Raw genomic sequence first — 60948 nt, forward strand, 5'->3', positions numbered from 1 at the left:
GGGGCCGGGCCGGGGGGACGGGGCCTGGCCGGGGGGAGGGGGCCGGGCCGGGAGGGGCCCCGCCCCCTCGCTCTCCTCGCCGCGTCCCTGCCCGCCCGTCACGTGCGTTAGCGACAGTCGGCGGCGCCGCCTATTGGCTGAGGGGAGAGGAGGGGCGGGGCCGGGGCGGCCGGGCCGTCAGCTGCGCGCCGCGGGTATAACAACAAAGGGCTCCGCGGGGCGCGGAGGCGGTGCGGCTGCGGGGCTGGGAGCGCTGCGGTTCGGTTCGGGTGAGTGTGTGTGGCCGGGATGGGGCTGGGCGCGCTGCCGGCGTCCTCGTCCGCGCACAGCGGGCTGTAAGGGCGTCCTGTGATCCGGGCGAGGCGGTGAAAAGCAGCGGCGGAGCTCCCGTCTCCCCGTGAATCCGCACCGGCGCGTCTCTCCCCGGAAAACGCCGGGGTCGGGAGGGTTTCGCCGCTTTCCCGACGGTCGAGCAGCCGGTAGTCGTGTCCCTTTCCCCCTTCCCCTCGCCCAGCGGCGGGGCTGGGCTCCGGAGCGCGGCCGGGAAGGTGCGCAGCTGCTGCGGGCTCGGCCGGGTGACCCGCGGGCTCCGCGGAGAGCGGCTGTTTGGAGCCTCCTGGTGGTAGCGAAGCGGCTGCCAGGTGCGGGACGGGAAGGGCAGCGGCCGGGCTCCGGCAGCCGGTGGGGCGGCTTGGGAGGGGTGTCTCTGTTCTGGGGGTTTCTCGCTTGGCGTGTGCCTTGTCTCTCCTGCTAGGGTAGGAAAGGGGGGAGCAGAAGAATCATTGGGGGTTTCGTGCGGCAGTACGGTGTTGTTGGCTGCGTTGGGTGTGTTATCTGTGCCAGCCTTTTATCGCGGCCGCAGCTGAGTCAGTTGTTCCTCGTCTTGTGTCTTCTCGCAGCCGGTGGCTCCCGCCGGAGGACGGGCGCACCTCTCGCGGCCCCCGTCCCGCCTGCCTCCCCGAGCGATGCCCCTCGGCAGCCCTGTCACTTCTGGGTCCGGCTCGCCCAGCAGTGTGCGAGCGTGGCATTGCGAAAGGCACCATCCAAGCGGGTATCGAAACACACCCCCCCCCCCCCGCTTTTGGGGTGATTAGGATCGTTGTTATTTTTTGGGTTCCCCTTGGGGAAGGGGAAAATGGGACGGTCTGCTTCTGGGTCAAAAGCTGCAGCTTGTGTTCCCAGGAGCAGGGATCTCCCTTTTCCTCATTAGAGGGTAATTATTTGACGTGGCTGCGATGGCTGCGGAGGCTCGCTGCGGGAGTGGGAGCTCTCCTCTTGCTCCTCTCCACACGAGGAACAAAAAGCCAGCCCTTGCCTGAAGGAACTTCCAGTCTGGATCTGGGGAAGAGGCAAGATGTGTGTGGGAGTACGGAGAGAGCTGGTGCTGGTCGGTAATTGCTATGGCTTGCTAGTTAACCTAGAGAAAAAACAAGCTCTTTTCTTCCTAGGCCTTGTGCCAAAAGAGGGCTAGGGGTGGATAGGGAAGATAACTAGATAGCTGCAGATTTTAAGCTTTCACTTAGAGCCCACTTCCTTACCTGTGGCGAGCTCTGTCCATAATTGAAGCACTCAAACCTTTTCAAGAAGATGCTTAGAAACACGCTGGGCACTTGGCACTTCCTTAGGTAACCCATCCATGGCTTAGCAACCTTAATGGTTAAAAGCATTTCCTGCTGGTAACCACTGAAAACTGAAGTTTACTGCAGTTAACAGCCACTTCTGCTTGCTGTGAATGTTGGAGAAGGGAATAAATGTTTTCCTCCTTCACTACTTGACTACTATTGTCATTTTTTCCTTCCCTCTATTAAGCCTTTCCATTTTTTAATTTTTAGTATTTTTCTCTAGTCTTTTGGTCCTTCTTTTAGCTGTCTTAGAGAGCCCGGATGTTTCATTTTCTAGTGTGGTCCTAAAAAGCATGGCCTCTTATTCCTGCTGTGGCTTAGCCAGTTGTTCCTAGTCTTGTGTTTTCTTGCAGCTGATGGTTCCTGTCAGAGGACAAGAATGCATAACTTCTGGAGTTATGCTGTACCTTTCCATATGCTTCAGAAGCCTACTCTTAAATTCTAATCCTATCTTTTTCTGTTGCTTGAATAAGGAGGGAAATGCATATAGGAGCAGTGCTGTTTGGAGCAGGTGCTTGTCCTTGCATTGAACAAGTAGGTGGTGGGGTCTGGTGTGTTGGAGTAGGATGATGTAGGAGACCAAAATGTCCCTCTACTGTGGCCTGAGAGTCATAGGGTATACTGGCCTTAAATAATAATCTTTATGGGTTGTGTCTTCTCTCAACGTCCTGATTTGACTAGTATGGTGTGTCTTCTTGTCTTTCTGAATGCAGACATACATATGTTCTTATATGCATATCTTCTTATTTAACTAACAGAGAGGTATTTAATCTGTAATAATGCTGTTAGGCTGTGATAATTCAGACATTACTATGGTGAAATTAATGGTGAAATTGGTGACTTTTTCACATATAGTCTGTTTATTCAGCTACTTTAATGGCTGCTATTTATTGGCTCGTGCATAAGCATTCAAAGGTTGTGAGCACACAGATCCGAGGGGGTTGAACATTCAGCTCCTTGATGGTAATGGGATTTTTGAAGCTTAACTGCCGAACAGAGTTCAGGTTTATGGTGACTAATTGCATTTAGATTTAAGGAAATGTGTTGAGAAATAAACATTGGTTTTAATTAAATACATGAGTGACTTTGCCTGGTTAGTTAGGCTTACCGTGCACTGCCTGTTCGGCACTTGCTGGGAAAATTATTCCCACTGGTAACTCCCTGGTGCACTTTGAACTTGAGTGGGGGGATGTACCTTCCTACCCACTTAACATGTAGGTGGTGGCCCTGAGCTCTGTGTGATGGGAGGGAGAAGAAATGCCACTTTGGGCAGCCCTGGGAGTGCTGGCAGGAGCCTCTGGGAGAGGTGTGAGGCTGTCTACCACATCTGGAGCGGAAAACTTGTGTTTTCCCTTCATGTCTCTGAGCAGGAAGAAGCTGGATAGGGAGCTGAGGGAGCACCTCGGTGGGTGTAAGCACAAGATTTCTATGCAAAAGTCCTCTCCTCCTATAGGAGAAGGTGGGGACCGACAGCTGAACAGACCTTTGCACAGGGAGGAGGATCTAGGAGGAAGGTGCTGAGCTTTGAGGAGAAACTGAAGCTTTTTCCATGTGTATCTAGCTGGGGGGTAGGGGAGGGGGGGTGTGGAATGGTGAATGCTGGCAAAGCTGCCTATCATGTTAGGGGAAAAATGTTTACTGGTACCTCAGACTGCACGGATGAGGGATTTTATTTGCTTTCTGGGGTTATTATCTGTTGCTCTGTCATTAAGACCCCTGTTGTCATTTTTTGCAGGTTTCACATAATCTGTTTACCAGTCATGCCTCCTCATGTCCTGTACCTAAGCTGATAAAGCATCTATGCACTTTAATCTCAAGTCTGTGCCACTCTGCTAGTACGGTGTGAGCTGTGCCTTGAACCTTGGATATAAAGACCTACCAGCCAAAGTCTTGTTCCTGCCTTAGTAATGTTCCAGAGGTTAAATAACATGCTCATGGGAGAGATTGACAGTTTATCCAGCCAAGAACCAGAGTTCAGTGAGAAAGAAGATGATGAGTGGATTCTGGTTGACTTTATAGGTAAGATCTCTGTCAAATGTAATCTCTGCCTAGAAACCAGTAGCTTGGGAGAAAGTAAGCAAAGCCAGCCTGGATTAGAGCAGAGGGTGTCTTCCAAACAAATGTACTGAAAGATGTTATGCAAACTGATGAGAAAAATGATGTCAGGTTTATAAGCCTAACACAGACTTCAGCAGAACCACTTGTACAGATAAAATAGTTTGACTTTACGCAATTGTATTGCTTTACTGATAAGAGTTGTTTTACGTGTCTAGCACGGCTGGTCAGGGAACTCCCTTTTCCCCTCCTCTTGCTTTTAACAAAGAAAATTACAAATCTCTGTATGTTCTGATATGGGTTTATTTGTCTTTGTTTTTTTTATATCCTGTTTCTGGCTGTGTGCAACCTTGTTGCTTTCGACCTGCTGCAATCACTGACACCTGTGGGTTCCTCTCAACTGACTGGTGGCCACCTACAGCGGAGGCTTGCACGAACTGCTCTGCAGAGGAGGCAGACATCACCGAAGCATCGGTTGTGGACGGCTCACCCGTCTTCTCTTGTTTACCCTCTCCCTTGGAACACTTGCCTGAGGCCAGCGAGTCTTGCTTCATCCAGTTCGAGTCCTGTCCCATGGAGGAGAGCTGGTTTATCACCCCGCCCCCATGTTTTACTGCAGGTGGATTAACCACTATCAAAGTGGAAACCAGTCCGATGGAGAACCTCCTGATAGAGCATCCCAGCATGTCTGTGTATGCTGTCCACAATACCTGTCACAGCCTTAATGAGACTGGATGTGGAGATGAGGAGTTTCACAGCCCAGGTAGTCCTAGGTATGTCTGGCTGCTCTTGTCAAGGAGCTCTGTTGCTGAAAATATCTGGTTTCTGCTTGATTAGATTAGACACTTAATACTGAATTTTCCAGCTTATTTCAGAGCAAGTGAATAAAGCATGATACTGCCTGGGGTGGGTAGGGTGCTCAGGGCTGCCTCCCTGCTTAGAAAAATGTTATATAGGATGACCGTGTGGGGAGACAGTTGGGTATACTGTTTTGACACTGTAGTGAATATTTATGGAGCCTAACAGCCCCCTCACAGAATGCCCTCCAGTTCTGTTGAAACTGGTGGCAGTTGATAGTGTGGATTTGAAAGTGCTTTGCCCCCTTCATAGCTATGTATATATATTTTTTTCTATAACTGTTACTCAGTACCTTTTCAGTCACTTTGTTAGATGAGAAAATAAATACTTCAACTATCTTGACAGGGAAGTCCATTTCACTTTTTTTCCCTCAACCTAGTGATAGATTAGGAAAAGATTAACCTTTTCCCCAGGTGGCTTGTGGAACAAAAGCAATCTGAAATATTCCACAAAACTTATTCCCCCTCAAGGTAAAAACTGTGCTCCAAACATCTACTTGTAGCAAGGTGAGAAGTGATGCTGGTTTGGTTTTTTTGTCCTAAATATCCACTTGGGTAGAATTACTCACATGCAAGTTCACTGTGCAGAGCTGCCTTGGTGACTGCCCAGTATATGCAGCTACAGGACTATAGTGATATATTATAGAAGAAACTATTTCATTTGGAAGTGACCTACAGTGATCATCTAGTCCAACTGCCTGACCACTTCAGGGCTGACCAAAAGTTAAAGCATGTGTTATGGACGGTGTCCAAATGGCTTTTAAACAGTGACAGGCTTGGGGCATGAACCACCTCTCTAGGAAGCCTGTTCCAGGGTTTGACCACTCGGTCAGTAAAGAAATGATGCTTTGTATCCCATCTGGACCTCCCCTGGGGTAGCTCTGAACCATTCCCACGTGTCCTGTCACTGGATACCCAGGAGAAGAGATATGATCTCTGTGTCTCCTTCTCAGAAAGCTGTAGAGATCAATGAGGTCACCCCTTAGTATCCTCTTCTCCAAACTAGCCAAGCTCAAAGTCCTTAGCCATTCCTTAGAGGACACACCTTCCAGCCCTTCCATCAGCTTTGTTGTCCTCCTCTGGATGCATTCAAGGACCACAGTTGTAATCAAATATACATAATATATACAATACGGGGTATAACATAGTAAGCTTTGTTACACAGGGGAAGAAATTAGCCTAGCAGTAGAGTTGCTGTAGGTAAATGCCCACTGCATTGTCTGATCACCTCCTTGCCAAACAGAGTACTTGGTTTAAAGAAGTGCATGTCTGGGAGAGCACACTGCTGTATAATACTGGACTGATACCATTAATCTTAGAGACTGAGGAATTTGTATAAGTGCTTGGGGAGGGCAGTTTGTGATGCTAAGCATTGAGGGTCTAACTTAAGGGGGGGGGGAAGCTGTGAGCACACAGCACCTTTAAAATGAGGGCCTGCAGGAATAATGTGCAAGAGAACTGTAGGCAGCGAGACCTATGCTGGTGAAAGGCAGTAGATCAGTTCATCTAAAATACTAATTACAGTGGGTTGTAACATGCAAAATGAGATTCTGACCTTTCCTAGTGACTTGTGAGCTAGACATACTGACATAAAGTTTTCTAGAGAATCCTGTGTTACGTTATGCTGTACCTTGAAGCTGCTTTACCATGTTGGGAAGTTAAAGGTGTCTTGATCATCAGCCAGTGTCATAAGTTTCTGCACATTTAATTCTGTGCTGTCGCTTTGTCAAAGGATCTAGACATTTGTACAGGAGCTATTTTGGGTGGCAGAGGTGGGAGCAGACTAAGCCTGAAGCTGAGGTAAATTACAGAACTGGGGAAAATGAAGTAGGCTGATAACACAGTAAGTCTCAGAAGCTGTTTTGAAGTCTCTCTAGTGGTTTAATGGTTGGCCATTTAATATTGTAGGGCCAAGAAAAGCTGCTTAAGGCACACTGGCACAGTAAGTACTCCTGTTTTGGGACAGTGCTTTTTGTTTGATCAGGCTGCTAGCAACACTGCTTCCTCTAGAGCCTTGTCTGCCAAAACAATACTGGTTTTAGGACTAACCTTTGTGCCAAATGATGTTACTTGATCAAGCCTAACTACTTCTGCTTTAACAAGCTAAAATGCTAAGTGAAGAAAAATTACTTCTGTGTTAATTGGGATGGGGTCTGAAGCCTTTAATGCTTCTTGTGAGGTCTGACTCTCTAGCATAACTAGTAGGACACTTATGCTTTCCAGCAAAGTAGATGCTAGGGGCATAGCAGTGAGCATATGTGGTGGTGGTCTGGCTTTAGGCACAGCCCCTCTAAAATGACACTTTGACAATGCTGATGGAGGTTCATCAGCCCTGTTCTCTCAGTGTACAGGGATCCCTAGTGCCAGGCTACCAAAGACAGCTACTAAGATGCCAAAATACTACGCTTTGGAAGAGCACTTGGCCACCTACCTAATTCACGCTATCTCTGCTATCCCAGTTTCACTTCAGGGTGGCTAGTGAAACTGGTGTAGTCTGTAGAGAAAAGCTGTTTACAGGGCACTGTGAATTGCTTTGTGCTCTCTTGATTTGTATTAAGTGCTGGGGTTGGGATAATATCCAGTGAAAGAATGGGGAAAACCCACAAAGTCACTTACGACTGTTCTGCAGTCTTAGGCTCTCAAGCTAGCCAAGGAACCAAAAGCAAGTGGATTTGGATATTTAAAAGGAAAGGTAGAGGGGACAGAATAGTCTCTTGCTGTCAGGGAGTATGTCACTCTGGTTTCCAGATGCAGAAGCTCTCAATTTGGTGCCAGGCATCTTCAGGACTCCCAAGAGCAAGGCTGCAGGGCTGTTCTGTAGGCATAGCAGACCAGGTTGATATCTACAGAGACATCATGCAATAAATGCAAGTTAAGCTCTTCCAGAAGGTAGTTTAATTGCAAAGGCATGCTAGTGCTGAAAAGCAGACTTCACAGAAGAGTTCTTGCTCAAGCTGAGCAAGCTCCTAGTTTTGCAGGCATCTTTCCTGGGCACGGCTGAGTTGACAGGTGGTAGTTGTGTCCTGGGTGAGGAGGAAGGAGGCAAGAAATTCCAAATGCTGACGGTCTCACACCAGCTGTGGCAGTCAGAGTTACTTTGCTTTTAAAACTGTCAGGCTATTTTTAGCATTACTTTGGGAGTTTCAGGAAACACCAGTGATTGTTCTGTCAAGTAGGGAAGTCCTATTTCAATATGTCAGTCCCTGCTTGCATAGGCTGCTAGTTTGGTTTTTTTCCTCTAGTGCATGATGGAGTAAGGGTTTGCCAAAACTGCTGACTCTTTGCTCATGAAATCTAGAGAGCTGGTTGAGGAACAAATCCTGAATTATTTCCTGTGTCTGTGTCACAAGTGGTCTATCTTTCCCATTCCTCTGCATGAACATTGTTTGGATGTACCTGTGTGGCTGGCAATCCAAACACTTTTAATTAGTGTGCTTCTGTTTCCAGGCTGAACCACTTACATTCAAGATGATTTTTTTTTAATCCAAATTTGGCTTAGTGGGTAACTCTCAATTCTTCTGAAGCTGGAGGGGTGTGCCATGTTGCCTTTTATTTCTGATCTCTGTTGTGTCTTGGGCTGAAGGAGTTGGGGTGGAGAAGGAAGGGCACAACAGCATAATACACTGCAAGTCCAAAGGTTATTGTGGTGCCTTCGTGCTAAGAGTGAGTTAGCAGCACTGCACACTACTCACCAGTGTGGCTTTCCTAAACTGGTTGGACCTTGCCTCAGCCCAAATCCTTCTCTAGTGTTATATGGGTGCCCTTTCAGATGTTGGTGTCCATGTCCCCCTACCCTCTGTAGCTAGCATGTCTTTCCAGTGCCACTCAGTAATGCCTGGTACCTGTTTGTTACATTTCTAGACCGGAGGCCCGAAATGAAACGGGACAGCGGGTTCACTGCTACGTCACAGCTCTTGCTACTCATTCAACTTTTCTGGAAAAAAACAAGGGCTTTCGTCCTACCCACTGGATAAAAGAACACAACGAAAGACACTATCTCAACAGAAACAGTCTCCGTCGCCAAAACCTTACCAGGGATTGCCACTCGCGGCAAATCAAGCACAACGGACTGTTCGTTCACCAGCCTTGCCAGCGTCAGTTCAATTACTGATGCTCTCGTGGTTTTAATCTAATTGTCCTTTAGGTTGCTCTTGTTTTTCATGCGTAGGTAAGTGTGGTCAATCTGAAGCTGATTGCCTGTCCCTCGGATGCAGCTGGAGCTAGTGTCACATCAAATGGACGCAACACAAATCTCCAGATGTCTTGCAGCAAGTCCTGAACATTGATGTTAAATGTCAATGTCTTGGAAGCCTATCAATATAATAGTTTGTGTGCTGTTTTCTAAACTAGGACGTATAGCTGGGTTCTTAGTTGGTATTTTAAAGAAATTTAACTGAAATGGAAATCAGTTACATTTTGTATTAATCAAAGTGGAGTTAGAAAATTTGAGGTTAGCTGTATGCTTTAATGACCAGTACTTGACAGCTTGTGTATCTGTCCATATTCAGCATATTTGATTACTTTCTAACAGGGAAATACTATAGCAGCCAGTGGATATTATATAGCTATGCTGAACTCTTACAAGGAGGACAACTAATCAAAGTTGCCTAGTACCTACTTGTGTTCGTAGAGTCTGTGTAGGTGTGTTGGGTACTTAATATGGGTATCAGAAAAGGGTTAAATGTTCCCCCCAGTATTTTTGTAGTATGATACGGCGCTGGTGTTACTGTTACGTCTCAGTGGCATGGAAGGAAAAGTGGACCTGTGGGTTAAGTGCAGATGCACAACCCAAAGAGCTGAACTGGGTTTTACTTGGTACAGTTTGAGTTCTTACTTTGTCAAACTCTTTCTTTCTTTGAAAGGTGTATTTCTCCTACCTTATTTCTCTTAATCTCTAGTGTAGTTTAAAGAAAAAGATGGAGGATCAACCATTCTTTTAATCTTGTCAGTAGCTGACTGCTCTGTAAAGCAGTCAGGCTGATGGGTGGCTATTTTTGAGCTGCTAATTGCTTGTTAAATTGTATCATATTTACAGCTTGAGTAGCTCAGAAGGAAGGAAGATTTTTATTAGAAGTTCTCCTGATGTTCTGTCTTTCTCTCTCATGAAAAATGAAGTCCGAGTTAATTGTGACTGGAAATGAAGGGCAGCGTGTGGCAGGAAGAACATGCTGAGAAACAGTCTTACAGAACTAAACACAGTGATATAGATATATAAAAACTGAGAAAGATGCCCTAGCCCATTAAGGGCAGGAGGACTGAATAACAACTCTGTGGGCCAACAGGAAAGAAAAGCCATTCAAAACAAGTAGTTTTTTAAGACTGTGCAAGGTGTTCTGGAAGTTGGCAGGCACTTAAAATAAAAATTTGAGTTTACCGGTTAATAGAGAATGTGTATTACACAGCAGCCTCATGGCTTGCCAGCCACTGATAGGTCAGTCTGGGAAGTGGATTAAATGGCTATGGAGGTCAGGCAGCAGAAGTCTGCAGTGGAAGAAAGGGGGAAATATAAATAAGCTTATTCCCCTTTCTATTAGTGCTTAATGTGACCTACTGATTTGTTTTTTGTCTCATGTTTAGTGCCTAGGGCATTAAAGTGTTAACTTTACATTCAACCATGTCTTCCAGTAGTCCTTGTACAGAAGCTGGTATAAGGAGTCATGTGAGGAGTCTTTGAAATTAGGCAAGGTCAATAATGTGAATTATTCCAGACTATGATGAAGTATTTTTAAACTTGGCAAAATGCTTCCGTTTCACTGAAGCAAAACCCCAACAATTTGGATTAACCTTGCTGTAGTGGTACTGCTGTACGTTCTACAGCTGGAATTGCTGTGTAACTTTAGTGCACGGGAAACAGCATTTATAATCCCTCTTACTGCAGAGGGTTTGTGCTGCTTCACTGGGATTAATTTGGATTGTTGAAAAGGCAAGTGGTGCTTTCCTGGATACACTAGTTAGTTGGTTTTGGGTTGGTTTGGGGTAGGGTTTTTTTGAAGAAACATTGAATTCACACGGACAGTAAAAGAGAATAAATTGGTCACATCCTAAGTTTCCAAAACTGAGATTTTGTTACTACTCTTCTAAACAGTATGGGCCTGTGCCCATACAAGAATTCTTTTGTGGTCCAAATGCCCTGGTTTATCTGCAGATAGCTGTAGTTTCACCAGTCTCTTGTCTGTTCACGTATACTCATGCTCACCTCAGATTATCTACCTTTATCACTCCAACTTTTTGCCTGACTTAAACTTCTCTCTCCTCACTGCCAACTTTCTAGCTCAGGAAAATTCTCTGCTTTCCTGTATTTTTCTTTATATAAAGTAACTTCTTTCCTTCAGCTTTAATTTTCTTAAAGTGAAATGAAGGAAGATGGAGTCTCCACCTCCCCATGTTGGAAGGACTAAATAATCCTTTAACTCTTAACGGGGAGGTGGAGTGGAGAGTATAGGGCTCTTGGGCATTACGATGAGAGCCTTGGTCCGTTCTTCTCAGTAGGCAAGTAAATGCAACTTTAGACTGCTCCTAGAATTGGGAGATACTGATCTTTTTATACTACATTACTAGATGACTTTCTGGTGATGAAAACCTATATCTTTCAGGATATAATCTGTTTTGTTGCACAAAGCTGTGCTTCTCAATTTGTAATATTTGAAACCATATTATTGTGTGAGATAGTACTGCATCAATGGCTTTTTGATAATTTGTTTTACGTATTTATGTTGGTCAAGCCCTGGTTTGTGCCTGGAGCAATTGGGCGATTAGATTTGTTTTGGTTTTCTGTTTTAATAGCGAGCTGTGTGGCTTTTTATATGGTTTTTTGAGTTGTATTAAAGTGTGTGTTGTTTTTTCTCGTAAAAGTGGAGGCCTTGCACTGTCTCATACTGATTGATAATAATGAATCTTGCTGAAACTGTATTTTCATATGTATTGGTCAATAGACAGATTTGCATTTTTAAACTGTGCCTTCTACACAGCAGACTTGAAGATTCAAAAGGGACATTTCAGTTAGGGTTAATACTGTAAATCAGTCTATGCATATATGGCAGCTTCTCTCCAGAGCCACTCTATTTGTAGCAGTCCTTTTGATACAGAAGAATGTCTGGCTCTTATTTTTAATAGTCTAACACGAGCTGAAAACCGACAAAATACAGCACTTTGCCAAAAAAGAAAAGAAAAGTAGCATTGCTTAACCAGTGTGTATTGACTGAAGCGATCTCCTGTATTTTGTGTCCATAGTGTGCTCTGCGCACCGTGGGGAGACATGATCTTAACCCTCAATAAAAGATGGCCTATTAAAAAGTGTCAGTCTCTTATGTTACAGGTTGGTCAAGATCCAATTCAGGTGTGGTAGATAGGAGCACTGGGTGCCTCGGAATGCTTGACCTAGTGGCGAGGTTCCTCTGGGAATCAGTTAGCATTGCTGATCAGGTGACGATGACGTGTGGTGTGAGTAGCGTTACGCATCTCTGCCAACTGCTGCGTTTCTTATCAAGGTGTAGAAGTGCTGCAGGTGAACAGGACAGCGACTAAAAAAACATGTTACCACTTAAAGTGGGGGAGGGGGTGGGGGGGAGCAGTTTTCTCATTTTCTAGGCTGAACCTCTCGTTTCAACATGTTCCTACTGCTTTTCATCTACTGTGCATCACCATGAAGAATCTGTGTGGAAGGCTAATTTTTCATTCAAGAGGTAGAAGCAGAGCCAGGTAACCTCTGAGGGACATAGAGTTCCCATGCAAAACTACAGGGGTGGGGTTAGAAAGGACAAAGCCAAGCCATCTGCAGTTACACCTGGCAAGGCATCTAGAGAACAATGGGCCTTCCGGAGGTATATCAACTGCAAAAGAAGAGACCTGCTGCTGAAAAACAAAGCAATGGTCCCCATGACAAAGGACATGGAGAAGGCTGAGGTATTCCATGTGTTCTTTGCTTTGATCACTATGGGTAAGACCAGCCTTTGGGAATTGCAGGCCCCTGAGGCCACTGAGAAAGTCTAGAGATGGGACATAGAAATTGATGGGACACATCCATGACTGGCAAAGGAGCTGGCTGACTGTTGTGAAGCTGCTGTCAATTACCTTAAAGATCATAGCAGTGGAAAGGATTCTTGAGGGCTGGAAGAAAGCAAGTGTCCTTTCTATCTTCAAGAAGAAGAATAGGGGGAACTCTTGAGAAATTTTCCAGAATTAACAACTCCATCACCCTCCCAGGTGATAGAGTCTCCAAGGTGAGACTATTTCCAAACATAAGCAAGAAGGTAATTAGGAGTAGCCAGAATGAATTTATGCAGGGGAAAGAAAGCCTGACGACCTGATGGCCTTCAGTGATTTCAGTGGATGAGGGGAGAGCAGTAGATGTTGCTTACCTTTACTTTAGCAAGGCTTTTAATATGCCTGCCCCTAACATCCTCCCAAACTGATGAATTATGGACCACACTTGGTGGATGGTGAGTAGATGTGTCAAGAACTGGCTGAACTGCTGTGCTCAGTGTTGTGATCAGTGGCACAAAGCCTACCTGGAGGCCAGTTGCTAGGGGTGTACCCTAGCAGTAATGGATCTTACACTGTTATAAGCGTCACTAATGACCTGGGTCATGGGACAAAGTGCACAATGAGCAAGCTTGCAGAAAACAGGATGAGTTCTGGGCAACTGCTGTGCTGCCAGTCAGAAGGACCTCTACAGACTGGAGAAATGGACTGATGGGCACTTCATGCAGTTTGATAATGGGAAATGTGGAGTCTTGTACCTGGGGTGGGGAAAGGAATAACCCCAGGCACCAGGGTAGGCTGAAGGCCAACTGGCTGGAAGGCAGAAAAGGTCCTGAGGGACACTAAGTTGACTCTGAGCCAGCAGTGCACCCTTGTGGCCTCAAAAACTGAAAGCTTTCTGCACTGCATCAGGCAGAGTGTGGCCAGCAAGTGGAGGGATGTGATCCTTCCCTTCCACTCAGTACTGGTGAGATACATCCTAGTGCTGTGTCTAGTGGTGAGCTTCCTGGCATGAGGCATGGACATACTGGAGTGTAACCAGTGAGAGGCCAGGGAGATGGTAATGAGATTGAAGACAGATTATGGGGAGAGGCAAAGAGTCGAGATTGTTCAGGCTGGAAAAGAAAAGGTTTTGGGGATAGGATCTTGTACGTACACTTTGACACCTGATGAGAACAGTAAAAAAGACAGATGGACTCTTCTCTAGTGGTGCCCTGTGGAAGGACAAAATACAATGTGTGCAAGCTGAAGGATGGGGAATTAAATTTAATGTAAGAAAAAGGCTCACTGGTCTTCTCGAGGTTGTTTTGGCTTTTTCTGAAAATGTGTGTGACTCTCTCTCTTCCCCAGTCATTGTGGTTCCTTATTCTCTGTGGCTTTCTCAAAGATGATGGAGAGTGGTCTTGCCAGCTCTCTCAACACGTTGGATGCAGTCTGCTGGGCTCCAGGGACTTGCATGTGTTAAGTTGTTGTGAGTAGTCCCTGACTTGATTCTTACCTACTGAACAAATGGTGACAAAATGATCTCTTTGACAACAGTGAAACAGAACTTGTGCAGCAAAGCATCCACCTTCCCAGAGGAAGCACTTCCTTTTCAAATGCTGATCTTGTGACATGTACATTTATCAGAACAGTCTGTGCTGGGAGCTGTACAGTATTCTACAGGTGACAGTTTGACCAATTACACTTGCATGATGGTATCCATACCAATAACCTAAGGTGCCTATACTGACAGAGTTCCTCTTGGGGGTGTTTATTTCATGGGTAATGCAGGGTTGGGTTTTTTTTAATTTATTGGGACTCTTGTTTTTTAAAACTTTGCCAAAACAAAAATGATCATGTAAAGGACTATTTCAGTACAGCCATAGTGACTTAAGTTCTCACATTACAGCCTAGTTTTCATGTTTATAAAAATTCTCATACTTCTCTGAAGCTACCATGGTCGTTGCTGTTCACTCACACTTCAGGTTAATAGAAGCACTCCATTTCCTCAACGAGTCATTTGGTATCTGCTTGCTTCCTCATTGAATTATTTTGCTGCATGTCTATAACCACAAAATGTTACCTCTGTTACTCACTGATACGTGCAAGTAGTGTTTGAGCTTTTTTACACTTGTAGAAATGACTAATCAAAAAGAACAGACTGATGTTGCTGCACCAGCACTGCTGCTCCCATGATGTGGCCATGGTAGATCAGCCCTAGAATAAATGGACTGAACTGAGCCTGAACAGGATGTGCATGAAGTCTTGTTTCTCAGCCAGCCTTTTTCATCATTAAAATCCTGTTCTGGAGCTGATGCTGTATAACTGATCCTTTAGAAGTTAAAGTTGCTTGACTTGTTCCAAAGTTTTCTAAGCAGGTTGGTAGTCAAACATTCAAATACCTTAATGAAGCAGATAACTATATTGTAATTTAATGGGCAAGCTAAGGATGAAAAAAAGATTAATAGCCCAAGGAAAGAAAAAACCCCAAACAAACAAACAAGACCAAAAAAACTAGGTCAAGTGGGTAGGAGCAGACTCCTTATCCCAACTTGCAGATGTGGACTGTGCTGTAACTCCAGGTCATCTTGCTTGGATGCAACAATGTGAAGGCTGCATTTCAGGAGAAAGTCCTACTCTCCATCCTATGAGGTCATAGTGAGGATAAATTAATCTGCTTTGTTTTTAAAAAATGCTGTATTATTGCTCTATTGATGTTCTATGTGGCTCTTTTGTGTGACCTGACATCCTTTCTTTCTCCCTACCTACGCTTATTTCCTGGTCCAGAAGGTGTCACCTTTACAGCCCAATGATGAAGTGATGCTGCAATACATGAGAAAGGTGCATCTTATTATTTCTTTCAGCTGCAGGTAGGAGATCCAACACAGGGGTAGGTGAAGATAGACTCTATGCTTAGCTATTAGTTACAGGTTTTGCTTTTTACTGCAGAGATGTTCTTACTGTGGGCTTTGTTCAGGATTGTACTTTAAAGGTGTTCCACCCTTGGTGTGTCAGAAGTGGGGAATTTAAATGTTCAAGAAAGGATGAGGGTCTCTGACAGGGCATGGATAAAGTGTCTGCTGCACTAAAGGGCTTTCAGTGCAAGATAACATTCATTTTTAGCTTCATACTGCTGAGAAAGGTACATCATCTCAAGAAGAAAGAGGCTGCTAACAACAGCAGGGAGGATGCAGTCTGTTGCCTTGCTTTATGACTGCTGGGAAGCGACAGCATCTACTTCTGAAAGCGGGTTTAAAAAGTTGGTAAGTCTGTCTCCCTTTAAAAGTGGGCCTTGAAAAAAATGAAGTCACAGAGACTATCCTTGTATCATGCTGTATTGTTGTAGATTTGACCCTGAAAATTATAAGGGAGCTGTTAACTTGTTATCTACTTAAGTTTTTTTCCTCTACTATAAAAAATAACTCTTAGTAGTCTTGTCTTAAGCTGACCTGCTTGTCACACAGGATGATTATCAATAGCTGTTCTATGTTGCTGGTATTGAATTTAGAAAGACATGTTCAAGTGCTTATGACTAAAAGTTTACTCTTATATTTTAGCTAACAGGCTCTTAATATCTGTAATATGGGCTCTTCTACTCCAAATCAGGGGGAAAAAAAAAAACCCAACCAAAGCCTGAAATAAGGAAATCTAGTAAGATTTTAAAATGTTCCTTAATGAATGTTTAACTGGACTGTGCCTTGTCTGAGAGAGTGTCTGAAATGAGACAAGCAGGAAAGTAGTAGAATACTACAGGTTCTGACAGAAAAGAAGGGTTTTGAAGCCTCAGAGTTTCAAGTTATTCCATGCTGGTTGACGGGGGAAAAATAAAAAGTTACAGTTTCAGAAGGGTGCAACTTCGTACTAAAGGATACTTCTTTACAAGCCCTGTTCCCCAGAGCTCAGTCCTGGGTCCAGTCTGGTTCAGTATCTTTATCAACGACCTGGGTGAAAGGATTGAATGTTCCCTCAGTATGTTTGCAGATGACACTAAGCTGTGAGGAAGCATCAATCTGCCTGAGGGTAGGGAGGCTCTTCAGAGGGATCTGGACAGGCTGGATCCATGGGCTGAGACCAGCTGAATGAAGTTCAACAAGGCCAAGTGCGGAGTCCTGCACTTGGGACATCATAACCCTGTGCAGAGCAACAGGCCTGGGGAAGAGTGGCTAGAAAGCTGCCTGGTGGAGAATGACCTGGGGGGGTTGGTTGAGTGCAGACTGAACATGAGCCAGCAGTGTGCCCAGGTGGCCAAGAAGGCCAATGGCATCCTGGCTTGTATCAGAAACAGCGTGATCAGCAGGACCAGGGAGGTGATTGTGCCACTGTACTCGGCATTGGTGAGGCTGCACCTCAAGTGCTGAATTCAGTTTTGGGCCCCTCACTGCAAGGAAGACATTGAGGTCCTGGACTGTGTCCGGAGAAGGGCAACCAGGTTGGTGAAGGGACTGGAGAGCAAACCTTCTGAGGAGTGGCTGAGGGAACTGGGGTTGTTTAGCCTGGAGGAGGCTGAGGGGAGACCTTATTGACACCTACAACTACCTGAAAGGAGGTTGTAGAGAGATGTGTGTTGGTCTCTTCACCCAAGTGACAGGTGATAGGATGAGGGGGAATGGCCTCAAGCTGTGCCAGAGCAGGTTCAGGTTGGACATTAGGAAGAAGCTCTTCACTGAGAGGGTTATTGGGTATTAGAACAGGCTTCCAAGGGAGGTGTTTTAGTCACCATCTCTGGATGTATTTAAAAGATGGGTAGACAAGGTGCTTAGGGATATGGTTTAGTAGTGGACAGGTACTGTTGGACTTGATGGTCTCAAAAATCTTTTCCAACCTAGTGATTCTGTGATTTTTTTCAGGAAGCTTTCATGGTCCTCTGCTTAGACTATGTAGCTGGAGCTATTCTGCAATAAAGAACATTAAAATTCCTCTTAAAACAGTGAAGCCAACCCACTCAAGAGTCCTGGAACAGACCTTTGCCTTACCTAAGTTATAGAATGGCTTTGTGACTCAAAAGGACAAAGCCTAGCAGCATAAGTGAATGACCACAGCTAAACATTTACATCAACATGGTGGGAATACAGGAAGTGAAGATCTGTGTTGTTTTGTGCCTGGATCACAGTAGAATTGTGTGCAAATGTTTATAATGAAATGCTGCTCCCTGCCTTGGGAATAATCAGGTGGATTCAGAAGCTCTGGGAGAAGAGCAATATTAAGGACACTAAGTAAATGGACTGATCTTCATGGCTTTTGATTATTGCTTTGGAGATCCCTAGAAGAGACTGGGGTCCTTCAAAGAGATCCATAAAAGGATAAACAAGAAAAGCAATCTCAGCTGTATAAACTTGTAAGGAAGGCCCTGTAATTCTTAGCTTTCTGATGGGATTCACACCTTCTCTAGAACATATTATAAGTACTAACTGACCAAAAAAAAAAAAAAACCCCAAACAAAAAACCAACCCCAAAACTATACTACCAGACTAATCTAAAAGGGCTTACCAGATCCTAACAAACACATTGATTAGATGGTGAAGTGCATTTCCAGAACCCTAAAAAATATTCTTTTACACCCTAAGGAGGCATCCACATAATGAAAGGTGATGGATATGTGTTAACTCACTTGGAAGTGTCCCAGTGTCACCTAAGCCACTTTAGTTTTATTGTCACATCAAAAGATCAGCACATGAGCTCTCATTAAAATCATAATTTCATTGTCTGTGGTGGGATTTTATTACACTCTAGTTTTCTAGTGAGGCCCCATCTGGAGTACTGTGTCCAGATCTGGGGCCCCCAGTACAAGAAGGGTGTGGAACTGTTGGAGAGGGTTCAGAGGAGGGCCACAAGGATGATTAGAGAGCTGGAGCACCTGCCCTACAAAGAGAGGCTGAGGGAGCTGGGCTTGTTCAGCCTGGAGAAGAGAAGGCTGCGGGGGGACCTCATTGCAGCCTTCCAGTACCTGAAGGGAGCTTATAGGCAGGAGGGGATTCAAATATTTAGAAGAGCAGATAATGGCAGAACAAGGGGGAATGGACTAAAGCTAAAGGAGGGAAGGTTTAGATTAGATATTAGGGGGAAGTTTTTTACAGAAAGAGTGGTGAGGTGCTGGAACAGGCTGCCCAGAGAGGTAGTGGATTCCCCGTCCCTGGAGGTGTTCAAGGCCAGGTTGGACGGGGCCCTGGGCAGCCTTGTGTAGATCCAGGCCTGGAGGTTGGTGTCCCTGCCTGTGGCAGGGGGGTTGGAGCTCTATGATCCTTGGGGTCCTTTCCAACCCAGACCATCCTATGATGATTCTGGGGTTTTATGGGACAAGATGCTGACAGGGTAGAGCATACTATAGGACCTGATGAATTTTCCACTTCTGAGGCAAAGCCATAAACATAGTGGCACATGACCTGCAGCACCATACATCAGAAGGCGTGGGGAAAGTGAGCAGCATAGTCATTACAGTCTTTGTGCTGAGATCGGTTCATGGCAGACCTTGATCCATTTGATACTTTGCAGTATTCTTCACAATGTGCCATGGAATTTATTCCTGATGTACCAGCTCTGCTGCTTGGAGGCTTGCTGCCACCAAGCCCTAACTTGGTATCTGTGAGGGGCTGAGGCTTTTTAAGGGGGGGGAAAGGTACGTTGTCTCTCCTCTCTTGCTAGTCCCCTCATGAAGTTTCATTTCTTTTAAACAAGTTGGCTATGGTAGGGTTTCAGTGTCATCAAGTCAGTTAAAGGCCCAAGGTTAGAGTAAACTCAAATTTGCCCAAATTCAGGAGACTCCCATATCTCTGTAGTCAGTGGAGCAGGAGATAAATCATGCTGTCTGGAACACGATCTTGCTGGTGGGCTTCAGTAGAGATCAACTAACAGAGCTACCTGCTGAAAGTTTTGTCTACTTTAGGCATCCCTAACTATGACATGATTTGGTTTTCTTGAAATGAGCTGGTGTGGTATAGACAGATTGTTTCTAAGTGTCAATAGGCTTGAACAGATGACAGTGGCATGTGGGGTTGTTTTACATCCCTTTTGAGCCACAGTTGGTAGATTTCTTTGTGATAAGGACTGGAAGGGGCATTTTTCAGAGCTGAGGAGGCTGGGTGGCTGCAGTGTCTGTTTGGCCTGCCTGTCATGCACACTGCTTTACCTGAAGCTTTCAGCTTTTTAGAGATATGGTTTAGCATAGGACAGGATAGGTTGGAGTCTATGATCTTAAAGGTCTTTTCCAACCTAGTAATTCTGTGATCCTTGTCCCTGCTGTAAACACCCCCAGTTGAGAGATGTTGGCCCTTGCTGCCCAAAACTTGTGGCTTGTTAAAGTGCTGTTAGTGACCCTACTGTAACATCTCAGCCTTTGCTGTGCTCTGCTGCCTTTTCTCTGGGCCTTTAAAATGCCAATGCTTTGAGAAGGTGAGCACCAAAACCTAGTTATCCTGTTCAATTACTGTGATACATATTTGGAGGTGAAAACTATGTTTACTTTTTAATAGCATTACACTTGGGAAAAGAAAAAGCAGAAGTGAAACCAAAACAAAACAAAAAGCGATGACGAGAGGGGTTTGCTTGAAGGCAGCTGCGGCTTCTCTGTGCTGTTTTGCAGCAGTTGTGCTCTGCTGCAGGCGAGGAGAAGCACCAGCTGCTTCCACCAGCAAAATGGCTGCAGGTGCCCTGCGCTGAGGTGAGGCCCTGCCTCCACACACGAGCCCTGCCGCGGGTGCTTTGCAGAAAGGTAGGTGCTCAGGGCAGAGAGTATTCATGGTACTGGGGGGTTGGGCTGCTTTTGGGGGTGTGGGGTTTGGTTTTAATGTTTCTTTTGAGGATGTTTATTAAGAAAGCACCATGCCACCCCTGAGCGCTGTTACTGGGGCCTGGACAGTGTGCCTGGCAGAGGGTAAGCTTCAGGCTGCCCAGGGAGGTGGTGGAGTCTCCATCTCTGGAGATATTCAAGACCCGCCTGGACGCCTATCTGAGTGATATGTCCTAGGGAGCTGCTTTGGCAGGGGGGTTGGACCCGATGATCTCTTGAGGACCCTTCCAACCCCTACGATTCTATGATTCAGCATCGTCTCATGCCGGATGCGGGGTTTGCCTTCATCCCGCGGCCCGGGACTCTGTGGCTCCCGAGGGGCAGCAACGGGCCCGGCTGAAGCGTGTGGAAAGCTGCTGACCGCAGCGGGGTGTCGGTTGGGCCGGAGGCTGGTGCCGCAGGGAGAAGCGGACTGTCGCTCGCACGCCCGCCTGGCAGGGGTGTCGCTGACGGGCGGCGGGCCCCTCCCCGGCCCTACGAGCTGCCGGCGGGGCCGGATGAGCGCTGACGGGGCTGCCGGCGGTGCCACCAGCCAGGCGGCTGGCGGGAGGGAGAGGGGGCGGGGCGGGGCAGCGCCGGGCGCGCGCGGCGGAGCCGTGTTTACATTCCGCCGCCCGCTGCACGTTGTCGCGGAGCGGCGCGCGCCCATTGGCCAGGCAGGGCGGCGGCCCCGCCCCTGGGCGGGCGGGCCGCGTTCCGCCAGGCGCGCGGCGCGTGAGGCCGCCGGCGGAGCTGCCCCGGTGGGGCGCGGGCGCGGGGCTTGGCGCAGCGGCGCGGGATGACGGTGCCGGGGGTGCCCTGCCGGGGGGGGGCGGGACGCGGCGCGGAGGTGGGGGGAAAGCGGACGGGCAGCGGGTGGCTCTCCTTTGTGAGGTGGCGGCAGCGGCAGCCCTCCTCTCGGCACCTCCTGGGATGCCTCCGCCCAGGGAACCGTGGCGGGCGAGCGGGAAAGATGCAGGGGTGCCGCGGCGGCCGGCGGAGGTTCGGCCGGGAGCGGGACGGCCCTGCGGCGAAGGGGCGGTGCTGGGGCGAGCGGGGCGCTGGCTGAGGGAGGGCGGCGGGCGGGAGAGCTGTCTGCCGCCCTCGCACATGCGCAGCGCGGGCCCGGGCCGCACTATATAGGACTTGGCGCCGGCGCCACCGCCAGCTGAGCAGCGCGGCCCGGGCGGCGGCGGCAGAGGTGCGCGGGGGGTGGCAGAAAGGGGTCCCGCCGGCGGGAGGCTGTGGCGGTGGTGATGATGGTGGCGGTGGTGATGGTGGTGGCGGCGGCGATCGCGGTGGCAGTAGTGGTTATGATTGTGACGGTGGCAGTAGCGGTGGCAGTGGTAGCTAAGGTACCGGCGAGACCCGGTGCCGGTGCGAGGGGATAAGAGGGGCCCAGTCGCGGCGGGCGGTGGTGTGGCGCGGGCCGGCGGCCGGGAGCGGTGGGGTGGGCTGCCCGCCCGGGCACCGTTTTGGAGGGAGAGCGGCTCGGGAGACCGGAGGGGTGGGTAACCGCGCGCGGCCCCATCCGCCCCCGCGGTGCCCTCCCGCCCAGGGCAGGCAGCAGTGTGGGGAGCCCCTGCGAGAGGCGATGGCCCGGGCGGGCACCGCCGGCGGGAGGCAGCGCGGCGGGCCGGGGTGTCGGCGGGAACCCGCCATCACCTCCACTCCTCCTCGGGGCCGCCCGGCGGCTGGGAGCCCTGTGGGGGTGGCGGGCTGCCGGGTTTTGGAGGGAGACGGGCGCGGTGGGGGTGGGGAAGCCGGCCGAGCCGCTTGGCGGGCTGACCCCGATTGCCGGCCCGCGCCGCCCGCCTTCACCCCTCCGCGGCGGCGGGTCCCGGCTGCCCCCCCCCCGCCCTGCCCCTCAGGACAGGGGCTTTGCGAGGAGGACGCCTGGTTGGGGCACCCCCCTCACCGCCCCCGACCCCCGCGGGGTCCCGGGCTCATCCCGCGCTTGTATGGGGTTCCCCCCCGGGGCGAAGCGTCCTGGCTGGAAGGGGGGGTCCCCGTGTGCGGGACTGCCCTGCCGGCAGGCCGGCGCCCCCACTTCCCCCTCACGTTTTGGAGGGAGCCTCGCTCGCGGCAAGGCGGGAGCGCGGGGGAAGGGGGGCCGCGGTGCTGCCCTGCTCCCTGCCCCTTCGCGCGTCCCCTCAGCACCCCTCGGGCGGGGAGGGGGACGGGGACGGGGACAGGGGGCAGCTCCGTCCTTTTTGGAGGGAGGGAGAGCGATGGCGGGCAGCGGCAGTGCCCCCTCCGCATCCTGACCCCCGCTGCGCCCCGGGGCTGGCCGAGGCGCCCCCCGGCCCGGCCCATCGCGGCGCGGCGCAACGCAGGCCGCCGCCTCCCCGCTCTCTGGAAATTGGCGCGGAACCGGCGCGACGTGAGCGCGGGCGGTGGCAGGCGGCCCGGCTCAGCTCAGCTCCGCTCCGCTCCGCTCGGCCCGGCCCGGCCCATCCCGGCAGGTGTGGGGGGCCGGCGGCGGAATCTCCTCGGAGGGAGCCGCTGCATCGGCACAACGTGTTGCTGTGTGGGTGCCCGGTGGCTGCAGTGGAGTGGGAGTGGGGGCTGTCACAACCGCGGGGACAAATCCATCTCTCCCCCCCCCCCCTCCCCCCCCCCGCCATCCTCCTGCGTGGGAAATGTCCCTTTACAGCTTTCCCTCCCAAACCCAGGCTAGACGAGCCCAGCTAGCCTGAGCCAAGCTGGCTGCTGGCATACGTGGGCATCGCTGTATAACCCACTTCAGCAGTTTAACTCCCAGCAGAACGTGGAGTTGCCTGTGGTTATGTGCACACTGCACAGATGTCCTCTGCTTAGGCGTCCCTCACACCAGTAACATACTTTTCAGTGGTGTAAACTATGCTGATCTTTGTGATGTGTCCTGTGATGCAAAGTACAGAACTTGGTACAACTTCCAGAGGATCCATTAACAGAGCCTGTGTTGGTTTCGTTTGGTCCAGGTAGAGATCTTACAGCCCAAAGAAGATGTCAAGACGCAGGTAAACTGTGAGCACTGAAATACACTAAGCTTATCTGTATCCCTCTAACAATTGCAGCCTTTCTAACATCTAGTGTCTTTTTGCTCTTTGCAGTAGCCGTTTGCAAGCCAAGCAGCAGCAGCCGCCACTGTCACGTCAAGAGTTTCCACAAGAACTTCAAGCACCAGAACATCTCCAGACCAGAAAAAGGAGACCAGCAGAGGTGACCAGTTTGGGCAACTTTATGAATTTAAGAATATCCAAAGTGCATTTGGATGGGGGAATCTTTACCCTGTGGAGTTATAAAGTGGGGCAGGGGTAGCAACAATTTAGTGTTAAAGGTGTGTGTACTGGTCATTGTCAGTGTCTTGATATGTCTCTCTCTTATCAGCAGGAGATGAAGAAAAGAGAAGATGGGAAAATCGCTAAAAAGCATCAATATGAGATTAAGGTAATTCAATCCTGATTACTGGTTCAAGCTAGGTGAGGGAGTCCATCTGGTTTATGTTGGGTGGGAATGAAGTCGTGTTCCACACAAGTATTGAATAGGGGAAGTTTCTACCTTCAGAAATTAAAAACCACGTGAGCTTTGCACCTTGGCTTCCTTTTCTATGTTTTTGCTTTCTTACGTGTGGCTTTGCTGTAGATAAAGGGCCCTTCAATATGGGAACCACTGCAGGGTAAGATTAGGTGTAAAAATGAGAATAAACCCAGGTATTTCAATAATTTCACAGGCAGAGCAGGTAAGGCCTGGAGGCAAATCATTGCACTTGTTTTAACAGAAGGTGTGGTTTCATGGCCATTTAGTTAAGACTCCTAACCATGCAGGCCCTCTTTACTTTCATGTAACAGTTCTTTTTGATTAATTTAATCAATTTAGGAATCTGTTTTAACTAACGTAGGAAACTTCCAAACCAAGTGAGGGGCTTTACAGTTGTTTAAAGTGGATTAGTAAAATAATGTAGCTTTGTAAAACAAATGAGACTCACAGCTACAGTGAAGCAAAACTCTTCAGATTGTGAAGTTTTGCAAACTTTGTGTAGGTATAAATGCTGTGTAAGTACATCAGCTGTACTGTACTTCGGTTGAAACCATATGTCACAACTTACCTTTGCTGAGAAGGGGGAATCCTGCTCCCCTTTCCCTTCTTGATAGCTGGCCATGCACCCCATCCCCTGCCATGCTCCATTTTTGGTTCTCTATGTGAAGCAGTATGCAGACTTGGCTTTCAGATTTGGCTGTACAAAATGAGGTACTGTTCTGCCAGGTTAGTGAGCTGAATCAATCCAGCAGAGAGTCTGACAATCATCAAAGCTGACAAAAAAAAAAGGAAGGAGAGGGACGTGGAGAGTGAGGATCACAGGAGAGAAAATGGAGCAGGGTGTCTCTTCTCTTGTGGCTGTTAAGATCAGTTCTGCTGAAATACCTAACTTCACCCTTAGAGTACTTCACCTGGGGGATAGATAGATTTAGACAGACTAAGGAAATGGTAGATAGTTTACCTTGCCAAAAGAGCTGTGTAGGAAAAACTTCCGTGTTCAGGGGGCAGGCATTGCTTTTCTCTGGGAATGGGATACCCCTAAAGGCACAGAATGTAATTGAAGTTCCATGTCACCATTTTGAAGGCTGTCAGCCATTATGGGGTTGCATGTGCCCCATGCATTTGATACCTCCTGACTTGTATTGGTTATGTACATCCAAATAAGTATTGGTGAAACCAGTTGCAGAGTTAACTAATCTAGAAATCCTTCTGTGAAGCTTTTTGCATTAATAACTTTGGGGTCTTCTCCTTTTGAGTCGTTGCATCCCATATTTGGCATTGGCAGGCTGAGAGATAGTTCACAGCTGCTGCTTGCTCAAGTGGGTATCTAGCTCAGGAGCCGAGATGGGTGGCTCCTCTCTGGACTGCTTAATTGGAAGATAACAAGTTGCTGAATTTCCACTGAGAGACAGTAGAACCTCCACCCTCTCCTTTCTTTTCTCTCTCAGTAGATAAGTAGATAGGACAGGCAACCTAATGTCTTGTGTTTTAGGAGCAGTGTGTACCTTTGCCTCGTGTACTGAGCAGCTCAAGCAATGGATAGGTTACTTGCAGGCTCATAAACTAAAGACAGTTGTTTTCCTAAAAGCTGAGTTTCCGAAACTTAGCCAATTTGTTTATGTGTGTTCTGCCCTGACTCCGAAAGGCTTTGTTGGCATTTAATCTCTCTGTCCTCCATTTCAGTACTTGAATCCATGCTGAGGTCCAAAAAGACTTCAGATACATTACACAGATTGTTGTGACATTAATGTGCTTCTCACCTTTCTTCCCTCTCTCAGCAGAATCAGGAATTTAAAGATCCCTTGTTTGTGTTGCAGAGTTGCTGGCCGGCCGCGATAACGGGAGGCATCTCGCCTTGCATAATTATTGAAACTCCTCACAAGGAATCAGTAACCACTGACTTCTCAAAGTTCAAAAAATACAGGTTCAGAAACCTCTTCATAAATCCATCACCTCTGCCAGAGCTCAGGTAAGTTTACCCAGTGCAGTGGTCATTGATGTCTTATCAAATATGCCAAACTACTCTGGTAAAATCTGTTGTTGTATAGTAGTGGGCAGTACTCTGTCCAGACTTTGATGTCTCTCCATCCCACAAACAATTTGATAGCCAAAACCCACAGAAAATCTGGTTTTTTTTCCCCAAGTCATATAAACACACCAGACAGGTAATTTTCACCTTTCATAGCTGTCCTTTTTCCTCCCAGTGTTGCTCTCAAGCTTGCTGAACTGTGCTTCAAAGAGCAGTGTGCTCTTCTCTGTACCTAGTAAACCACACTTTTGTATGTGTTGGAAAGCTTAGTCCAAAGTAGTGGTTAAAAAATAATAAGGATGATGATGGTGAATGAGGGAATGTCAGGCACTCCTTCAGCAAGTTGTTGGAGAACAGCTGGATCCCAAAGACACATTCAGATACAGAATTCCCTGCGAGGAGTTTGATCCTTGATGTTCTTTCACTGGGCTCTGTCCTTTCTGATAAGCTGAATGAGAGGATCAATTACCGTCTCCTGCCTTCTCCTGCTTTCCAAACTGCTGCAGGATGGGAGGCTTCTTGATGCCTCTAATGGGGACACTTGTGCATCAAACAAGCAAGTAACTCTCCTGTGTTTAACTTGAGATGGCAGCAGAACGAAACTGGTCTGGGTTAGAATTGGTAGAGGATACCAGTGATCAGGTCTGCTTAGTGTCTCTGGTTCCACTTGGGGCAAGGTAAACATACAGCTTGAAAAATCTCCATACAGAATCAGCACTGTACTGCTAATGTAACTGTAGAATGAAACTTAGGAACTGTAGGGTGAAAAGTACACCTAAGAAAAAAAAACATATCAATTCATAATAACAATAATTACAAAAGCCAAGTGATATTAATGATATAGGCATCTTCTTGCCAAGTAGACTTGTGTGCTAATAAATTATAAATTAGTGATAAACAAGGGCTCAGTTTTTCTAACGATGGCCGGTTTCTGAATCACAGAACATTAGGAGTTGGAAGGGACCTTGAAAGGTCATCTAGTCCATCCCCCCTGCCAGAGCAGGATCACCTAGACTAAATCACACAGGAACACATCCAGTGGGTTTGAATGTCTCCAGAGAAGGAGACTCTACAACCTCCCTGGGCAGCCTGTCCCAGTGCTCCCTCACTGTGAAAAAGTTCCTCCTTAATTCACATGGAACTTTCTGTGCTCCAGCTTGCCTTCAGGTAGGCTGGAAGAGGGAGGGATGGATGAGTGACTTCCAAACACCATCAGTAAATGTTTTTCCCAAAATAATCCAGACAACTTCATGTATGTTTTGTGTTTCTTGGGGAACAGTCTGGGGTTTTTTTGTGGGTTTTCTCTTGTTCTCTGGACAGCCACCTAACTAGGCAATCTCTGAAACTCTCATGTGTGCGGCTTCAGGATGCACATGGGTCTATTGGCTGTTCTGTAACACTGGACTTGCTGATGCTTTTGGCAAGCTGCTGTTGTGATGTAAAATGCTCAAAGTACCTGCAGCTTTCTAATTACCACAAGGATCTTAGAGTACATGGAAATCTTCTCTTTGTTCCTGAATATCTCTAAACAATAAATAATGCTTTTGTGCTCCTTTTGTGAAAGTGTATATATACGTAACAGTGCTTTGTGCAACTCTTTTCCATAGCTGGGGGAATTCCAAAGATGTCTGGCTCAACATGCTGAAGAAGGAGAACAGATATACTCATTGCAAACATCATTTCGTGTCACTACACTCTAGCTTGCAACCCCACATGAGATCCATACTGTTAGACTGGCTCTTAGAGGTACGTGCTGTGAGTTACTTGGCTGTGTGTTGTGCCTGTGAAGCAGGCAGGGGAGAGTACAGCTTTTTACCTAAGGATCCAATAGCACAATGTGAGTGATGATAAACACCAAAACTGGTTTGCAGCGAAGGGCACCCAGGTTACAGTTCTTGATCCTCCTGGTGAGCTACATTCAGTCTTCCCCAGCAGGAGATGGGGGCAGTGAGCTGCAGCACTTAACTTTTGCTCTTGCCACCTGGGAAGGGGAGAGCTCTAGATTTGGGCATTTGTATTGAAATAGCTGTAGACAGATTAGTTGTGGAGCTCTGCCTTTGCATCTTAGACTGTATCTAAGCCATGAGGCAACTGTATCTGTATCGATGACTTGAGTTTTCACTTTCACCCTGCATACATCAGGAGATGTCAGCCCCTAATGCTATTTTCTGACTTGTTAGTGAATTTCTAATTCTATCTGAAGCAGAAGAAAGTAGTACACTAGTGGCTGACATCTGAAGGGTCTTGATACAGGCAGGTTCCTATTGGAAAACGATTGCAGACACATGGCCCACACTCCCCTGTGATCACTGTACCTCAGAGCCTTCCAGTTGCCAAACAAAATGGAAACTGTCAGTCTGGGCAGCCCTCGTGGAGGAGCACTGGTGTTGCCAAGGGAGACCTACCTTCTGGGGGTGTTTCAGAGAACCTTACACTGTGTGTGTTCAGTCACCACTGCCATAAGCAACCTTTGACTCGTGCAGCCCTTGCCCATCAGGAGAAGGGCTCCTGCAGGTTTGCCAGTCCCATAACAAGTCCTCCAGGAAGGCAGCGCTCTTGCTGTCCTGGTGCAACAGTGCTAATAGGGAATGGCAAGGGAAGGGGAAGGAACATGTGTTTGATTTTGGTTTGTGTTTTTAAAAAATACAGCATGAATTTAAACCCTATTCCACTTGCACACTTCACTACTTCCTCCAATGTGTAACTTACACACCACCATCAAATTGTGTTTTGTTGCTATTTTTTTTTTTTTTTTAATCTTGAACTCTTAGGAAATCCTTGTATTTCCAAACAGAAATGTCAGCAAGGTTCTTGCTGTTGTCCAGCTCAGTGGTTCCATATGCCACAGTGGATTAAAATCACAGCAATTTTGAGAGTCCTCCAGAAGATCCTAAAGTTGTCTTCTGTAACATCATAGCTGAGATACTATTTAACATGACCAAGCATTATTCCTTACGTTTGGGCAACACACTTACAGAACTTGTGCCCTTTATTCCCTGGTAAGCCTGGTCTCTGTACCTTCTCAGGTCTGAGTCTTGTTTGGAGCAGTAGTTAATAACACCAGCGTAGCACATGAAGTGGCAAATACTGGATCAGGTCTAAAAGAGCCAACACTGCTGTTACTGCCACCCAGTTGCATTTTTTGATGGTCAGGAAGGGTTTTAATTCACAAATCAGCTTTCAGCCTTATCTTAGGAAATGGCAGTGATATTTCTGATTTTGTATCCAAGTGACCCAGTGAAGCTGGGGCTTGGGTATTTCTTGGATATTCTTTCCTGTTGACTGAACAGAGATTATAAGTAATTTACAGATCCCAAACTGGTTTCTGGTTGGGGAAGCGATAGAGAGTTGCAGATACGCAGGAGTTGGGGTGGACCCACCAGAATCCAGTTAAAGTTCAGAGGAGAAAGTAGCCCCCTGCTTAAGATCTCCCCTCCTGGACAGTCTCCTTCCCCTTTTTGTCGAGCTGGCACTTGCAGGGCCCGGGCACAATGAGCGCATTAAGCGTCCCCCTGCCAGGGGAGCCGCGGCTGCGCCGAGCAGATGGCTGCTCCTGCAGTTTTGTTCCTGCTTAGCCAGCGAGGCTGCCCTGTGCCCGGGGGGCTGCAGCACTGCTCCTGGCTTGCCAGCACAGCCCTCTCAAGCAGGGGCTTCCAGGAGTATTTGATGGAAAGCAAAAAAAAAGAAAAAGGAAAAAAAATAGTAGTGTAGTGGTTCTGCTCTGTAAAAGGGACAGAGCAGGGAGGAGGAGCTGTGAGGGATACAGGAAGGGTCTGCTCAGTGACTTCAGCTTGAGGTTTGAGCCCCCAGTATTCTTAAGCAAATGAGTGGGGTGTTTTTCTGTTTTGTTGTAGTGGGCTTTTCCCCTCCTCAAGGAGGTTTTCTTCTTTCAATAGAAAATTGTTTGTACTCATTTTTTAGGAAAACTGGATGCAATTTAGGTTGGAAAAAATATACTTTGGAATTATGCTGCTGCATCATAGACAATCTGTGTTTAGGTTGGAGCATGGGGAATACTTTTCCTAGCCCCATACTAAGCACTATATCCTAACTAGGTGTGTGATGCTTTGTGTGGGCAAAAGCCAAGACTCTGCATACTGTGTTCTACTTCCTAAAGTGTGACTGCTTCAATGTGTGGAGTTTTTAACAGAAAATGGAATTGTTCTTGTTGTTTCTGTTGTAGGTGTGTGAGGTGTATGCACTCCACAGGGAAACCTTCTACCTAGCTCAAGACTTTTTTGATAGATTCATGTTGACACAAAAGAACATTAACAAGAGCATGCTTCAGCTCATAGGAATTACCTCATTATTCATTGCCTCCAAACTTGAGGTAAGAAGCTCTTTTACAGGGAGGAGGGTATTAAGTCTGGAATAACTAAAAAGACAGTGATAACACACTTATTTCTTCTGTCTGGATCTTTTGAACTTGGTGGTGTACATACAACAGTGAAGGTCAGAAGGGGAATTCTTTTTCTCCTCCTTCAGCTGTGCGTATGTCAATCTCTTGGGGCCTAGTCTTTGTCCTCCCTTTCCTCAGCAGCAGGGAAGGAGAGCACATACACTTAAAAGGTATGCAAATGTGCTAGGAGTAGTTTTGTTTTGTCTTTTTCCAAATACACAGCAATTGGCAAACAGTCTCAGGAGTGGGTGTGGGACTTGAACAAACCCAAGCCTAAGTCTCAAATTGCCTGTACGTCGGGCTGATATCACTTGAAACCCCTTCACTGGAGGTTGGTTTGGTGGGTTTTTTTAATTTTAAAGGTAGTGCAATCAGTGCAGTGGTGGTGATATGTTACATGGCACACTACAGCTGTGAGCCCAGAGCATATTTTTGGATGCCTCCTTTTGTAGGTCGTGGTAGGTTAGACTGAGAGGCAAAATTGGGATATTAAGTCTTGATATTTGGAAATCCCCCTATTTAGCTACTGTTCCTAAAGCCAAGGTAGTGCACTGCAAGCAGTTGTGTCTCCTAAGGAAGTGCGTGGGGCATCAGGCTGGCAGAGAAGTGGTTATACTGGCTGACAAGTTGGCTTTTGCTAACACACCTATACTGGCCCCAGCTGGCATGACTGGGTTGGCACATGTCTTTGGTAACCACCTCCATACTGTGGATTTTGCCAGCTACAGTGGCTGTGGGATTTTTCTCTCCTCTTCTTCTACCCTTTTTCTTTAATTTTTGTTTTCTTTTAAATCAGTGAGGCCACATCAGCGCTGACACTGTGCATCACCTGCATCAGCACACCTTTTCTAACCCCTTGCTGTGCTGTGCAAGAGTTAGGATGCTGTCTGGTTTTACAGGAATAGCTGAGTGGAAAGTGGTATAATGAAAGGCTGTTCTGATTGCTTGGTCAGAATTTATTCCCCCAAAAAGCTAAATCTGTGGTAAACCTATAATGTTTTACAACAGGCAACATATGACCTACTTGTTTGGAGTAGTCTCCTCATCCTTGTAAGTTTCAAGTCACTTCATATAATAAGAAAAACCCTGGTTCTAGCATAAGACATGTTGATGCTCTGGTATGGACTGTGCAGTGCCAGTACCTGCTCAAGCCTTCTGAGAGTCGTAAGGCCCTCTAATCTTAACTGTTCTCCCTCCCTTTCAAGGAAATCTATGCTCCTAAAATACAGGAGTTTGCTTACGTCACGGATGGCGCTTGCAGCGAGGACGATATTGTCAGAATGGAGCTTATTATGTTAAAGGTAACAACTCTGCTGTGGCTGTCGGTGCTGGCTGAGCTCAGCCTTGTGTTTTAATGTCATCTGTCTGCTTGGAAAGGGAATGTGTTCAGTTTGTGCCTCTCTCTGCAAAACAGCAAAGCCTTCATTGTATGTGCAGCCTCGCAGCCCTGGCTGGGGTGAAGCCCTGGCTGTTAGGAGAGGGCAGGTGAAAGTAAAGGCTCCTGACGGGTACAGCCCTCTGTGGGGCTGGCCAGAAAGCTCTCTGGACCTCACTGCACCTGCCGGGGTCCTTTACTGGGCCTCAGGAGAGTGAGGTGCAGAGCTGACACTACTCGCTGCTCCTTATGTTGGGACGGTTCCACCTCTACCACCGGAGGGCTCCTTGGGCATTTGTGCTTCACCTGCAGCGAGGAGTTGCAGCCAGCCCCAAGGCTCGGGGAAGTGCTCTCATTTCCCAGCTGCTGAATGAGGAAGATACATTAGGTCCAACTGCGTGGGCAAGGGGCTTGAGGCACACTTTTGTGCTGGCTGTAATGGGCCCTGTTCAAAAAGTACTGACAATGTGATCTGAAATGTTTTGTTTGTGCTTGGAATTGTACACAGACTTCAGGGTCTTTCGAGGGTCTGCACAATAAGCTGAGCAAACTCAGGAGGGGAGGTGTGGGACAAGAGCTTGGAGGGCAAAGCTGTCCTTGTGTGGCTTAACATGTGTGGTTTAACTGTTTGTTTAATATTTGCAGGCTTTAAAATGGGAACTCTGTCCAGTGACAATCATCTCTTGGCTGAACCTCTATCTTCAAGTGGATGCTCTGAGGGATGTTCCAAAAGTGCTGCTACCTCAGTATTCTCAGGAAAAATTCATTCAGATAGCACAGGTAGGCAGTAAACTGTATCAGAAAACGCTTTTTGGAGGGATTAAAGCACTGCAGAGCATCATTCCTTAATGGCTTTCCTGGGGGTAGTTTCCCTCACCTGTTACTTTATAATGTGAAGTTGGCTCTGCAGAGACCTTCCTGCTGTTTTGAGCAGAAGCGCCCACAAATTTCCTGTCTCCCACCACTCATGGATTTTAACACTTCTGTACACTGGGGAAAGTACAAATCCATCCTTTATTTTTGACTCTGGCATTCTGCAGAGAGCAGGCAGTGGGCACAGCTCTGAGAGGAGGGTGGATCACTTGAGATAACTTAAGGTGGCCGACTGGCCTTACCTCTGTTCTCTGTAACAGTGTTTCTGTGTGCTTGCCCCCACCGCAGTCTGAGAGGTATTTGACTGGCTTGAAACTTCCCTGGGGGTTCAGTTTCTTACAGGCATGTGGTGTGTCCAGCCTCAGAGAGGCTGACTGAAGAGCAGACATGTCTTAAGTCACTGAGCTTCTAGGTAATAGTTTAAGAAAATACCTTCCTGGAGCTCTGCTAAGAGTTTGCAGGTCTACCTGAGGTGCAAGGCACCCTTCACTTGCATGTCTGTAACCTGTTTGCATCACAACTCTGTGAGGCCCCTTTAACTGCGCTTGGCTCCAGAAATAAAGTAGCTGCATACAGTTGATGTGAGGAAGCAGAGGTGTGTTACAGAGCAGCTGGGGCAGGAGAAGAGCTGAGTGCACAGCAATGACCCCCACAGGATTGTACAGAAGTATCATCTTGTTCAAATTTGTAACTCCTGTTTCCTCCCCTCTGCACTTGCTCAGCTCTTGGACCTGTGCATCCTGGATGTGAACTCTTTGGACTTCCAGTACAGAACACTAGCTGCTGCTGCGTTCTGCCACTATACCTCAATCGAAGTGGTTAAGAAAGCGTCAGGTAAGCTGCCTTTGTAAAGCCTGGGCTTGCCAGGCTGGGAACTGTGAAAGCCTGAGCTGCTCTGAGTGTAGTGGTTTACTGGGCTGCCCAAGAGCAAAAGCTACACAGAGATGAGGTTGTTCTGTGGGGCGTGCTCCCCCATAATTTTGCTTCCTTCCTGCTGCTGATTCAGATGTTAACAGAATCCCAAAGAGAAGGAAATGCTTTGAGCATAGAATCACAGAGTGCATTAGGTTGGAAGGGCCCTTCAAAGGTCATCTAGTCAACCCCCTGTTTAACTAGATCAGGTTGCTCAGAGCTTCACCACCTTGAATGGCTCCAGGAAAGGGGCCACTACCTCTCTGGGCAACCTGTTCCAGTGTCTCATCACCCTCATAGTGACAAACTTCCTAATGTCTGATCTAAACCTACCCTGCTCTGGTTTAAATCCCTTGTCCTGTGGCTCCCTGCCCGCACAAACAGTGCCTCCCCAGCCTGCCTGTAGCAGGCTGTTACAGTGTGGGGTTCTGTAGTGAAAACCCTAACCTTGTGCTTGAGCTGAGGAAGCCACTTTGCCTCCCACCAGTACACACCAGGAGCCCTCAGCTCCCCGTGCTCTGCCACAAGGCTTTGCAGTACCAGGCACAGGGAAACATGGGAGCGAGCTCCAGAGAGGATGTTTGTGAATTGCTATCTGCAGTGTTAATCAAGCTTTTACACTTATGGCTGTACTGGAACACTGTGCAACTCCTTAATTTCTAACTGCACCGTGGTGCTCTGCCCTGCAGGCTTAGACTGGGACAGCATTTCAGAGTGTGTGGAGTGGATGGTGCCCTTTGCCAACGTGGTGAAAAAAGCCCCTGTGAAGCTGAAGAACTTCAAGAAGGTTGCAGCAGAAGATCAACATAATATCCAAACACACACAAACTATTTGGACATGCTGGTAGGTGACTCCTGGAGTTGCGTGTGTGCACCCGCCTCTTCCCGAGGCAGCCAAGGGCAGCCAGACACTTCCCTCCTCACACTGCACTCAGCTCAGTCAGCAGCACCTAACCCTTTGTTTCATGCTCCTGCCTGCTGATGCTCTAACCTAAAGGGGGTGTGTTTTACCGTAAAGCTGAGGCCATAAGCAAAGACTGGGCGGTGTATGCTGCAGTGTTTAGAAGCTCATCATCTTGTCTTTGGAGTGTAATGGTGCCTTGGAATACTTGACTTGTACTAGCAGTGTGAGGAAGCGCTGAGGAACAGTGCAACTTGCCACAGGTACTAACGGCCTTTCTCCTCCCCAATACACAGGAAGAAGTCAACAGTGGTTTAGCAGCTACTGCCCCAGGTCAGTTATCACCCATGTCAACAGGAGGAATAATAACACCTCCCAAAAGCACAGAGAAGAAATGAAACCTGGACACCCAGCTTCACAGACACCCAGAAACAGGACTTGGTGCTTCTGAAGAGACTACACTAAGGGAGAACTTGCTCTTTACAGCTACACAAGACTTGGGCAGTAAAAGCAGCCTCAAACGCAGAGCAGCAGATGGAAATTGAGACCTCTGTCCCTCCTACAGACTTGACAAAAGACTGACCCAGCATCCCTCCATGCTACCACAGGAGCCTGGACTACTTCGGTCTGTTCTCAGACACGACCTAACTCTGACCATTCCTAACTTATCTGTTTCAAGAACTCTTTAAACAAACGTGGCTGAATGGCAAAGTTTGTTCTCACCTTCTCTGCCAAACTTGCTTTACCTTGGGCTTGCCCCACAGAGGTTAAATGTCAGCGTGTACATGTCACCTCTTCTGTCCTTCTCTTGATAAAGGCTTACTGCCTGAGCTCAGGTGCTGTATTACAGAGGTCGGGGGTAGCAGTTTACTGTTCTGAAACCACTCTGCCCTTGCAGCCAGCGCTGCATCCAAGCCAGTTCCACGTGAGGCAGCTGAATTTAAGGTGGCCTGTCAGGGCTGCCCCAAACTTGAGTTCCAGCACATCACTGACCTCAGGTAAGAGTGCAAGCACAGAACCTGCTGCTGCAGTAACTGTAACTGGAAGAAGTGCAGTCCTTGAAGGAAGGACTCTGCTTTATAGAACCCAGCCACCAACTTCCAACAAGGACAAACGTGAGAACCCGAGACAGTATGGAAACAAGGTGCTGGTACTCTACACCCCTCACCGTGGAGCTGTCCTTTATCAGTGTTTAGAAACAGCATTAACTACTGTCTTTCCTTGGACAACTCACTACCTCTGCCTCTGAGGTGCTTCGCTTCTGCGATGAAGGGTCAGTACTGCGATAAATGGGTATCGCTCCTCCTCCCTCTTTCCAGATGCTCCCCCTGTGCCCCATGGCCAGGGACAAGTTTTACATGGCACTGAGCATCAGGTGCCACCCCCAGCCACGTTAAACTCCTGTTCCTAGCAAACTTGAATCCATATCTTCTTCACAACAAGCCATTGTGGAACTAGCTGAAGTTGCTTCCAGCCTTCTGTACAGTTTGTATAAAGAGGGGTTTATTATAAGATTTCATCTATTTCTAAAAGGAAAGATACTAGACTGTAAATGTTGTATAAAAATTGAAATGCTTTTTAAAAATAATAAAAGTCTCGAAAGGTTTTTTTTCCACTTTATACATTTTATAAGAGTCTGCAGTATTAGCCTAAAAGTAAAGTTTTGCCATGGCTTGAAGAAACTTCTTTTTTCTCCTCTGGGCAGCAAGCTGTAGGACTTCTTCAGGATTGCTGGCATTCAGCTCTGTCTGGCCAATGGCTTTTATCTGAAAACAAAAGAATTACACAACAAAACTGAGACTGGAACTGGCAATTCTTTCCAGAGGTGGTTCCAGGGAGGGAAAGACAGGCTAAGGAAATCTCCCCCAGCCCCCTGCCTCAACTTACCGCTATCTGCCGCTTGTCTGTCTCGCCTCTTTTGTGGTGCAGATCTGAGGGTGAGTCAAGAAAAGACCTGGGTAGGAAATGGACTTTTCCAGTCATTAACAGCCACTGTGGGCTTTCTGCAGCGGGATTCTAGCAAAAGGATACATGTCAAATACTCCAAGATGGTGACATCCCAGATGTATTCGTAGTACGAATCCATGGCATCATGGCTGAAAGAGAGAGCAGGTTACATGGTTTGACACACCCACCTGCTGTGGGTGCATGTGGGGGGCCTGGGGAGCCTTTACCTGTTCTGCTCCTGCAGTGCCTTAAATGCAGTTTTATAGTCCACTTCCCTGAGGAACTGGCACAAAATGGCCACCTGCAAGGGAAGGCTCAGGGGTGATCTTCACAGCCCTCACTCCCCACACAGAGAAATCTCCCTCCCACAAGACCCTTTGGTAATCCCACCCCTCAGTCCCACAGCAAGCTCTGAGCACACACACACCCCCCCCCCCCCCCCCATTCTGAAATGCCAGCGCCAGTAGTAGCCAAAAGGAAGAAAAAGGGTTTGGCGGGGGGGGGGAGGGGTTACTCACATCTGAAGGGACTGACCTGGCTTCCAGGTTCCTAAATGCACTGAATGCCCCTGTGCTCAGAGCCTCATAGGAGCCCTGCTTCTCCTCAGAGAACAAGCAATGACCCTGACTGGCTGGCCACCTATGGCTCTTCTGATGAGCAAGGCTGGGATCCCAACGCCACCCCACAGATAGCCCCCTCTCAATTCTTACCCCCAAAAAATTATATCCCAAGAGAAAAAAAATAGAACAAACCCTCCCACTGCAACTCTTCCTACATTTCCGAGCATATATTTACTCACTGATTTGGGTCCTTTTATTAGTGTCCTAGCAGCAGGAAAATCTATTTCCTTCCAGATGGTACTTCCAAGGGAAGCTGGATTCAGTTTTCCTTTCTAAAAAGTTTTCCCTCCCCTTTTCAGATCAAAGTATTTATGCACAAGCGGTGTGCTTAAAGCCACGTTTCACCTCTTACCTGGGTGTGACAGTTGAGTAAGGAACAACACTTGATCATCCTTTTTATCACCTACAGAAAGGTCAAAAAACACCACAAGCTCTGAAGTGCCAGCACTGGAACACAAACAGCAACTTAGTGTCTTCTAGTACAAGGGAGCAGCTAAACAACTGCTCTGAGACACCCCAACAATTTCTGGGTTTCAGCACATCCAAAACACAGTGATTCCCTCAGGAACAAGACATGCCTGGGTAACAGCTACAGTGACTGCAAGATTCCACTGGAACACACAGGGTGGGACTGCAGGTTTCCCCCCAAGAGCCCGCGTCACCACGGGGTTCTCACAGCCTGCTCACAAGCCACTTGTTACACCAACGTGCAAAGCACAGAGGTACGTGGCAGTTGCAGTGCCATGCCTCTGGCACACTGAGAGTGGGGAGTTACACCCCTGCCCCTCTCCAGACAACCATGCACAGTGTTGTGACGCAGCAGGCTGGCTGCCATGAGCGTGTGTGTGCTCAGCAGTGCTGCCTGTGCAGAGACTCTCTCCAGAGAGAGATGTGGGGATGTTTTCCCTCACCTGGTCAGTGTACACATCCGGTGGTACCATCTTATTAAAGAAGTCTGAGCACACAGCTCCTGCCTGGAGATAGTAGTGAAGGGCTGCTGAATACTGATTCGTTGCTGCAGTGGAAAAAAAAAACCAAAATAAGGTCTTACAAGTCAACACAGCAGTTATTTCTACAACTCAGATCAAGTGTTTATAGAATTACTCAGATACAGGTATCTCAGGGCTGAATTTTACTGGGGCAGTGACTGGCCTATCATTGTTTATAAAGCACAGACACATGGGAGTTGGCAAAACAGCAACAGACTGAAAACTCCACGCTCAGGAAAAGGAGCAACATGGGCAAAGTTCTGCCTTCTGAGAATGACTTTTTACTTTTCAGGTGTTTGTTCTTAAAACCATCAACCTCAGAGTGGAAAAGAAGTTTGTCTTCATGAGCGTGAAGTTTAGTCAGTGCGAGCTAAGGAGAGCCAGCTGACGCCACCACACACCTCTCATGGTTCAGCATGAGTTTTACTCTGAGGAAGCTCTTACAGAACTGACATGAAGATGATGGCCTTCAGGGGCTCTGTGGTGAGAGCAGTCTGCTTGTCCTCACAGCCTCTGAGATACAGACCTGACACAGGCCAGGAGTGCTCCAGCTGTCACCCTTTCAAGTACCAGCTTTGAGGCCACCTACACAAACACGCACCCACCCCCCCCCCCCCTTCCTCGGTGCTGCTCCACCTTGTACAAGTGGTAATACTGTCAGTTTAGATCCCTGAATCACTCTCCCACACCTAAGGGGGCAGCCCTAAACACTGGATTAAAACCCTTCCCCTCACCCCAAGGGTTGAGGCACAGCAGGTACCCTGTTTTAGTGCCAGCAAAGAGCAACCTGCCTTTAATGCTGAATTCCACTAGAGTGGGGTCAACAGATAACTGAAGTGGCAGAAATGCCCATCTACCTTTGAGGACAGCTATGGCCCAGTCCTTCTCTGGCACATACACCAAGTAGTACCGTACTTGTCTGGCTATCTTCCCAAAGTTCATTCTTTAGCACCTACCCCTCTACACACTCTCTACTCACACTACAAAGTCAGTCCCAGGAACTGACCTTAGACTGAGGAATATTTTAGAAAGCACAGCATCACACAGGCTACCGCTGCCCGGGTACAATCTGGGTGCAAGGTGTGGTGCCCAGAATCTGAAAGGCTTTATGTCCTGATTCCGCTGGCTGCTCTCAGCTGAGGAGCAAGGGCAAGTGGCAGGTGAGGTCCAAGGGGAAGTTCTGGGGAAGTGGCCAGTGAGGACAGAATGACAGGGAAGAGCTTCCCATCACAACCAGTACCAGATCAGGAGCTTGTTCATGCTTTCTCATTTGCAAGTCCTAGATACTTCCCTATGTAAAATAGAGATCCTATCTACTCTGCTCACCTTCTGCTCCAGTAGACCTGATCTCCAAGTTTAAAAGCAAGTGCTATTCACACTACTTTCCATTCCCTTAAGAAAGACTCCAATGTTAGGGGCCTGCATAATTATACCAGCTAGGGACTGATTTCACCCACTAAAAAAGGTGAAGTTAACAATGGCTCTTTGAGTTTCCCTCACCCTAAAAGCAAGCCTGCATGACCCAGGAAAAGCTCAGTCTCTCTGTGGGCTCCGACAAGTTCACCCCCACTATCACTTCTAAAGATCTCAAACTTGTCTATCACCTCCTTTTCGTCAGAGGAAACACAAGGAGGGTTATGTCACACACATCCCAGAGAAGCAAGGTACCCCTACACACATGCCAAAACCAGACATTGGTTTCACTTACCAAAATAGATATCTGCCTGAATAATTAACCAGAAGTGGTTGTTTGCATTGATAGTCAATGCGTAGCTGACCAGCTCTTTTACTGTAACAGCCACAGCTTCAAAGTCCACTGACTGGAGACTAAAGGGGAAAAGAAAAGGAAGGAAAATAACTCCTAAACAATTGGTTTGGGATTTTTGTTTTCAACAGTGACCTGTTTAATCACATCTAGTTTAAATCCAAAGCACCTTGCATGACCAGGCAAGAGTAACTCCAGGAGAGACTCTGTGTTGACTAGGACTGCTGCTGAGTTGTTGTGAATCAGCACGTCTGACAGGCCCCGCACGCCCGTCACAGAGGTGACCAGAGAAACAGGCCTCTGCCTGCGGCTGACCCGCAGAAGGTTCTGCCCGGGAACACGTTTCCAGTTTGCAGTTTCAGGCAGTTTGAAGGCAGCCCAACCCCTGAAACCACTACACATCTATCCCAGCATCTGCACAGAAGGCCACAGACAGCAATCTCTGGACACCTGTGGAGCTAGCTTGGGAAGGAAGGCTCGCCGTGGTCTGGCACATTGCTCAGGCAGCCCTTCCCAAAGCTAGTGTGGAATCTCCATTTTTTAAAACACATTTTTTCTCACCCTTCTGGTAAATTCTGAAACTGCTTGGCCTTGTAACAGACACCAAAGTCTACAGCAGTAACAGTCAGGCTATTCCAGCAGCCCAGTTAAAGACAGATTAACCACACTAAGGGCTGCATGCTCTCTCAGAAGAGTCATCTCCCTCGATTCATACATGGAATCTAAACCAGTGAGGTTAACATTGAGGCAATTATTCAAACACACCTCAAAAAAATTTTACATTAAAATATTATACAGTTCACAGAGTTGCCTATAGCTCAGTCAAGCCCACAGCTAAAACCCCCTCAGTGTCCTGTACCTGCACCTCCATTAGGACCATCAAATTAGGAGCAAAAACCCCCATGAAATCAGAGCCACCCGCCTGCAAAATGGGGGTGGTGATGCCCGTTCACAGCAGAAATCACACTAACACATGACAACTCACACACAGGAACTGGAACCAAGATAATTAGTTAAACATGTGGTTTGTAAGTTATATTTTCAATTATCTCCTTACTTGGGGATGGATGAGGGCCAGATGGAAATGTGCTCTGCTGCAATATCATTCACAATATCTTCCTAAGAGTAGAAAGATGGCAGAGACATTACAGAGAGAAACATTTCAGGAAAAACAAGTAAGATGTTCTGATAGATACCAACCCGAACGTTATGCAGCTTGACAAACAGGGACAATATTGTTGTAAGAACCAACGGCTCCTGGAAGGAAAGAAAACCAAAGTATTCCCATGAGCTACCAAAACTCCGCTTTCTACCCTAAGTGTTAAAGCTATGTGATGATGTCAGAACTTGTTACAATTTCCAAGGAGAAGAGAGTAATGTTTTGTTGAGAATACAGGAACAGAGGAGTACTGTGAGAAAGTTTCTGTAGGAAGTCTTTAATTACTTTAGGTCTTCCCCAAGTAACTCCTTTGATATAAACTGTACTCAGATTTTACACATCTCTCTGTTGGTTCTGTGGCTACTGCCCAGCCTTAACCTTAAGCTACGTATATGACAGCTTTCTATGCATTTACACACCCACAAGCTATAGTAATACAATTTCTCTTCCTCTTTCTTCTTCTAATTAGTTATGATGCAGCTTCCTTCTCCCTCCAAAAGGAATGCTTTGCTTCCTGGAATAAGATCAGCTTCATGAGAGCTGGAATAAAATATATTCCTAATGTTAACAGATGATTTTTAATTTCTTTTTACAAGCTATTCCACGTTGCTGTACAGCAGGTATAGCAAATTCCCATGTTTTTCAGCCAGATAAACACTTCCATAGCTATTTTCCTATTTTAACAGAAAAATATTACACCAGAAGAAAGTTCTGGTTGCAAACACATTCTCAAGATTACTGTAACTTACCCGAAGCTTCTTGATGAAGGACAGCAATTCACTCCTAAATTAGGGAGACAAAACCCCACGTAAGTAATTGTCCACAACCCCCCCAGAATATATATATGCAAACTTAATACACTGGAAACAAGAGTCAGTGAAGCAAATTCTTCACCCACTGAAATGCTCCTTCACCTCCCACCTTACAAATGCCATGTATGCAAGTGGAAACAGTCCCACAGGTCATTGACTTTGAACACAGTCACTGGCAACTTTTACTCTTAAATGTAAAGCTAGTTAAATAACCTGCATCTGTTATTCCATCAAGCTGTACTAGGCATGAAAATCACTTTGTACCAAGTCAATCACTGACTCTAAAAGGGAAAGCAACTAAACTACACTGTAATTCTCTAAGCTAGGATTGCAACAATAACCTTACAGGCTTTCAGAAGAGGGTACACAGTGATCCAGCCAGCAGTGTGCTCTTGTGGCTAAGAGAGCCAATAGGATCCTGGGGTGCATCAAGAGGAGTGTGGCCAGCAGATCAAAGAAGGTGAGCCTCCCCCTCTACTCTGCCCTGGTCAGGCCCCACCTGGAGTATTGTGTCCAGTTCTGGGCTCTCTGGTATAGAGACAGGAATCTCCTGGAGAGAGTCCAAAGAAGGGCTATGAAGGTGATTAAAGGCCTGGAGCTTCTCCCCTATGAGGAAAGGCTGAGTGAACTGGGGCTGTTCAGCCTTGAGAAAAGAAGACTAAGAGGAGATCTTATTAATGTTTATAAATATCTGAAGTGTGGGACACAGTGCTCTGTGGAGACAGGACAAGGGGCAATGGCTGCAAGTTGGAGCACAGCAAGTTCCGCACCAACATGTGCAAGAACTTTTTCACAGTGAGGGTGACAGAGCCCTGGGACAGGCTGCCCAGGGAGGTGGTGGAGTCTCCTCTGGAGATATTCAGGACCCATCTGGACACCTATCTGTGCGATATGAGCTGGGGAGCTGCTTTGGCAGGGGGGTTGGACCCCATGATCTCTCTCTCTACCTTCCAACCCCTACAATTCTGTGATTCTGTGACGTGTAGTTCACCAACAGAGTGAATGGAGTGTGCAGAGCAGTTCTAGGGGATGTAAAGCAGACCCCTCCAGTCAGTCAGTAAATGGCCCTCTAGACACCACTGGCTTTCCTGGAAGAGCTGCACTGCTTACATGGGAGCACCAGGCACACATGCTCTGGTGTCTGTATGCTGACCCAAATCCCCACTGCTCCTTTTCTCTCTCTGAATCCCCACTGCTCCTTTTCCCTCTCTGAAAAGGAGAGACAGTGCATCACCACTAATACCCAATGCCTCCAGCGAGCAGATAATTCACTCAGAGATCTTTAGCTGCTGCCACCACTCTGATCGTGGAATCCAGGTAATTCTTGAAGGGAACATGGTGTCAAATACACAATTCAAACAATCTTTAAAAGCAATTTAAGAAAACACACCTGTACATAATGCCCAGTGTAGACTCCCTGTGCTTTATCAAACTCACTCTGCCATCGTTGCCCCGCTTGTGCTGGTTGGATACGCTGCAGATTTGTACGACGACTTCCCAGAGATCTTTAGCTGTCCGTCTACTTTCTTTGGGACCTGGAAGTTCTTTGCATGTAGCAGCCAGCAACTGTCCCAGCTGTGCAATGCCAGAGAAAAAAAACCACAGTAACTGCAGCCTGTCTGAATACTGACCACAGCAAAGGAATCACTGGTATTTTAAATGGCCAAGTAAGCAACTGTAAGCTACAGACTACAGAGCAACGTGACTAAACTTCGCAGCAGAGGAACCTGGGAAGCAAGAATTCAACAGAAGATTGTTTCCTTTATTAATTTCCTTAGGGTATATTCCATTCCTACAGGGTCCAGAAAACAAGCTCTACATTCTGCTTACATGTATTACATAAAAACTAAACACCATAAAATACAGCTTTACAAAGACAGGCTCCCTAGAAACTCCCTTAACTTTCATATAATAATTAATCTGAACTGACACTGGCACCCTTTGCTATACAGGAAAGGCTGAACCTCAAAGTGGAAATTAGGAAGTACCACAGGTACAGAGCATGACAAAAATGAATCCACCCTGTACTATGATGTGCATTCAGTGTCACCGCCTGACTGGGACGCAGAAACTTTACTTGTGAAATGGTTCTACAGGAAGGTTTCACACAAGGCAGTGCTTGAATGCCTCCAGAGATTCAACACTGGTGTTGGGTTCAAAAATGGAACCATCACAGCACATCTGGAAAACAAGCATCTTAGGAACAGAAGAGCAACCAGACATGAAGCCTGAGATCTCTCCACTTCTCACACCTCCTATGTGAATCTAGGCTGAAGTTCCAGCTGAAAGGACAGTCCTCTATGGACGTGCTACAGGGCTTCCATCACCTTATGGATCACCACCACAGATGCCTGATGCTTACAGAACCAACCTCTGTTGGCAGTCAACAAGGACTAAAGTGCAGCCTGTTGTACTTGTTCTTGCAGCGCAGCCTCCACATCTTTTGCCAATCATCAAACACATTTCTGCCTCAGCATTGCTATCTTCTACACCAGACAGCCACAAAACCCAACTCTTGAGACAGAAGGATACTTGCTTTTAAAATACTTCAACAAGAGAAAGTCAATTACAGCCTGAGAAGGCTTTGTGACAGAGCACTCATTACCTTCACATAGGGGTTAGTCTGAACCAGGGGCAATGGCACTTGCATGGTCAAATACTCATTCTCACGCCAGTTTAACAGGAAGGCAACACATTCTTCAGCTATAACTTGTCGAAGAGGAATATCTGGAAGAAAAGGGGTTCTTTGATTAATTACAATTTAATCTTTTTTTTTTTTTTTTTTAAGAAAACACAGTGTTATATGCAAACAAGCTAAACCCATTCCCTCTACCTAGCCATTTCTGTTCCAAACCTTCTATCACAGGAAAACATGATACTTGTCCACACAAGAGACTTCACCTCAGAAAACCAGAAGCAACACCAGCTTCCCCCACCCACAGCAGTACTACATTGCTCTCTGTGTGGAACCATGTGGACTGGCCTTAACAATTTTCAAAACTTTTCAGGTAAAAATGCAGACATGTTCATTCTCTTTGAGTCATTTAAGTGGCACTAACCAGAAACTATCAGTGTTTACCTATGTATAAGCATTGCAACGTTGCTGTTCTCATTTCCAGCTTCTAAAAGCTAACCACTTCTAATGGATCACTGAAACTAGTGTCAAACCACTACTGTTTTTGCAGATACACAACTAAAAGGTAGATTTACAATAGAAAGTTGGGGGTTTATTCCTCCTCTTTCTCTGAGGCTTTGTGCTTCACTGCATCTCAGGGAAGGCAGCAACATACTTACCAGGTACTCTCATTTCCAAATATCCTCTGACTCTGCTTATAAGATCAGAAGGAGGACGTTCTCCAGAAACACCAGCTCCAGCTTCATGAGTGTAGATGTCCAAAAGCAGCATCTCATTCAGCATGACTTGACGGAGTTTTGGAGAAAACTCTGTCACAAGCTCCAAGCAAGCAGCAAAAAGCTGTTTTGCGTGGACAAAATCCTGCAATAAAGAGGATATGCATCAATGGTTCCTGATGGGATTCAAAAGGGAGAGGACATTGAAGTCTGAACCAGCCTCAGCATCCACTAGCATTAGCACTGCTCAAGCATCTCACAATTACTATTTCTGTTTTTTGGGCCTTTGGACTTGCTATTAAGCTTAACAGTTTCAACAGCGCTGGATTTTTCAAACAAAACAAGAAGTTTGGGCAAAAGCATACCAGAAGTAACTGCTGGCATGTTAGATACAGTTCAGTTTTACCTTGCAGTTTAGTAAATGACAGTACTGTCAACCGCAAGGCAAACAGAACAGCAGTCCAATGAATTCCCTATGTGAGACAGCCAGAAGAGCAGCATTTCGTATTGATAAATCAAATCACCACTAGGTTTAGATATAACGTGATTTAGGACATCATAATCAAACCTTGGTATGAAGAAAGCTATTTTCTGGCCTAACTCTATGGAAAGCCATTATCCCTGCTCTATTGATGGAACTTTGTGAGACAGAAGTATTTCACTATTATACAACACACAGGGCTTGTTACACCATTTCCCTCACCTTCCAGCTGTTTGCTTTTCTTCCTCAAAACCAGCTTTCTCTGTTTTCAGTGTGTTAAAATTGAATTGCCTGAACTAAGTCACCAGTAACTTCATATGGGTTGCTCACCTTAACTGCACAGCAGTGTAATCCTTTCGCCATCAGGATGTAGACCAAATCCCTAGTCAGATTGTCTTTGATTCCTAAAATAACATTGCCGTAAACATTTGGTACTTCCCACTGGGAGAGAAATACACAGGACATTTGCACAGAAACAGGTTTTAGAATTCACATCACTGGTTAGAACATTAAAAGCAAAACTCAAGGATTGAAAATGACTGACATTTAAGTGCAAACTCTTTCATTTTTACATCTAAGCACAAGTAATGTATTGCTAATACAGAAGTACAACAAAAAGGGTTAGCTACCCTACTTTGTTCATGCTCTCAATGTGCAATAATTGGGAGAGAAAAAAACCAAATAAAAGATAAGAAATCCTTATTGTAAAAATAAATCTCTTCTTCTCTCCTGCTCCCAGCTTTTAATGACAACAATGTCAACTAAAATAATATTGTTAATTAGTCAGAACATTGAAAGCAAAAGCTACATAAATCTGTATTCTCACAAGAACAGCTTGTGATACCGTCAACAATTCCTTAAACAAAGGAATTTGTTTTGTTGTAATACTTCTCATACAGACTGTGAATTCAGGCACGTATCATCATTCTTACTAAACCACCATTATGCAAACAAACAAAAAAAGCCCCATACTGAAGATCTATGACATTATTTTCTGTTCACTGCAGTATGATACCTAATCAGCCCTTGAATTACCCTCTCTCATGATGACATTAAGTAAGTTACCTTATTTGAAACTGTCCAGAACTGGCGTTCTGAAGTCATACCATGCAACTCAATCAAGATCTGGCGAATCCTCCAAGGATCTACTGACAATATGAGCTGATGTTCAAGCTGGCCAATATTGACACTTGCTGAAGCTAGAAAAAAGCAACCAGGTCTCCACCACACTCCTTAATGTAGATGCTCACATTTCTTTAGCATATAACATTTTAAGCATAACACAGTAAGAACAGAAGATACGTCGATACTTTTACAGGCCCCTTGCATCCCTTCGAGCCCTTCCATGGCTTGTGCCAGCTTCCCACCTCCCTGGCCTGAAGGGCTGCTTTCAATGTCCCCTTTTCTCACAGCAGTAGCTGTGAGTATTCCCTGATCCCTACAGTGAAGAAACAGGTTCAAGATTTGCACAAAAAGAAGTGACCCTATACTGCCTTAGTGAAAATAGGTATTTTCACAATTGGTTTAACTCAGTGCAGGACTGTATTACAACTGAAAGGTAAGTGCTTTTGAGCTCCGGTCACCCTCTGGCACCTCTTGTGTTAGCTTTGACTTGTGCAGCTGCAGAGACAGCCAACTATGTCTGGGAAATGAACTGGCCAGAGAGCTGTGTTTAGAATTTCATCCAGACAATACTCCTGGCCCAGCACATCACACAGCCAGCTTCAAACCAACCACCACACCTCTCATTTGGTCAGCTCAGAAATATTCCTTTAAGCATATCTATTATACTCAGCTGAGATACAAGCACACAACAGTCACCTTCTTGAATAGGTAGGGCATTCACCAAGTAAAGATGGGAAGCATTCTCTCTGAAAACATTTGAGAACAAACCTGCACAGTCGCCTCAAGGATGGAAACAGGTAACTAAATTAATGGAAACACTGTGAAAATTACCTGGGATGTCATAAAAAGAAGTGACAGGTTTTGTGCACAGGTTGATGCGAGGAGATCTCTTCCGCATCTGATCAACGAGCAGCTTCCGTTCATCATCTTTCAGCAGCTTTATGAACAACTCATGAGATGAAATCATGAAGACAAGCTGAAGATCTTCCAAACCCAAACACAAGTTTCTAAACAAATTAAAAAAAATAATACATAAGCAGGAAGAAGCTTCTTATTTTGCCAGTTACAAATTCATAATACATTTATTGTGCTGCATTACACTGCTTACAAAGCATAAATTCGTGTTATCTTAATGCAGTACATACTTGAGAAACGCTGCCATTTTTCTCTTCAATGCTTCTGAAGCACTTTCCAGGTTTATTGATCTTGAACAGACCTGGGAAAGAGAGCAGTAAATAATTAAGTAGAAACTAGAACTCATAAAATATTTAGTTACAGGCAGAGTTACTGCCCAGTTTTGTGATTGGCAATTGGTATCAAACAGTAACCTCCTCTCTCAAGGGAGGCAACAAAGTTATCCTATAAACACTGTAGCCATCACAGAGGGATCAGTTTCTTTCAACCTGGACACAAGACAGGCCTGTTTCAGACAACCCTGATCTGCCCTCAGGTACCATTCACCTTCCTTTTTGCTATTCCTCTGATATTCAGGTGCACTGATGCTGAGTGCCACAGCTTCAGCCAGCCTCACGAAAGCATTAAGTACACAATAAAGTCCCTTCACATGAGCTCAAAAAGGAACCATAACTGTAATATTCACCAGGGCTAACAGTTAAAAAACAAAAAGCTGTAGTTGAAAGGTAACTAGATAGTTGAATTTCATTGCTAACTTGCAATAAATTATTTGAGAAATGTTTAAATCCTAATATGAGCAGCTGATGGAACAGCTTTTGCTTGGTCTTCATAAAGTACAGAGTACCATCAGTCAATTTTTGCCACCTATTGAAGAGACAAGGAAAAGAAAAGGCTGAAATTAAGCAAAGAGCATACAAAACTAACAACAAAGCAGCAGCAGGAGTTTAGTTTGAGCCAAGTGGTAACAGTTTCCTAAAAAGCTTCATTGAGGGCAATAGTCTAAGTCTCACATACACAGCAACTCAGGATCATTTCACACATACTAACTTTTACAACACCTCTGCTAAGGGATGCTGGTAAACTAATACTGTTCTTTCTAAGATCTCCATTTTGGAGAACTTGTTTCTTTGTTCCTTGAAAAGAGATGGTCAATGATGTTTCTATGTAATTTAATGATGTCAGGAACTGCAACAATTTCAAATGCAAGCAACAGGTCAACACTAGTTCCTCCCCAACAGATGGCAATGGAGCTATGAACACAGATGCAAGACTGACTGCATAGAACGTAACTGTACTAACTGTGAAGAAGGTGAATAAGGTTTGAGAAGTTACCTTAGAAAATATTTTCCCTGCTTCAGAAATTTGAGCATTACTTGCAACAATGATATGGCTATATGGAGAAAGAGGTACCTCACTAAACACTGTTTCCCCTTCTCATTTCAATTTCTTACCTCGAGGAGGAAGTCTATTTTCTCTTTGCTGGGCTTCAGGAACAGTTGACAAAACTGGATGTCAATTGTTCGACTCTGCAATACATCACAGACTGTGTTGCACACGCAGACTTTGAAACAAACTTCATCCAGGGCATCACTGCTGCATGAACACAAAACCAAAGGTCACAGAACTTTTCTGGCAAGCACGGGGTTTGGTGCATATTGCTTCCATGTAAGACACCACTCACTCACTTAGGATCTACTTAAATTCACCCAGGATCCCACTTTTCTCTCAAAATTCCCTCCCTGCCCACAGCTCTCTTTCTCACACAGACTTCATTCAGCCTGAGCACCACTCAAACTCCAACTAGAGCACTGCAACTGACACAAACAGCCTGTCACCATCGATACTTCATTTTCCTCACATGTGTGTTTGTAAAGCTGAGCCTCTCTCACTTCAACTGAAATCATAGAATGCTTTGGGTTGGAAGGGACCTCAAAGATCATCCAGTTTCAACCCCCTGCTATAGGCAGGGACACCCTCACTAGATCAGGCTGCCCAAAGCCTGATCTAACCTGGCCTTAAATGCCTCCAGGGATGGGGCTTCCACAGCCTCTCTGGACAGCCTGTTCCAGTGCCTCACTACCCTCACAGTAAAGAATTTCTTCCCAAAATCTAATCTAACCCTGCCCTCTTTCAGCCTGAAGCCATTGCCCTTTGTCCTATCACTACACTCCCTGGAGAACAGTCTCCCTCCCACTTTCCTGTAGGACCCCTTTTAAGTATTGGTATGCCATAATTAGGTCACTTCAGAGCTGTCTTTTCTCCAGACTGAACAAGCCCAACTCTTGCAGCCTGGCTTCACAGGAGAGCTGCTCCAGCCCCTTGATCATTGTATACACACATACATATTTATATGATGAATTACAACTTTTACCACTGTTTTTTTTTTTTAAATGTGTTAATACTTGTTAAGTTCTTCCCATCTACGGCCAGTGAGATACACAACAACGTAGCTCCTCAGCAGTAGTCTAGACTACATCTTCCAACTAACACAAATAAAGGCTGAAGTTTCTTGGATGTATTTTGTTAAAAAAAATTGTACAGTTTCCATAGAAAACATAACACTCATGAAAACTGCTTTTCATCATCACCAAACAGATCATTATTTAATGTCTTACCCTTGTTGAGCTTTTTGGAATAGTTCTCTCAGCACTGATTGCCTGAACTGAAAAGGTAAACTGAGGGTCAGATTATCTTCAAGGAATATCTTCACTAAATCCTGTAACACAAACACAGTTGGAATAGTCAATGGATAATGCAAAAGATAAATTTTTATCTGGTAAAAACGATCAAATTAAATGAAGCAGCTTGCACTTGTATGTCACTCTAGAGTTCATTAACTAACCAGAAAGGGACCAAACAACAAAACAGCTCTCTAGCATCAGATAAACAAAGGAAAAAAGCCCAAACTTGCAGATCTCAGTGGCAACAGTTACTGAAAACCAAAGAATGAGATTCTACCTGGAAATTCCATACATCATCTAGTAGGAATTACTGACACTCTATGGAATCCAGGATATTTGAATCCAGTATCTACCGGATCATGTTATACTCCCACATACGTGTATTCTGAAAACTGTATGTTAAGGGGTTAATGGTTAACTGGAACCTTATTAAAATCCCGGTCAGTTCAGGTGGAATCACCCACATGCAATGACAGGGAAACCCTCAAATATATGTGGCTTTGTTAAAGCACCCTACCTGATATTTGCCAGATTTCATACAGTTATGGATCTGACTATAAGGAGATGCCTGTTGGGATGAATCATCAGAAGATGAGGCAAGAACTCCACAGGCTTGACAGTACCCGGCTAACCGTTCTTCATCGATGGTAAGATGAAGTGATGATGAATCAATCTGAAAAGTAAGAGTTTATCAAATCTAAGTGGCCCAAATATTATGAAACATAAGCTTAATATGGAAATACAAGCAGAACTCACATTTTCTCCAGGTAAACAAAAAACTCTGCTAATGCAAACTTTTTAAATGGCATACTCTTATAAGTGCTCTTTACAGCTTCCACCAGTTTTGTCCATTTAAATAAAAATACGAGTTTTGCAGTTTTGGGTACATAAGTATGAAGCAAAATAAAATGTAAAAAGCATGCCCTAGTAGTAAATTAAAACACTGTAATTTTTAGAAGGTCAGGACATAGACAATTTTATTTCCAAGGGAAAGTTAAATCAAAAAAAGTTGGAAGTGCTGTGTAGTTAGCTTCCTCAAAAACACACAGCCACAATCAAACCACCACAACAGACACAGAATGCACCATTCAGCTAACACCAGCACTGGAGATGTTATTGTTGCACTGCATTCATCAATACAATTTGTGTAAGAGAAGAGAGTGGGAAAAAAGGAAGTAATAAAGAGTTTTTTTAGAAGAACTGAACATACATGCTAATAAAACACTCATTACCTTCGCAATCAACTCCTTTGTTTTGAAAAACTTTTCTTTAGCATTTTCATGAAGAGCTGGATTTGTAGCCCCTTGTTGAAAATAGATTGCACCCAAATCATAGCAGACCTGCAAACAGCATTGAATTATCTTGGAAACGTACATAACGTTTAATGTCACGATGAAGCATTTCAGCTCAAACCTCACATGAACTTTAAACCATTCCTGGTTTTACCTAATGTACCAACACTCCCTGCACACCTTTCCCCACCTGCTTTGCTTCCTCTTTAACTACGATCCCAGTATGAGCAACTCTGCATGGGCAGTACAAAACTACAGAACAATTTCCACATCGTGTTAAGAACAATGCAGTAGGTCCTTGCCATGTAACAGTTTAATCCAGAGGTGGGGGAAAAGTGAGGGGCTGGGGGTGGGAGGGAAGCAACAGTATTTACAGTGTTAAAGAAAGTTCTAATAATGTAAAAATAAAGTCCATAATATCTCAATGCATTAAAAAAAGATCACAGGAAATACTACTAATAGAAAAATGCTGTCATTTATCTCAAAAATATTACTTAAAGCTTTGCCTAAAGAAATAGATTCAAAGCCTTAGTACAGACTATAAGCTACCTGACACTGTATCTCCTCTGCAGTGATTTTCAGTCCAGCTGTGGAACTCTCTGTTTCTCCGTTCACCATACCAGGCTCCATGGCTAATAAATCCAGAGTTCTTATAGTGTGGACATAAAGATCCTTGTTTAATTTTAGTGCTCCTTCCAGGACCAGGATGGAATCAGCAGCCTGCTCTTTCAACTGTAACAGTCCAAATGCATTGAAAAAAATAACATCTTAGTTTTGAGTTTAGCTCTGGGTTTCAATTAACACTAGATATGTACCAGTACAGTAAAAGGACAATAAAAAATTGTCATTATACACCCATTTTATTGCTATGTAGAGTCTGGTCCTATATTTCTTGTACAATAAAGAAATTTGTACATTCTGCTTCCGTTTCAGGTACTCACAAAAAAAGAATCAATTGAAACAGAACATTTCTCTGTTTCACCGACACCTTTTTGTCCATTTTTGAAGCATTAAATTATGCAACAGTCAGACTGCAAACTTTAAGTCATTATTTCACAGCTGAAACAAAACCAGCTTCTACATTTTTTTCAAAAATTTGGATGAATTGGTAAAAACAGTTAAAACATCACCAACGCTCATCTGTCTGAAAAAATACAAAAAAAGTTTAAAAAGTTGTAGAAAATGTATAATAAAAATTATTTAACTGTTTCCAAGTAGTACAAGAGTAGGAAAATAAGCTAGGCTGTTTATGGAAGTAGAGAGTTTCTTCTTCCTCTTTCTTGCTTCTCTCAAAGGGAAACACTTGAGGCACAACTAGCAGTCTGTTGAAAGCTAGGTACAGAAAATATCTAGCCACTTCAAAAAAATAGTTTGAAGTGTTGAATTTTGCTGCTATACATTTCTGCAGCTCAGACATGGTATGGCCTTCATTACTAGCTGCACACTGACTGTGTAGAGACTTGCTCAATTCATATGGCTCCAAGGATGTGCTGACGAAAGAACACTTCAATCACAAAACAAATTCCATACTGCATGCAGGGAAGAGACATCACCACCCAAAATGCTCACTGTGGAACTGTAGCAAATACTAAATGTGGCAAATATAAATACACTGAAGACAACAAAACTTTGATGTCCATTCATAATTATGTGTAAATTCAAGCAAAAATAAAGGGGAGAAGTCTCACCACTTTCAAAATATTTTCAGTTAGTTCCTTCTCTTGCTGCATCTGGTTCATCCTGAAAAACACAAAGAGGTCAGGATCTCAATTATAAAGAAAAACCTGAATGTTATTTTACTTCATGTTTTTGACCAAACCAATTCCTTCATAAGTTTTGCTGAATTTCATGTTAAACATCGTTATGCAGGACCACTGACTGTTCCTGTCTATTTGAAGTACAGAAATATATAATGAAAAGATAGTTCTGGATGAGAATGTGGTTCAATGAAATAGAAGGTTTTTTTGCTTTTTTTCAGACTGTTAAAATCAGACTGTTAATATTAGCTGAACTATCATAACAAAATCAGCTTCCACAGTGTTAAGTCTCTGGAAGCTTCTTTATTTAAGTATTCCCAAGCATGTGTGGGGGCAGAAGTCTGTTGATCTGTTTATGTAAAAACTAAAAGTATTTTTAAATTATTCCCCTGTACAGATTATCTTATTTATTATTCAGGATTAGACTGATACATATAGGACAATACATGATTTCTAGTAAAATGAGTAGTATTTTTAATCAACATACTTAACAGTCCCTCTCAAACAAGTTTGGCCTAATACCAGCATATAAAATTACCACGAAACACAAGAGAAGTACCACTGAGATACTCCCAACTTTATCAGAGAAATTTATAACATAAAAGTCAATCCCAAGGACAGGTCGTAACTAGAGCCACACAATTTCTAGAACACCAATGAATACTGACTTAAAATTACATGTATTGCCTAACAAAACAAAAATATTTCATTATTTCTCAGGTTATCATACATAGTGCAGCAAATGTAATGAAAGAACTGTATTAAGCAAGCCACTGTAAGTTCAAACAGGATGTAAGAAATGCACAGTGTTTAAATTAGAAAACAAGCATTCTGCCTAGGGAAATTGCCATGTCCTTTTCTCCCATGATTTTTCTGTGCCTTTGTAAGGTCACAGAGATTTTACCTCATTAAGAGTGGAACAACAGACAAGTACATGTCTGCATCAAACACATCTGACAGGAAAATAGCAATATATTTGTCATAAATGCAAGTTCTCCATGCTACAACTAGCTATTTTAAGCAACCACATGTTATTAACACGAGTTAACACACAGAAATTGAAATTCTGCTTACAAAATACACATAAAGTGCAAATGAATTATGCCTGTAACTTACACGTTTAACTGAGGCGGACCCGGTTTCGGCTGCTTTACAGGGAAACTACTTTGAACAATGGTCCTTATGGCCCTGGATAGGGGAAAATTAAGCAAAGAACAGTATTAGCATCAGGAATGTAATAAGCAGATTACACACCTCTTAAAAACATGTTTATAACTTCATACACGTTACTCCTTTAGAATACACCCTCTTCTAGTATTTAAGTGCTCTTATATCCATAAAAAGTTAAAAGACAGCAGAATTTTTATGGATATAAGGTGACAGTTCAAACCACTACCTTGCCTTTTTTTAGGGAACAAAACTAGCTGTAGAATAGCTTTTCAGGCTCAGCTCCTCACTATAACCTACCCATGGATCACAAAATTATTCTTTCTTTGAAATTCTTTTTCCTTCCATGCTCAAGTACATAGATAGAAGAAAAACTGATTTATTCTATCTATGATTTTAAGATTATTGTCTCAAAGTAGTTTACCATCTGTTGTACAGTAGTATTGCCATGGCAGTGGTTGGGGGTAAGCTGGACAGGTCTACATCCACATGTTTAGTTCCTGGGGGAACTTTGCTGATACACAGAAGCTCATTCAGTAGCATGTTCAACACAGGAACAGACAAACTATTTAAAAAAAAAGAGAGAGAAAATCAGATACTTTATGTAGTTCTATACTTCTGGAATTTTAAAATAATATACACTACTACTCAGTACTCTATTGTTACTTAACATCCCATAGAAGATCCAGGCCTCAAGGCTGGTGGCCCTGCCTGTGGCAGTGGGGTTGGAACTCTATGATACACAGGGTCCTTTCCAACCCAGACCATTCTATGAAGTAAGAGTAGTATGTTTATTTAGCATAATGCAATGCTCTGTATCAGCTGGCACTCTAGATCAGGCATGGAATGTAATTCCCAGTATTAGCAGTGTAAATTAAGCCAAAGTTGCATTAGTCCACGCAGGCACATCTCCAGAATAACCCAGTCACCTACAACAGCAAGTCCCAAGTAACAAATTATTTTCAAAGTATTCCCAGATTGTATTTCCAGAAAGTAAACAATCACATTTCCACTGGAAATTAAATTTCTCTAACACAAAGGGAACATTTCTCTGTTATTATTGCTTATCTGCCTTCCTGCAGCATCCATCAGTGAACAGTGAAGATTAGGAACTGGAATAGAACTCTGTAGAGCACTGTAAACTGTATTGCATGAAATATACATAAACTGGGATAGAACCTTCCTGGATAAAATGAGAAGGCATACAGGCTGCACGGCATCCCTCTGAGCTTTTCAGGTATAATTTAACACAACTGAAACACCACTGCTATTTAGACATTATTTAAAATTAGAAATTAACCAGCTACTGCCAAAGTCCCTTTGATCTTGAGAAAAAATTGCATTCTTTGCAACCAGCACTGAAAACAACCAGTGAAGCTACACTTCAACCAGCTAAATCCAGAAATCCTGTTTAACAAATTTTATGTCTTGCATAGTATCAAACTCCAGGTCTGTTATCAAGCTATCATTTTAAACTAACAAATGCTGGGTTTACTCTGTCAGGTCCAGGAATCTTGTTTTCATTGGCAAGAGTAGAACATCAACTATTTGGAACAGGAGCTTTAGAAAAAAGCTGGCTTCAAGTTGTTAATTTTATTCCTTTTTAAATACCACAATGGAACCTTTGGGTACAATCAGTTAGAAAACAAAACCATGTTTCTATTTTAAGAACAATCTTGGGCTACATGAGCTAACAGAACAAGAACTTTAACGACTACACAGAGATGCTAACTAAATTAGTAGTTGACATGACTTCAGGTTGGTTCTCAAGAACACCACAGATGGACAAAATAATCCTATCAAAATCCAGAACCAGACCAACAGTGTCATACAGTAGGGCTGATTTCTGAATTAGGATTACACCTGCATTTCAGTAAGGTACTAATTGACAAAATACAACACGAATAAATGTCAGTACAAATTCCTCCTGCAAGAAGGGAAACAGCCTTGAAAAGAAAAAAAAAAGGCCCTCTTGTGCACATTCCCATACATCTGGTTTCAAAGCTAAAGCATATATAACCCCCCTGTTGTCTAGCAGATACTGCTGCCTATATAGCATTTGCCCATCTAACCACAACAAAGGTTTCTGTTCATTCTCTGCAGTTGGCACTATGTTAGAAAGGTCCTTTGGGCAAGAAAAAATCCCACCTCACAACATTTCACTAAGGCAGATAATATCATGCAGCTTAACAGATAAAAAAAATATTATTGTGTGGGAAGGGGGAGTAGGATAACTTCATAGGCAAAAAATCAAGGACATCTCATTCCAAGCCCCTCTTACTGCTCATTATAAAAACCCACAGATATATTATAATACAAGGGAGAAATACATCATAAAAAACCCCAGAAGTATAATACAAGTGAGTATGTACAAACAGAAGTACATAAGGAGAAAGATGCCCTACCAGTAATTGAAAGAAATATAGGGATTTTAACAAAACGCATCTGAAATGTAAATACATAGTAAGTAATATACAATTTTCAGATCAACTCAAAAGAAAGACAACACAGCATGACTTTTCAAAAGAAATTTCAGTACACTCAGAACCAATGTAACTTTTATCTAATGAAGGAATTTCTTCTTGCAAGGTGTCTGCAAGCCAAATATTGTGTTTAATACTGTCATCAATGATCTGGACAAGGGGATCGAGCACACCCTCAATAAGTTTGCAAGTTACATCAAGTTGTGCAGGAGTGTTGATATGCTGGAGGGTAGGGAGGGCCTATAGCGGGGTCTGGACAGGCTGGATCAATGGGACGAGGCCAACTGTGACAGTTTCAACAAGGCTCAGTGCTGGTTCTTGCACTTGGGTCACAGCAGCCCTACACAGCACTACAGGCTTGGGGAAGAGTGGCTGGAAAGCTGCCTGGGGGAAGAGCACCTGGTGGCTGGATGTGAGCCAGCAGTGTGCCCAGGTGGGCATGAAAGCCAACAGCATCCTGGCTCGTATCACAAGTTGTGTGGTCGGCTGGAACAGGGTGGTGATCATCCCCTGTATTCAGCTCCGCTGAGGCTGCACCTCAAGTACTGTGTTCAGCTTTGGGCCCCTCACTACAAGAAGGGCACTGCCCTTCTCTAAAGCATGTCCAGGGAAGGGCAGTGAAGCTGGTGAAGGGTATAGAGCACCAGTCTTACAAGGAACAGCTGAGGGAACTCGGGCTGTTCAGCCTGGAGAAGAGAGGGCTGAGAGGAAACCTTATGCCTGCCTGAAACCACCTGAAAGGATATTGTCACCAGGTGGGTGTTGGTCTCTTAAGTAACAAGCAATAGGACAAGAGGAAATGGCCTCAAGTTGCGCCAATGGAGGTTTTGATTAGGTATTAAGAAAGATGTGAACCAAAAGCTTTATTAGTCACTGGAAGAAGGTGCCCAGGGATGTGGTTGAGTTACCATCTTTTGAGGTATTTAAAAGCCATGTAGGTGTGGTGCTTAGGGACAAGGTTTAGTGGTTGGATGTGGCAGTGCTACGTTAACAGTTGGAGTCCATGATCTGAAAGGTCGTTTCCAACCCAAACAATGCTATGCAAAATTACAACTGGGGAAAGTGCCGTCCCACTAGGATTAGGGAACTGCTCTTGAGCATTGTAAAATGTGCTTAGCACTCCCAGAATAAATTCCCAACTTTTCTACCTCATCTGTTCAGAAGCTGAAATTATTTTGGTTAAAAAATTCAAAGGAAAAATGTCAAGGGGGAGTTTGTCTGTTCCCATCAGTAAGTTCAGTGATCTAGGTTGCAGATATATAGATTGTTTACATCAGCAAAACTAGAGCAAGACCCCCAGCATCAACCATGTCAGAATGGGGAAACTTAAGCTAAGCTTTTTCACTGAAGAGGCTGTAACCCCAAAATTTATCTTTATGCAGTTCAAATGTTAATATTAATGCCTAAGAGATACTACTCTTCCTCTCTAAATTATAAACAGTACTGATTTGCTCACAGCCACTACCTTCATCAAAACCCTTTTCTAACTCACAGACACAATCGAACTTGATTTCGGTTGTAACACCCAGGACTCTTCTTAATGCAAGAAAGATGCCATTAGGAAAAGGAGCAGGACAGATAAAATAAAGATCTCAAGCCACTTCAGTTTAGTAATTTCAGCATGAAGATGATGAAGACTCTACCTTTTCTCTAATACATCCAAATCCCACTTCAGATGAGCAGCAACCTTAAGAGCAAGAAGTTTTAAAATACGGTTTCTTTTGTTATCAGGCGGTGGCTGGACTTGGTTCTGTTCATTCACTGATGGCTTTGAAGCTTGTTCCAAGAACTGGACAATCAGCTGTACAGGTGGTGGATCTGCAAAAGACAGAGCCACTCTTCAAATTCTTCATAAGCCCGGAAATTAACTTGTAGCTACAAACAAGAATCTTATTGTCATTTATAGAGCTGACATTGTTACCTACAGGACGCTAATCCCAAAGAGTATCTTCCTTATGCTGACTCAAATCAGATTAGCAGCTTTGCTTAGCCTTCAAGTTTACTTGTCCACAGTAACCACACTCTCAAACTCAGATTTATACTCCTTCGTATTAATTATGTTTCCTTATTTGCATCTACAGAAAAATAAATGCTGCCTCTTGAAATCACAAATTAGCTGTTGTAAAAATAAATACCTATTTGTCATTCTTTTTTGCATTTTAAAATATTTACAAGCAACTGCTGGTTCTTCTGAATACATTTTGAAGACTGTTGGGGTTTTTTTTTTTAAGCCACCCTAAATCTAAACCCACAAACAAGTCTCTCCCTTACAGTAAGGCAGCACCTCTGAGCTGTTTTGTAAAACTGAAGCCAAATAACAACTATTACACACTCACTGAACTTTGTGAAACATAAAACTAATACTAATCTTTATTTTTAATTGAAAACTAGCAGTGTGAGACCTAAGCACAACAACATAGCCTGTCTATGCTTAAATTTACTTTTTGTAGAGGCAATACTGCCCCAGGTCCCGTTTCCTCACCTGCTTGTAGAATTCACGTACTAAAACCCACAACTCTCCCGAAAAGATCACCTACTTTTAAATACGGTCACTTTTTCATAACACATCAGACTAGGATTCTGTCCACTCCAGGGTTAAGGCAACGCAGTTTTATCACCGAATTTTTCAGGGGGGCTCCAGTAGCTGGCGCTAGCAAGACTTTAATGAGAGGAAGCCACCCCCAAACTGCAACGGTTTCTACAAAGAGCGCTTCACACCGTGAAACTAAACAAGCTGTAACCCCCACACGGGAAAGATTAAGTCATTAAATAGTTAATGTAACACGAGAGTAAGCACAGCCCTGTCTGCGTCAACTAACACCGCACAGCCGTGGCTGCACGACCGCTGGGCCTGACGCCGCCCCCCGCACATCCCCCGGACCCGCAGTAGGACCGCGCACACCCCCGGAGGCGGCTCGCCGGGGGCCCCTCTGCGGCCGGAGCTACCGCAGCGTTACCGGCGCCGGGGCAGCAAAGCCCCGCGGCACCTCCCCAAGGGACAGCCCGTGGGCGGGCGGGAGGCGGCGCCGGTGCGCGGCCGGCAGCGCCAGCTACAGGCCCCGGGAAGGCGGAGGCAGTGGCCAAGCCGCAGGCCGCAGCGGCGAGCGCAGGGACCCGCAGAGAAACGAGAGCGCGTTTCTTCCCCGGGACCCCAGAGGAGCCGGAGAGCGACGCCAGGCCGCGCCCGAAGCCGGGGGCAGGTGGCGGCCAGCAGCGCCGCGTCACACGCACCGGGAGACGGCTTCTGCAGGTGCTGCTCCAGCAGCCCCTCCTCCAGCAGGAACTCGAACCAGGAGGTCTGCGGCGGCGTGCAAGGCCGACTGGAGGTGGCGGCTTCCCGGTCCGCCGCTTCCGCGCTCATCGCTGCCGCTCGCCCCAAAGGCGGCCCCGCAGTCACCCACGACAGCACAGACCCCTCTCTCGCCCGGTGGAGGCGGCAGCGGAAACAAGATGGCGACTGGGCACCACCCCCAGCGCGGAGCCCCGGTGTACAGGGCTGCGCGGGGACAGGCCTCCGGCCCAGGCGCCGCCCCCTGGGGCGGGGCGGGAAGATTGCGGAGGGGGAAGTGCGCGGGCCCGTCGGTTGCATTCTGTCACCTCCATCCCGTCACCTCCGTCTTAGCTGCCGTGGGGGTCGCAGCTTGGCGCTGCCCACGCCCCCGGGGAGTAAACCGGGTAGAAGAACAACCCAAATTACTGTGTCAGGTTTGGGCACCACAGCACAAGAGGGACACAAAAATCCTGGAGAGTGTCCAGAGGAGGGTAACAGGGATGGGGAAGGATCTGGAGGGGAAGTCTTACAAGGAGAGGCTGAAGTCCCTTAGCTTGTTCAGCCTGGAGAAAAGGAGGCTGAGGGGAGAGCTCATCACGGTCTGTGGCTTCTTGACAAGGGGGAGTGAAGGGGCAGGTGCCGATCTCCTCTCTTTGGAGACCAGTGATGGAACCTGAGGGAATGGTATGAAGCTGAGACAGAGGAGGTTTAGGTTGGATATTAGGAAGAGATCCTTTAGTGAGAGGGTGGTCAGGCACTGGAACAGGCTCCCCAGCACCGAGCTTGGCTGGGTTTAAGAAGCATCTGGATGAAGCACTCAGTCCCATGCTCTGACTTGGCTGGCCCTGTGTTGAGCCAGGAGTT

General features: G+C 45.6%; 3 protein-coding genes across 3 annotated transcripts; 2 read left to right on the plus strand and 1 right to left on the minus strand.

Annotated features, from left to right (window-relative positions):
* Positions 1-3232: 3232 nt before the first annotated feature.
* On the plus strand, positions 3233-8742 carry TP53INP1 (tumor protein p53 inducible nuclear protein 1). The gene is made up of 3 exons (XM_084260879.1): positions 3233-3641; positions 4099-4450; positions 8396-8742. Exons 1-3 carry the CDS (start codon positions 3530-3532, stop codon positions 8643-8645), a joined length of 714 nt encoding a protein of 237 aa, XP_084117005.1. The 5' UTR covers positions 3233-3529; the 3' UTR covers positions 8646-8742.
* Positions 8743-21852: 13110 nt separating this feature from the next.
* On the plus strand, positions 21853-34667 carry CCNE2 (cyclin E2; the record flags this gene model as incomplete). Its single annotated transcript, XM_084280265.1, has 12 exons — positions 21853-22788; positions 23226-23260; positions 23354-23462; positions 23634-23690; positions 25598-25749; positions 27417-27555; positions 29993-30139; positions 31414-31509; positions 32229-32363; positions 33179-33290; positions 34058-34212; positions 34566-34667. The coding sequence occupies 12 exons, from the start codon at positions 21853-21855 to the stop codon at positions 34665-34667; spliced, it is 2175 nt and encodes a 724-aa protein (XP_084136391.1).
* A 1099-nt stretch (positions 34668-35766) lies between these two features.
* On the minus strand, positions 35767-60174 carry INTS8 (integrator complex subunit 8; the record flags this gene model as incomplete). The annotated part of the gene is made up of 27 exons (XM_084280155.1): positions 35767-36035; positions 36157-36200; positions 36301-36365; positions 36444-36517; positions 37189-37239; positions 37748-37851; positions 39534-39652; positions 40648-40709; positions 40791-40847; positions 41499-41532; positions 42952-43136; positions 44167-44288; positions 44856-45057; positions 45724-45834; positions 46459-46592; positions 47350-47525; positions 47664-47734; positions 48885-49026; positions 50049-50149; positions 50632-50787; positions 51347-51454; positions 51956-52138; positions 53095-53146; positions 54280-54351; positions 54755-54895; positions 58457-58631; positions 60045-60174. The coding sequence occupies 27 exons, from the start codon at positions 60172-60174 to the stop codon at positions 35919-35921; spliced, it is 2988 nt and encodes a 995-aa protein (XP_084136281.1). The 3' UTR covers positions 35767-35918.
* Between the last annotated feature and the right edge of the window lie 774 nt (positions 60175-60948).

This window comes from Gallinula chloropus (assembly GCF_964237585.1).
Source record: "Gallinula chloropus genome assembly, chromosome: 2".
Taxonomy (NCBI): Eukaryota; Metazoa; Chordata; class Aves; order Gruiformes; family Rallidae; genus Gallinula; species Gallinula chloropus.

What these genes read in the sequence shown, in the direction of transcription:
- TP53INP1 (XM_084260879.1), top strand. Translation starts at nt 3,530, where the DNA reads ATGTTCCAGAGGTTAAATAACATGCTCATGGGAGAGATTGACAGTTTA. An exon ending in GATTCTGGTTGACTTTATAG is followed by an intron (nt 3,642 to 4,098) that starts GTAAGATCTCTG and finishes GGCCACCTACAG; the next exon opens with CGGAGGCTTGCACGAACTGC. An exon ending in CACAGCCCAGGTAGTCCTAG is followed by an intron (nt 4,451 to 8,395) that starts GTATGTCTGGCT and finishes TTACATTTCTAG; the next exon opens with ACCGGAGGCCCGAAATGAAA.